This window comes from Mauremys mutica, chromosome 2 (genome assembly GCF_020497125.1).
Source record: "Mauremys mutica isolate MM-2020 ecotype Southern chromosome 2, ASM2049712v1, whole genome shotgun sequence".
In the NCBI taxonomy this organism is placed as follows: domain Eukaryota; kingdom Metazoa; phylum Chordata; order Testudines; family Geoemydidae; genus Mauremys; species Mauremys mutica.
Genome location: NC_059073.1, coordinates 209,435,391 through 209,507,479, shown reverse-complemented (window position 1 = coordinate 209,507,479; position 72,089 = coordinate 209,435,391). Strand labels below are relative to the sequence as shown.

Sequence of the window (72,089 nt, the reverse complement as noted above, 5' to 3'; positions counted from 1 at the left end):
CTTCATATAAAAATGACAAGTGGAATTGTAAAAAGGACTAGTCAGTTTGAAATTAGAAAGGAATGGCAACTCCTTTCCTTTTTAAACTACACTCTGCTCTGGAATTGTCTCTTTCTGCCCATTTACATCACAGATAATTGCCAAGTATTGCTACATGCTGGTTACATGACATCTGGCTGCTGTATGTGTCACTTTTGAGCCTGGCATGGCCCAAGCACTAAGCAATTTGCCAGTCTAATTTCTTTTATCCAGTCTGACAAGCCCTTCATGTTCAAAACTGGAGCAAGTTGTATTATAGGATTTATTTCTTTATTGTTTGAAATGTGCTGAATGGTTCACAGAACTTTGCTAGACGAGAACAAAGATTTGTCCCTGACCTGTGGGTCAGTTGAGTAATTCAGAGCCAAAACCACTGATCCACTGCAGAATCTGAGTGCCCAAATCACTATTGGGAAGAGAGTGATGAAAGAAGGATAATTTATAAATCTGTGCAAATCTCAGCAGTTTTGGTTCTCAAATTCATGGAAACCTTTTCTTTTCTTTCAGTTTGCATAGGTCATCCCCCTTGAGTTTAACTCAAAATGAAACTGCTGAATTTCATCTGGCGCCACATCAAAATCAGACTATGCCTTTCTTCAAATAGTCTCAGACCTTTTGATGAACTTGGTTTGATTCTTGAGACTACAACAAACACAAAACCAGGCAAGTTTTTGCAAGGCTTTGGATTCCATGCAGCGGTTGGTTACAGCACTAATAATTTATAGTATGCATGTGTGTGTAAATAACAGGAACATGTAAATCCTGCCTAGCTGGTGTGGTCTATTGATTGGAGTTCAGGAGTCAGGAGGACATCTAAGTCCTAATCCTATCTTTATTTTTTTGCTGTTAGGCACATCACTCAATACCCAATGAAGCTCACAACTCATAGGTGAAGTGTATAATTCTTACTGACCTCAGAGGGTGTTATGGAGGGAGTCATCAGATGGTGCTGTTACACATGGTCTGGCTAGTTCTTTCTCTTAGCATCAAACACTTTACAGTCTGTGAAGAGAGGCTTGCATTGTTCTTGAGCTTGTGATGTGGGGTTTTTTTTGTTTTGTTTTTTTGGGGGGAGGGGGAGATGTGGCAAGCAGCCAGGGCATTTTCTTTTTACCCTAATCTCTCCAACTGGTCAAGTTGTTCCCTTTATACTGGGCATTGCTGTTTTGGCTGAGAGACTCCTGAAAGGGGATTGCTTTCTGGCTGGCTGTGAGCCCCTCTGTTCAAAGACTGTTGTGTATATAGTGGAAAATAAACAAGCTCCACAGAGGGTAGGTTGACATGGCACACTTCTTTTGGCAGTGTGTAGAGTACGTACCTGTGTAGCCCCCTCAGCACAGGTATAAAGACCTTCGTAGACTGTAAGGCACAGCTTAGATAGGTAAAGATGCCGGAAAGGTTTGGGTACATACCCCCATACATGCCCTACACAGCTCTTTACTCGCCCAAGCCATACCTCTCTGTCTACACTGCTACCTGCTACCTCCGCACTGCTAGAGACTTTTCCTGCTGAAGTGAAAGACTTCAGCAGCAGGGAAAGGGTCAGCCTTTCATCACTGCCAGACCCTTTCACTGACACATGTAGCTACACGCTGCAGTGTGGATGCATCCTGCCTTTTGCTGCAGTGTGTAGCTACATGTACACTACATGCCACCAAAAGTGGTATGTAGTGTAGATATAGCCTAAGAATGTATCTGGACTTCATATCACTGACTTCCAGTCAACCTACAGGGCCTTGATATCTGCTACCACTCAGCAGGGAGGTGACTAGGGTGACCAGATGTCCCGATTTTTTAGGGACAGTCCCAATTTTTGGGTCTTTTTCTTATATAGGCTCCTATTACCCCCCACCCCCGTCCTGATTTTTCACATTTGCTGTCTGGTCACCCTAGAGGCGACCGTATATTTGAGTTTCCTATATCTCTTGCGAAAGAGGTCAGTTTATTTCTATACCTGCTGACTAGAGCTGATGGGGAAAAAAACAATATTTTTTTTCTAAAAGTGGTTTCCATTTTTCAGAATTTGAAATGGACCCACTTTTCATTTTATTAAAACCATTTCATTTTATCAAAACAAATAGTGAACTTTTTTTCTTAGCTGTTAACCTTTACTGGATTTTGTCAAACTAAAAATTTTAGTAACAGCTTTGATAGTCACCAAAAATTAACAACATTCTGAAAATATCAACAGTTGAATTTAAGTTTATTTTTCAGCAAAAAATAACCCTTTAGTTGATTTTTTTTTATCAGCTCTAGAGATAGAGTGGCAGAAAAGAGATGGTGGAAAAAATTGATTGAACTGGTATAGTGTCTATGTACTTTGCACAACTTGTGGCTGGCATCTGATTCCATACCTAAGCTCTGTGTGAGCGATACTCTCGTCTCTACAGCTCTGATGTGATTGTACATGCAAATGTATAATTTAGGTCAAAATCTGTCCTTGGAAGTATATGTAAGCAACTCCCATGTAAGATACCCTAGTTCCATTGACTTGAGTGGCAGCTACCGCTACCTACAAGTATTCTGAAAGCAGACTTTGCCCTATGTGCAGTGTTTCTCTTGGAGAGCAGTGAAACTATCCTTGTCATGATGATGATGTAATTATAGGGTCTCTCTTTCTTCTGAAGGGTAACGGAAATGTTAGCTCCCATTATTGCAAAGTCAAGCACTCAGATATTAGGAAATGCCAGAATTAAAATTGCCCTTACAAGCTTAATTCAGTCCCCATTATGATACAGCCTTTTAATCACATGATTACATACTATTTTTTTCCACAGGACTCCTTGATGGTCTGTATCCCAGTATTCACCCCTTGTATGCTATTATGGTAATCTTTGTACAAGTATGCCATGTGAGGTATCATTTGAAAACTAATAACTTGCTGGTCAACATTGTCTTGATAAAATATGTGTAGTAACATTGTATGAAAGTTATTTGTTTCTAATGCATGGTGTTACTCAGACATATTCCAAGTCTGGGGAGTGGCAAACCCAGTTCCTCAGAGACAAAATATAAGCTGACACCTCAGCCAGGTGTAAAGAAGCCAAATTGGCTACCACCTGCTTAACTGGCTATTCATTGGCAGAAAAAAGGATATGAGTGAAAAATCTACATTTTAAAAAGTAACAGCTTGGGGTTCCCATCCACACAGACTTTTTGTCTCCTGAACCTCAGCTGGAGAAGCTTCTCAAGGAAGGGAAAGAAGGGCAGACTCTCCAAATCATCCATCCCTTTATGTCACCCACAACACCTGAAGAACAAAGGAAGCAGCACTGGACTGGGGGAGGGATCCTGACTGAAAGAAGTTCAGTAAGAGGACCACTGAAACGCGTGGTGAGAGTGACCTTGCTTTGATTTCACTCTAGTTTAAGTTAGGCATTAGTTGCATTTTTCTTTTATTTTCCTGGTAACCAATTCTGACTTTTATGCCTCATTACTTGTATTTACTTAAAATGTATCCATTTATAGTTAATGAACTTTTTTTTATTGTTTTATCTAAACCATGTGGTTGAACTGAAGTGTTTGGGAAACTCCATTTGGGATAACAGGATTTGTGCAGATCATTTTCTGTTAATAAAATGACAGCCTGTATATGAGCTTGTATTGTCCAGGAGAGAGCTAGGCTGTATAAGACGTACATTTCTGGGGAAAGTGTGGGACGCGGAGTTTGCAGGTGTTGCTCTGTAGTGTAATTCAAGAGTGGCGGGCTGCAGCACTCTTACCGTATGACTGGGAGTAACTTACATGCTAGAGGCTGCGTGTGTGTGGACCAGGAGTGGTAGCTCTCTTAGCGAAGCAGGGTAAAAAGTATGCCAGGTTAAAGAGCTGAGGTGACACAGCTCTTTATCAATCCAGGCGGTACTCGTGGGTATGTTACAGCTCCTGCCTTGTTCAGTGTACAAAGCAGACCGTGCTCACTTAATGATAACCTATTCAATATTTTGTTTTTTCCTCACTGTTCAATGTGTGGGCCTATTTACTACACACTATTCACACCTGGTTCTGAATGCAGAATTATTGATTTCCTCCTGAGCTTATTTGTGGCACTCATCACTGTAGAGTCCGAGTGCCTCACAAACATTCATTTATTTTCACAATGCAGCTGTGAGGGGAGAGGATATTATCCTCATTTTATTTTACAGATGGGGAACTGAGGCACAGATATAAAAAAATTCCACTAATTTGGGGTGCCCATTTGAAACATCTAGGACCCAATTTACTTAGCATTGTGTAGCATGTTATATATTCAAGCAGAGCTCCCACTGACTTCAGTGGCAGCTGTGAATGCTCAGCATTTCTGTATATCAGACCTCATGGGGCACAAAGTCAGGCGTTCAGAAAATGAGGAACATACAATTAGTGGCTACCTGTGAAAAATGTTTTAAGGGACTTCCTTAGAAACATATTAGAGCTCTTTGGTAGAGGCAGGGATAGAATCCTGTTCTCCAGCGCAGCATTCAACTGCCTTAACCATCATTTCTCTCCCTGTAATCTCCGGCTTCATTTACCACATACCTTCCAACTTCTGCAACAAATGAGGCAAAGGTCCTACAGACAACAGCTTCCTTCACTACTCACTCCTGATTTATCCCCAGAACAAGTTCATTCTGTCCACTGAATGAGGTAGTGGTCCTGTGATAAAAATAACATGTGATCATGTAATTAAAGCTTGTATCATAATGCATACGCACAAAGGTTGCACAGCCAACTTTAATGTTGGCATTTCCTAACTTTTAAGGGCTTTGCAACCTGGTTAATATTCTTTTAATGTAATTTTTCTGTGTGTAATTTCCTAGGTTTTTAGAAAAGCAAGCTGAAAAAACCCAGAAAATTGAATCATGTGGCATCACACTGACACCTACATGGATCATTAGCAGGCTTGGATTGTGCGCAGGGGTGGCTCCAGGCCCCAGCACGCCAAGTGCGTGCTTGAGGCGGCAAGCCGCGGGGGGCACCCTGCCGGTTGCCGCAAGGGCGGCAGGCAGGCTGCCTTCGGCGGCTTGCCTGCGGAGGGTCCGCTGGTCCTGCGGCTTCGGCGGATCTCCCGCTGAAGGCAGCCTGCCTGCCGTGCTTGCGGCGGCAAAATGCCTAGAGCTGCCCCTGATTGTTCGATCTACCACATACACCTCTGCCACTTGAGCTAATGGAATAACTGATAACAGGTTATCATCTTCTATGTGGACCAGCACTAGAGGGATTGGGACACTTTGCCAGTGAGTATCACAAATATTTGCTGACAACAGGCCCAGACTCTCCCCCAGCACACACACACTACCCCCAGCTTGACTTGATCCCTTCTGCCCCTTGCCTTCCAACCTGTCCTAGGCTCAGTCCTGTCTCTTCCTTATCTCTGGCTCCTCATTCCAGTCTCCTAGTCAGTCCTGGTCTCCACTCCTCAGGCTTCTCATCCCAGTCCTGGTCTCTGTACCCAGCCAGGTCCATTTTCTTCTGCCCTGCTCCTCTTTCCCTTGACTCCCAGTCACAGTTTCCCTCTTTTAGCCTCCCTTCACCCTCACCCCTCTCTTTACCAGCATCCAGTCCTAGTCTTCCCCCCAACAAGCTCCTTGCCCCAATCTACTCCTCCCCCCTCCCACGTATGGCTCTTGTCCCTCTGCATTTGACTCAGGCAACTTTCTCCTCCATGCTGCCTGGGGGAGTAGAAGGGAGGGCTACATTGAGAGCATAGGAGTGACAAACTCCCAGCTTTCAGTTCCAGTGCCCAGCCTACAGCAGCATGGAGCAGTAGTTGCCGAGAAAGCCCTGTTCAGGCCAGGATTGGATCATGCTCAATGTAGACAAAATCTTCAAGGGAACTTAGCTGCAAAACCCTTGCAAGCCCATGCTAAGCACCTGCAAACTGTCATTTTTCAGAGGCTTATAACTTGGTCACATTTGGGTAGTTTTACATGGCCAAAATTTATTTTTCAGTAGCTTTGTTCTCAGAAACAGCTGAATTGTTTTGGCTGAAATTTTACAAATAAATAAATAACTGAGCTTAAGGCCGACAACTGGCATGGAAAATTTCAGCCCAAATGGTTAAAATCTGGCAAAGTTCCAGCCACCTGGAAATAGCAGAGGCAATCTTACTAGGCAGGGATACCAACCTGCCTATAATAAATATGTGATAATTTATTTGAACTTTAGACCTCTCACTCTAGGAGGTTTGGTTCTAGTGTTGTTTAATTTTTTGGATAAAGATGGGACTAATTATATTCCAAACTCGTCTCCCTGTCCCATACTAATGAGCAGACTGTAATTCCTGCAGGTTTTTTTGTACACCTGTTCTACAGCTTTTTCATTTTCTTTTAAGAGGGCTATTCCCTCCTGGACCACCTCTCCATTCAATGCCACTGTTTCTCAATCCACATGTTTTATTTTGCTTATCAGGAAAGGGATGCTTTGGAGACTGCCCTTACTAAAGGCCCCTTCATTTCGACCTGGAACTTTGAATAGAAGAACTCAAACCGAGTCAAACTTTCATATATGTGCATACCCATTGACATTGTACAGGCTATTTTATCTGTCTAAGAATTTCCATCATGCCCATCACTGTGATATCTATGTGCTGGACTGATCTGGTGATAGTATGGTCATTAATATTTGGACTACTGAATATCCAGTAACAGCAAATTTTCAGTGCAAGTGAATCAGAGCAACAGAAAAACAAATCTCAGCAGCTATCTGTGCTGCAGAGACAGATATAGTCTGTATCTCCAGGGACATCCCGCGTTCCTCTTGCTGCCATTCTTTGTAAACAGAGCCCTTATCACACATAGTATGACAATGTGTCTCTTCCCCTTGAGCTTCCTTCCAGGCATCAGGGCTTGGGTCATATTGTTGCCCAAGAGACCTTATACGCTTGACACTGCCTTAGTTGGAGAAAGGCTATATGGAAATGAGCTGGAATGCAGCATGTGGTCTGAAAATGGTTTTAAATTCTGTCATTTTCACAGTTTAACATGACTTTGGGATCTTTTAATTATTCCCTAGAGGGAAAGAACTGCTGATACTGACTATGCTGCGGCCTTTCACTAAACCTGACACATCTGCATAGTCAAAAGATTGATATTAGTTATACCATAAACTTAAGCAAAATGAGTTTCATTTTATTGACTTTCTGGGGTCAATGGAAGTTGGGGGTGCTCAGCAACTCCAAGGTGATGTTGAGGGCTTCAAGGGACCAGGCCCACAGTGGGTCATATTAATCGCAGGTCTGATTCCACTGAAGTCAATCGACATTCAAATTGAATCTGGCAGTAACTCTTACATTTCTAACCTTTACCCTTTTTAAGAGATGAAGTATCGTTTTCTAGGCCCCTGCCCTGCTGCACACAATCTCATTGACTTCAGTGGGGTTAATCACAGTGCACAAAGTTAGATATGGGTGTAAATCTTTGCCGGACCCAGTGCTTTAGATTGTATTCTTTAGCTTACTCTTTACTTTCCCCTCTTTTTTATTCTGACCCAGTAAAAAGACATTTTATCCTTTATTACTAATTTCCTGAGGTGTCCAATTCTCCCAGACTCCAATATCCTGAGCTTTCCAGAACACCCCTTTCTTCATCTTGTTTCTCCCTTTTTATTATAGAAAAAATGCTATGAATAATCCTTTTTTTAAAAGTACTTATATTTCCTAAGTAGATACTTGTCTTTGGAGCATCTGTAATCTCTCGGGGGCAGCATGGTCTAGTGCAGTGTTTCTCAACCTTTTTGATACCAGGGACCGGCTTGCTGCCTTCCTAAATTGTGTCAGGGAGATCTCAGGGCCCGGCGCCAGTCCATGGACCGGTCATTGAGAAATACTGCTCTAGCGGATATGGCACTTGGCTAGGAGTCAGGAGACCTTGATTCTATTCCTACCATTGCTCCTGACCCATTGTGTGACTTTGGGTAAGTTGTTTCACCTCTCTGTGCCTCTTCTCCTACCCTTTGTCTGACTTTTCTACAAAGCATAATAGGACAGTGGTGGGGTGGCTGCACTACACAGGCAGAAGAAGGGTTAAGGCAGCCTTGGAGAGGCTGCACAGAATCCAGCCAATCAGGAAAGGGCTCATTGGGAGAGCCAATCAAGAGAAGGCTTGCTGGAGCAGCCCATATATAAAGGGCTGCTCAGCAGAGCAAGGGGCAGTTTCATCCTGGAGGGCAAAGGGGTAGGACTGTCTTCCAATGAGCACTGGAGATACTGCAGTGCTGGGCAGGGTAGCGGAGCAATAGGGGAGTTCTTAGCTGACCATGGCAAGACTGAGGTCCTGAAGCAAGGGCAGGGAAGGTGCTAGGCCTATGGGGGAAGTGGCCCAGGGAAAGTAGGCAGTGGGACTAGGAGGAAGGGCAGTAAGTGGCTGCCAGCTATAGGGTCCCTCAGCTGGGACTCAGAGTAGTGGGCAGGCCTGGGTTCCCCCATCCCCTTTACCCCTACTTGCCAGTGAGGAGACTGGCCTAAATCCAGAGTGCAGCTTGCCCCTGAAGCCAGAGGTTAGACTAGAGATTGCAGTTGGCTGCTGAGGCAAGTAGAAAGACTGAGGACCGCCTGTCCCCCAAACGTGGGGAGACAGTGGGCTGGGGCACAGCTGGAGGGCCGTATCCTGAAGAGGATGCCGTGGTCTGGGAGCAACGTGGGTCAAGATGGTGGAGGGAGTGGAAGTAACGGCGAGTGAGACACTGCTCGTAAAAGATCCCCTGGTGGTCCAAGAGAGCTAATTCCTAGCACGACCAGCAGGAGGTGCCACGACAGTAAGTCGGAACCACTACAGGGACCCTGGTGTAAAAGGGGCCAGTAAGTGCTTTCATGATACTAATAATGACAGTAAGAGACAACTGAATAAAACAGCCTGAAACCAGTTTAGTCTGCAGAAATTTTGGAATTGAATATCTTCTGCAGATTTTCTTGAATATTAGAGTTTGATCAACATCACCTTCAAGGAGGAGTCTTAACCTGTCTGCCATCCGAGGGCCCCTCCTCTATTTTTTGTGTAATTTAAACTTTTTTTCCTCATAATTGTTTGAATAATAACTCAAAACTAGCTAAGCCAATTTTGCTCAAATTTAGAAAAATAGTTTGGGGTTGACCCCAAGCATAGGAAATTTCATCCAAAAAGAATTTGAGAAAGTTCAGAGCAACTGGAAAAGGGACGCTAAAATGGAAATATGACTGTAGGCTTTGCCTGCACTGCAAAACTATCTCAATGTAAAATCCAACAGGAGATAAGGAATGTGAAGCTTTTACTTGGATGTAGTTCCCACCTGGGAATTACCTTGACTAGCTACATAGAGGTAAAAACTACAGGGCCTTGTCTCCCCTATGGTTTTACATCGAGATGTTGATGTAAAAACACACCACATTTGTAAGGGATAGTCTTGGTCTCAGCTGTAGCAGTCACTACCAACAAGTCTGGTTTGCATAAAAGGGCTTGACTAACAACCCTGGAAACTGAGCTAGGAAAACCCACTTAGTAACCCTGATTTCTTTATCTTGTTTTCATGGAGTTCAGTAACTTTTGGTGAATAGCTTTATTTAGGTTTTCAGGTCACCTTTAATTATCCAGAAAAGCATTTAAGCACATGCTTCAGTCCCTCCTGGTTCAACAGAACACTTAAACAACTGCTTAAGAGCTACATGATGACATGCTACAGTTGACATGGATTTCATAGGACTTAAGCACCTGCTGAAGTTCTTTGCTGAATAGGGATGAATTAGTGAACTGGGGCATTATGTGGGAAGTGCCTGTACACTGTGATCAAAGAAACATTACTGTGACACCCCATCCTCTTGCTTATTTGCACTGGAAACACTTGAAAGAAAGGTACGTTACACAACAATGTAAATTACTTTCCCCAACGCCTCCTTTGTGTATGCTGGAAATAGATTTCCCACACAGTCGTCAATTACTTTTATTCATAGATAGCCTCTAGATGTGTGTGTTCTGTGTCACAAGGCTGACATTCCTAATACTGCAACCTTTTGCAGGACCAACAAGCCACATTGTCTGATTCAGAAATGAGTCTCCATGGAGCTAATCGGCTTTGTTTTTGACTTTGAGCACTTGATTTTTTTTTTCCCTGCAGTGCTATCAGAGCTGTGGGTTGACTTTAACTGAACTATTGATTGACAAACTAATGTCATGAAGTGGTCTTATAAGCTATACAGTGACAGTAACTAAAATCTCTTTGTTTCTAGTTAGTAGTTTTAGTAACAGACACAGTCTTTGAATATTTAAACAATAGATGGGACAGTGCAGCTATGCCACTATAGCGCATCTGGTGAAGACACTCATTGGTGACAGAGCTCTGCCATCAGCATAATAAAACCACCTCTGTGAGAGGTGTTAGCTATGTCGGTAGAAGTGCCATCCACACCAGCGCTTAGGTCGGTGTAACTTACATCATGCAGGGGGCTAGCTTATTCACCCCCCTGAGTGGCATAAGTTATACTGACATAAGTGGTAATGTGTACAAGCCCTTACATTGCCTGTTGGTTGTCAGCTGCACACAGGGCTCACCGCTGGAGCCTCCCCACCCCCTGGGGGCTGACAGCCCAAGCTGTCCATGTGCCCTGAGCTGGTAGTGGGGCATCTGCTGTGAGCCCTGTGCGGGGGGTGACAACTCCAGCTATTGGCTGCAGGGCCGGGGGACTCCAGCTGTCAGTGCCCCACAGTTAAGTTGGTGAAAGCACTCCTGGTGGGGATGCACACCACCAACAGAAAGAGGATAGTGTGGACATGAACCACCACAGTAATTACTATGGTGGATGTACATAGATAGAGCTAACATAGTTTGATTTAATGTTGTAGTATAGACTTGCCCTAAGCTCCCAGGCTTGTCTTTTGAAGGTGTTGAGCAGGCTTCTTTTGCGGACAAGGACTGATGGAGAGATGGCGAATGCTTTTCACAAAACTAACAGGTGACATGGGGTGTTTGTCTTTTATCATGTTTCTGTGTGAGTTCATTTGAGAGCGTAGTGATTGTCTGGTTTCATCCACAAAGTTGTTGTTGGGGCACTCAATGCACTGGATGAGGTACACCACATGTTGTGATAGGCGTGTGTGGAACCCATGGATCTTGAAAGGTGTATTGTGGGTGGTATTTTTCATGATAGCAGTGGAGATATGTCTGCAGGTTGGGAATCTGTTTTGGCAGGGTCCGGAGTCACTTTGAGTTGGTGTGTCCTGGTCTGTGGGGAGCAAAACACCTTCAAAAGACGAGACTGGAAGCTTAAATTCATAATTCTGCTAGACACCAAAAATCATGGATGCAATTGAGGTACCGGTTTTATGTCTGATTACAACAGTCTATGCCTACCAACTCCCTTTGTCCTATGATTGCCAGAAGTGTTAGAGACAAGGTGGGTGAGGTAATATCTTTTATTGGACCAAATTCTGGTGGTGAGAGAGACAAGCTTTCGAGCTTACACAGAGCTCTTCTTCAGGTCTGGGAAAGGTACTCCCAGTGTCACAGCTAAATACAAGGTAGAACAAATTGTTTAGTGTAAGTACTTAACATATTTCAAGGGGCCGCTAAAAGGTGAAGTGGCCCATTAACACCCCTTCAGTCATCGGTGGGAAAGGAACAGGTAGGGGGGAAGGCAGCTGCAGTGTGTGTGTTATAGATTGTTGTAATAAGACATAAATCCAGTGTCTCTATTCAGTCCATGATTTTTAGTGTCTAGCAAAGTTATAAATTTAAGCTGCCAGGCTTGTCTTTTGAAAGTGTTGTGTAGGTATCCTTTGAGGATGAGGACTGAGAGGTCAGATATAGCATGATTGCTTTGTGAAAAGTGTTCCCGCACAGGTGATGTGATCCCTCTGTCTTTTATAATTTTCCTGTGTGAGTTCCTTCAAGAGCGTAGTGATTATTTGGTTTCATCCACATAGTTGTTGTTGGGGCATTTAGTGCCCTGGATAAGGTACATGTTGTGCATTGTGATAGGCATGTGTTGGACCCCATGGATCCCAAAAGGTTCACAAGAAATGTTAATTGCCCCCTTCATTTTGAATGGTTTCTTGCAACATATGTTAATTACTTGTGCTTACAAATATGTACCACCTTGTAGTTAGCTGTGACACTGATTAACTTTCCCCAACTGGAAATAGAGCTATGTGGAGCTCAAAAGTTTCTTTCACCAACAGAAGTTGGAGAAATAAAAGTATTACCTCATCCACCTTCTTGCTCTCATATCCAGAGACCAACACAGCTACAACTGCAGACAAAAGTAAACCTACTCATATTACATCATTATCATTTTAGTCTTTTATTTTTATGTATTCCTGGGGAGAAGTGTGTTATGTGTACATAATAGTTTAAAAAATATTATGCTGTGTTCCAGAGACCATGTGATATTTTATTCTACTCCTGACCAACAAAGAAAATTCATTCTGCTAAATAAGAGACAGCCAGCATGTTCAGTGGGTTTTAGAGCCCATGTGTAGACAGCTGTATATGTAAAAACATAAGAGTTGGGGCATGAGGGACACATTTTTCTCAAAGCACAATACAGCTTGCATACAGACCAGATGAAGAATTAATAATGAAACTTTTATTCTTGACAGCTTTGTTCACAGTAGGAAGGAAAATTACTCAAAATCAAAGGTAAGAAAAAATATTATAGGCTTCCAAGATGACTAGGGAGACCTGGCAGTCAATCAGCAGGATAACTATACTAGATGACAGAGTGAAAGATGACTCCAAAGTCACCAACACACCTATCTGTATGGAGCCACCTGCCACATGATTCATATAATTGCTATACAGACAACAATTCTACAAGTAGTCCAACACAGAGGGGTTAAATGGTCGTCACCTAACTGCCAGCAAACTGCAGCCATTTTATTTTTCAAGCGATGCTTATCTAGAAAAATCTTAAAAAGGAAGCTAAAATACTGAGGATTGTATAATGCTAGGATTGCTAACCTGTATATACCACAGTAGCACATTAGTGTTTGTATTTAAAGGAATAATTGCATGTGGCACAAAAAACCCCACTATATATTTTGGGACTGATGACTGAGGTGATTGGGATTTTTTTCACTTCTGTGCCATTGATTTAAATCCGGCACCAGTTGGGAGTAGCTCAAAGTTATGCTCAGATGGCTCTTTAGTTATGCACTGCAGGTGAAATGAGTTTTGGTCTCAATGCACTTTCAAGTGCATGCTCCACAAAAAAGCCTGTTGGCAGTGAGGCTAAAGATTTGAATGGCCTAGAAACTAAACTAATTCTCATTCCTTGAGGTGATCCCTCCAGAGCAAGGTTCAGACATGCTGGCAAGAAGGTCTGTGGAAGCTTTTTGCTTTTGCTATCCAAGTTGTAGCAGATGGTCTTATGATGCAATCTACTAAACTCCTTAAAGCAAATAGTAGAAAAATGTTTTCATTTGGTTACTTGTTCATTTTTGAGTTAACCGGAAATGTCATGCCATGCCCTTCCTGAATGCTAGTTAAGGTGCTTGAATACAACACACTGCGTGCCAGGACTTGATAGCCGTTGCATGGCTAACTTTGAGGTGATGGTTGACCCTAGTAGTTTAATGAAGTTCTATAGTGTAGCTATTGCTGGTGTCAAGATACATAGATAGGATTCCCATATGTCTGCTCTCACTGTAGATACAATTGATTTCTAGAGTTAAGCGAGATAAAGCCAATGACTTTATTCATGAAAATAATAATGGGCACAGTAGATAATTTTTGTTTTTGCTGTTTCCATTGATTTAATGACATTGCTGTTGCCAGCTGCCATTGCCCCCTCTTCAAAAAGTTACTTTTTAATATATTTTTTCCATTTGTTAACAGTATGTTAGCAGTGATTGTAGTTCAATGCTGGCAGTTTTTTCTCAGTAATTGACTCAATGTGCAGTATAGGTCTACAAAGTTCCATATATTTTGTAACACTGTTAAGAAACCTGTCTCTTATGCAAAATATATGCCACCCCTAACCTCAGGTCTAGCAAATACAAAATGTATCATATGCAAGATACACAGGGCCAAATGGGAGCTGCACATCCACATCCAAGGTCAGAAGTTGGCCTGCTGAGTGGTGGCCTAGGGAGCAATGAAGTCCCTGTATTGGCTATATACAATAGGGTACATGTAACACAGAATGTTCCATTCATTTGACAGAAAGGATGAACTGATGAGCATTTATATTTTGTAGCAGAAAGCGACCTCTTTAATTGTCTTAGAAATGAGGCATCGGCTATGGTCAGCAGTGAGTTCCTGAATGTGTCTCTCTAATTAGATTGTTTAACACAGGATGATGTAATCAGAAATTCAGTTTCCAAATATACTGTAGGATTTAGAGGGCAAGGGTGTCTTGTAGTTAAAATATTGATGTGGGACTTGAACTGGCTTTGGTTTCTGGCTCTGCCACAGGCTGCTTGTATGACCCTGGGCAAGTCACTTATTCTCTCTGTGCCGCAGTCCCATACCTGTAAAATGGATAACACTGCCTTTATCCCATCCTCTATTGATTTTTAAATTGTAAGATTTTTCGAGCAAAATGGGCTCCTGAAACTGGTTGGAACCTCTAGGCCAGTGGTAATCAACCTGTGGCTCGCATGCTGCCCATTTAGCACACAGCTGAGGCCCAGCTCAGTTGTGTGCTAAAGGCTGCAAGCTCGGGGCTGCTGGTTGCCACTTGGCCCTGAACAGCGGGCTCAGGGTCCGGGTTGCAACATGGTGGGCTCAGGGTCCGGGCTGCTGCACAGTGGGCTCGGGGTCCAGGCTGCTGGCTGCCTCCCGGCTCTGTATGGGGAGGCTCCAGGGTCCCTGCCCTCACCCTGCACCGACTCTCCGCTCCTGGCCCCACTCTGTGGAGGGGTCTCTGGAAGGTGCTGGGTATAGGGGGGCACTGTGGCTCTCAACCTGCAGCCCAGGTAACACTTTGTGAGACACACATGTGGCCCGCAATGATAAATAGGTTGAGAACCACTGCTCTAGGCATTACCAGAATACTACTCCTAATACAATATTTACCTCATCACTTCTTAATCTGAGCCTTTGCCAGTATAAATATAATTTGGGATTTAAAGTGATTTGTGTTGGGGGTGGGGCAGGGATGCTCATAACCCATTTCTTCAGCATCCCGGAAAACCTCCCTAAAATTTGCTAGTGGTTTCCTGTATTATACAGACACGAGTCACAGAGAGGCTAAAACATTGAAATAATGAGCAGATACTGACTTCCTCCAAGGTGTCTGCTTCACTGAGCAAATACATGTCAATGGATTGGTGCAGCACTTGCAAGTCTGTGACTCCATGGCAAGGTAGGACTGCCTTGTGTTGGTGACAACTCATGGCAATCTGTGGATATTAGTCAGAGAAGGGAGACCTTTGGGCAAAAATAGGGGAGGGCGGGCAGGAATTTATGAAGCCTTCGGTTTAATTATTTAAAACATAATTGTACAAAAACTTCACTTTAACCTTTTCATAGTGTTTTTTGTTGTTGTTTTTGAAACATTTAGTACATGAAAGAATCCAGTGTGTAGACTTGCGTTTGCTGAATGTATTCTCTTAAATGGACCAGTCAAGTGGGTAAAAAATGATCAATGCAAAAATCTTCTTTAATGCAACCTTTTTAGAGTTAACACTACAATAACAGTCAAGAGAAGCAAAATTTAACATTTCGATAGCAACAATTTCACCGTATTGCACATAGAGCACTATGCCCTGATTTAGCCAACCACTTAAACACACTTACGTGCCAGTAAAGTCACATCCTTGGATGGTTTAAATTGGCAAAGTTCCACTAAAGTCAATGAAGCTGCACCAGTTTGCACCAGCAGAGAATCTAGTCCAGTGAGTTTTGCTCAGTTAAAAACTGTACATTCTGGCTCAGTGGGATTTGATAATTTTGCAGGATTATTTTTGTGGAGAGCAGTCCTGCAGTATGTTTGACAAGTAGTTTGGTAACAAATACCACCATGACATTGAAACATTTGAGGGTCTACCCTTCCCTCCTATGCATATATGCTTCCTTTTAATACTAACAGGATTTACATGTTTGCATCAGTGGGCACATAGACTCCTCCTCTAATATCTGTATTCTCTTCTGAGAGTGGAATTAGGGTTTTTATATCACTTAAATTTAGCTTATAAATATTTTTAGAGATGTATTAAATCATATCACATTTTCTTCAATATTCTTGACGAGAACATTAGCTTTGCACAAGAATTCCTGATTTTGACACTGGGTTTCATGACCTCATGTGACTCTCTTCCAGTGCACCTGTTAATGATTGCTATATTACCACAACCTCACATGCTTATCATCTTCTAAAGAAATTGTTCCAGTTGTTCATGCAGACCCATACAAGAGGCCAGGGTCTTGGTTTTAATGTGTTCTTAAAAAAAAAAAAATCAAACCAGGAGTGGGAAAACCATGAAAAAGCCACAAGATAGAATTCATTATGATCATTAACAGGCTGAGCTAACGGCTTTAAGAAATACTAAACTTAAGTTGGGGGTATGAGGTGGAGTTGGGTGTGTGTGTGTATGTAGCTGGGGTGTGTGTGTGGTTTTCCTTTTTATAAACTTGCTAATAACTGAGTGAGACATCGAGGCAGCAAGGAAAGCCTAAAGAATCATTAACATCACTGGTTTGGAGTCTGCAGGAATCTGTACCATTCCAAAAGAATGTGGATCTTGTTGAAACATAATGAGGACTAAACTTCCTTAGGTTATTTAAAAACCAGGGTCCTGACCACTTGCTGTCAGTAAAGATCCCATGGCACCTTTTGTAGAAGTTAGAGGTATTAGCCCATGTGTCCCTGGCCAAATTCCAACTGGCTAATTACATTTTTCTGTCTTCCTGAATTCCCCCTGCTGTTTCATTTGTATAAAGTATTCTTCATGCTCTCTTGAACTATTGTGTAGTGTTGATGTGCATTGCCAGAGGTCCCTTTCACTTCATTGTGGGCTGCATTTCAATGGTGAATGAAATATGTATAATAAATATATATACAGGTATACTCAGTGATGAGCTGCCAAAATATTAACAACCGGTTCCCTCCTCCTCACCTCACGAGGGGGTCATGCCCCCCCGGGGGGTCATGCCCCATCCAACCCCCCATGTTTTTGACACCCCCCCGAGACCCCTGACCCAGCAGGTTTGGTCCTGCTTTGAGCAGGGGGTTGGACTAGATGACCTCCTGAGGTCCCTTCCAACCCTGAGATTCTATGATTCTATGATCCCCCCCCTTCCCTGTCCCCTGACTGCCCTTTGCAGCCCCATCCAACCCCTCCTCTCATTCTTGATGGCCCCCCGGGACCCCTGCCCCATCCAACCACCCCTTCTCTCCGTCCCTGAGTGCCCCCACCATCTCATCCAACCCCTGCTCCTTCCTGACTGCCCCCCAGGACCCTTGCCCCCATTCAATCCCCCTGTTCCCTGCCCTCTGACCGCCCTGACCCCTATCCACCCCTCCACAACCCACCGAACACCCCCTCCCTGCTCCCTGCCCCCTTACCACACTGCCTGGGACCGGGACCGGGTCCGCTGCGCCGGGACCTCGACTGGAGCTGCGGGGCCCGACTGGCCGGGCCGGGCCAGCACCGGGGCCGGAGCCAGGGGGCCCGACTCCCCGGGACAGGCTGGCCCCAGGGCCGGAGCTGCTCGGCCGGCACCGGGCCGGAGCCACGGGGCCCGACTCCCCGCGCCGGCACCAGGCTGGAGCCGCTCGGCCGGCACCGGGCTGGAGCCGCGGGGCCCGACTCCCCGCGCCGGCCCCCGGGGCCGGAGCTGCTCTGCCGGCACTGGGGCCGGAGCGGCGGGTCCCGAGATGGGCCGGGTCTGAGCTGCGCAGCCGGGACCAGCCCAAGCCGGGGGTGCTTGGCTGGGACCGGGCTGGGGCGCTCGGCCGGGGCCAGGGGGAGCAGTCCCGCCCCCGGCTTACCTGCCTGCTGCTTTTTTCAGGCTTCCCGCGAACATTTGATTCGCAGGAAGCAGGGGAAGGTGAGGAGAGGGAGGGCGGAGCATTCAGGGGAGAGGGGGCGGTGAGCTGGCGCCGGGGGCCGGGTGGACAGCTGCCTGAGCCTTTGTTAAATTTAAAAGCTTTTTAGAACCGGTTGTCCTGGAACAACCGGTTCTAAAAAGGCTTCTAAATTTAACAACCGGTTCTTGCGAACCGGTGCGAACCGGCTGGAGCTCACCACTGGGTATACTACATATGTAAAGGTGATATCCATGTGATAAACTGTGACCTCAGGTGTAAGTAAATCTATTGTGCACTTTTCACTTTCTCACCTGCCTTTTGCTTTCTAATCTATCTTTCCTGGGGTTTATTTTAACACTTCCTGCCATCAGCTTTAATGAGCAGCCATTCTTTAAAAAAAAATCAACCTGACACAGAGATTTCCACAGAGAAATACCAAACTCTGATATTTCTCATACAAATAATTATCTCCTCCACTGGGAAAAGACAATTCCCAGCTCCGAAATGGGGGAACTCCGCATTGGCTTCTACACCTGAATGGGCTTAGAGTAAAGGAGTTTAACTTTGACTTTTTTAGTAAAGCTAGCTGAAACTGTATTGACAAAGCAGTTTTCCAGGGGAAAATGCAGGATTATGTTTATCATAATCTAAATATTTTGCAGGAGTGTGTCTATTTCAACTAAATGTTTACAGAAAAAATTTGAAACAAATTGTTCCGTTCTTGTTTCGATAACATTGTAATGTTTCATTTCAACTTGCTTACTTTGATTCATTTAATTTTGAATTTTGTGTAATAAAATATTGATTTTATTGTATTTAATATTACATATAATGTATTTTATATTGTGCTATGTTATGTATTGAAAGAAAACACTTTTGCCTTGTCAAAATGAAACATCTCAATGGTTCCAAATCAATTTTTATTTTTGAATTTTCATTTTGTGGGAAACTTCTTGATCAGAAAAAAATGCCAAGATTTAAAACAAAAACAAATTTCAATGTTGGAATTTCCCATAAAACAGAAACTCCAGGTTCTGAGTAGCCTTTAGGAATAGAAACAGCTTTTAAAAGTCATATTTCTAGGTATGTTTATATGAACTTCTTCTCCCCTAGAGCCTTGTATAGTTGGGCTCCTAATAATCAAGGTGCCTGTTGCCTGGGATATCAAAAATCCTTTATTAAAAATCTCCCTGAAACATTCCTAAAATACTGTATATACTTGATCAAAAGCCAGTTTGTTTATAAGCCAACCCGCCCCCCAAGATGGATAAGTGAAAATGGAAAATTTGTATAACCCGTTCATAAGCCGATCCTATAATTCAGGGGTCAGCAAACTTTTGGCTCCTGGCCCATCAAGATAAGCCGCTTGTGGGCTGAGATGATCTGTTTACCTTGAGTGTTCACAGGCACGGAGGTAAACCTAAGTAAACAAAGTATCGCGGCGCACCAGCTGCTTACCCTGATGGACCGGGACAGCAACTGGTGGGAAAACTTTTTTTTGGGGGAAGCTGAGAGTCAGGGGAGTAACCCCTGTGACCACCCCCCACATGACCCCACCCTTAGCCCAGGACCCCCACACTCTCCCCATCCCTTCCCACCTTATCTGGGGAGGGCCAGGGGAGGATTCATCTGGCCTGGCTGGAGCTGCTCCAGCAGGCTGGGCGGTGCGGCCACAGCTTGCTCTGGGGGTTGGGGCTGACTGGCATAGCTGCAGCCTGACAGCCCTAGAGCTGCAGCTGCTTCGGAAGCTGTGGGGAGAACAGCATGGCCAGAAGCAGAGAGACTCTGGCCCCGCCTCTTCCCTTCTGGCTCTGCTGGCTATACTGCCTCTCCTTGCTCCCTCTGTTGCGGGAGGGGCTGTGTCCCACCTCTCCCTCTCTATACACGTTCACAAGCCGACCCCCTTCTCTGATGCTTCCCTTTTTTACTAAAAAAATTCAGCTTATGAACGAGTATATATGGTAATTGTTTCTAGAACACACTTGTTTGGTTTGACATGCTTCCTCAGTCTTTAGTGGTGAGGTCATCCCAAACTCAGGTCAATACAATGTTTATAGCATGCCATCGTGTGTTCTCTCTTTCTTTCTCCCCTTTCTACCACATCTCTGCCTAATTAGATAGAACACTCAGATATGGCTGCCCTGTGACTGCCATCGAAGTTCTGTTGTGAGTTCCTTCCTCAGACATGGGAAGGTCCATTTTGGCTCAAGGGTGTAGGTGGGTCCTGATTCATTATCCTTCTGTCAAAGGTCCTGATCCAAAGTGGAAAGGCTCCCATTGACTTCCAGTGGGCTTTGAATCAGGCTCAAAAGGAGCCCTCTGCTATCTGTAGTTGATCTGATCTGTGAGGTTTAAAATAATGAGAGCAAAATTATGCCTCTGAAGTACCAGTCTGTGTTTTTTTTTCTTCTTTCAGTGTTATCTTGCATAGCCACAGTCACAGGTCCAAATTCAACTGCCATGTAAATAGGAGTAACATATTGAAACAAATAGAACTGCTCACACTGCACAGTTGAATTTGACCCAGGGTTTATAAAAAAAACCTTCAACTCCCCCACAGCAAAGTGATAGATCTATGAGAAGGTTGGGAAATGTGTCTGGATTTTTTTTTCCTCTTCAGCTGAAACATTCTGTGACTTTGGCTCTAATCTACAGGGCGAGACGATGAACATAACACCTGTCAGCAGCTCGCAGCAAATGCTGTTGGGAAGTTTTAGTATTTATTTATTTTTAGTATTTTTGTTAAAGTAGTTACAACTTCTCTGCTTTAGTCTGTTCTAATTACAAAACACTGGGGAGGAAGGAAGGCCAGTGATGTTTGAACAATGTATAGTTTAGGCTTATAGCCATAAATCCACCTCGTCTGACTAGTGCTGACACTTCCTTCTAGCAACAGTCTTCAGATCAAAGAGAACTCTATTAATACTTTGCGTCCCAGCACACGAAGACACAAAGTTGGCTTGGCTTTTCCCCCACTAGAAACCAACTTGGCAATGCTTGATACACACTATAATAAGTGGGTGAGGCCTTTGCCTACTCAACAAAATAATTTTGCTGTATAACCTTTATTTCTTTTCCTGTCCCCTCCCTCAACCCCATATTCCTTGTGAATGCTCACCTAAGTGAATCATCTGCAATTAGAGGGGTACATATTTCTCCAAGAGTTTGTTTTCAGATCTGCTCCCTAGACCTTCTAGTTTTTCAGTCTGGGAATTGTGTTGGGCTCCAGTTCCTCTTATCCCAGCAAGTAAGGAAAACAGCTTGTGGGTTACGAAAGTTATATGAGATGTCAAGTGAAGGTTGACTAAAGCCAGAAACAAATACAACCTCCAGCATGAAATTTAGAGATGCTTGACCCAGTTCTTGAAAATAATTAAGATCTAGCCTGCATTGCACCTGACCCTTTCTGAGCTGCTTTGCTGTTGTCATGGCTGCAGTGGAATATGGTTGCAGTGTCTCTTCTGGTCCCAGTGTTCTGCTTTCACTTAATAGAGGCATAGCAGGTGCCTGAGCCAGTGGCATAGCTTGTGCCTTACAAATTAACTGTGTGAGCACACACATTAGAAAGTTATTTAGGTTGCAAAGTCAAGTACTCAACAGTTAGGAAATGTCAGATTTACAGTTGTCCAGGCAACCTTAATTCTACTTTCTTGTGTGTCCATCCTGTACACTGAGAGAAGCAGGGGTTCAGTGAAAAAAGTAGCATGTGATCATGTAATTAAAGACCTTATCATAAGGCATATGGACAAGGGGGCAGAATCTGGCATTTCCAAACTTCTGAGTGAGCTCTTCTCACAACAGGGAAATATCCTATGATGAAAGTCATAAAAATAACCTCTTTATTACCAACAGCTAAAGTCAATGTTAAAATAGTATGATTCTCAGAGCACCTGCCACACTAAAGACAACTGTGTCATCAGCATATCTGTGCAGGAAAATTTTTCAGGTCTGTTTTTCTGTTTAATGCTTGAAAGGGAATGCTTACCACTCAGTACATGTCAAATTCATCTACAACACAATGTCTGAAAGAGTGTACCCAGGTGTTAGGACAGTAAAGATGTGGGATTGGTTTCCTAGCACAATTATTGAAAGCAAAGCAAATAAATATAATTGATTTTTAATACAGACAAATCAATACCACAACTTATTTTTAGAGGTAAAAGTATCTTCAGTAAAGGTACAAGGGAAAAGTTAAAGGGACACTGACAGTTTAGGCACAAATTTGATTTACTTTAGCACCATTATAATGTGATAGGGAATAGACTTGGGTTTTGTATTTAGTTGTGCTTAAACCAGGGTTGGCTCCAGGGTTTTTGCCGCCCCAAGCGGCGCAAAAAAAAAATCACGATTGGCACCTGCTCCTTTGCGCCACTTTCTTCTTCGGCGGCAATTTGGCGGCCGGTCCTTCCCTCCGAGAGGGACTGAGGGACTTGCTGCCGAAGAGCCCAACGTGCTGCCCTTTCCCCTTGGCCCCCCAAGTACCTGCTTGCTGAGCTGGTGCTTGGAGCTGGCCCTGGCTTAAACTCTCTGACTGTAACAGTACCAAAAACATTGCAAAGTTTGTTACTTCTGCTGTTAAAGTCACAAAGCAGCCAGCAGAGGGAGCAAAGTCACATTAGCAACACATCCTGTGCCAAGAACTATATTGACATTATTGATAACATTAATAACGCTGATGACAAACAAGGAAGCAAGTATGCACTATGTTACCTTATTCCCCCTTAGAAATTGAAGGAGCAGTCAGAGGAATTAGTGTTTGTCAGTCTGGAAGGAGGAAAGGAGTAGAGTGGTATTTACTTTCAAGCTTGCAAGTGGATAATTAAAAATACAAATCAAAAACCACCAGAAAAGTATGCATGGGTGTTGAATCTTTTTCTTGTGTTTTAATAGTGCTTTGCACTTCCATAGCAACTGTCATCTCATCTCAAAGTTCTTTATAAACCTTAATGAATTAAACCTCATAAAACCCCTATATGGCAGGTAAATAATTATATTATACACTGGTAAAAAGAGGCACACACAGCCTAAGTGACTGTCAAAGCCAAACTCTGAGCCAGTGGCAGGACTAGGATAAGAAATTTGACTTCCAGTTCCCTGCTCTACCCACTAAAAACATTTCCTCTTACTGAAACTGTATACTTACAATGTGTGGCAAATGGTGTGCCCCTGGCATAACTGTTTTTAAATAGAGGAAATGGCTGTAAATTTGCCAGTTGAACAAAACAATTGTTGTAAACTCTCCACTTCAGCATAAACAGACACATCCAGCTTTGAGGCCGGAAGCAGCCCACACTGCTTCAGTGCCTTTGCACTACACAGGCCAGTGGATTTATCAGCTGTATTCAACAGCTCCTGCCCTGCCCGCACAAATCCCAATGCACAGGCCTACTGGGAGCCCCATAGGACTTGACTCTAAGGAGTTTAAAGATGTAGAAACCCTGTTGGGTCAATCTGTGTCCCATCCCATATAAAACTTGCCTTTTCTGGCGTGCATACTTGTGTGATAGTTTAAAATTCACTTTCTGCAAATGTTAGTACAGTAGCACTTGTTCACTCAGCTGTTCACAGAAAACAAACACAAAAGGGATACAAATAGCCAAAGCACATGCACTTTTAAATACAAGTAAATACTAGTTGATTTTTTTTTTATTTCAGCATTTACCCAGCTCTGCTTGCAATGTTGAAAACTAAAAACACTGACTGTTATACACTAAACACTATAAACATTGTTTGGTTCTAGGGGGCACAAAAGGCTTGTGCTGGTGTGTGTGTATGTGAGGGGGGTTTACTAGTATTCTTGTTGGCAAATTGGAAAGGCTTATAAAACTATAGTACCTGGGCATTAGTGGATGACCTCTGCCCTCTCCAGTGCTCCTTCTGTTTCATGTACAAACCATCTTACACCTCTTTTTCGTCTTGCCCTCTAACATAAACCCCTTTAAATTGGGTTAAAGCCATGTCCCCAGAGCTGTGTATTGTAACATTTGATAGTGTATTGATAATCCACTTTAAACAGAAGTTTTAATTATGGCTACATTATTTTTATTGCTGTTTTAAGTTCTCAGTATGGCTTTGTTCATATAGGTGTTAGTCATCACCATCCAATCCTGAATATTTTATTGTTGGGGGAGGGGGAAGGTGAAAAACGTGAGTTTTCTCTATTCCTATCCCTCTCCCCTCCCCCCTAGCTCCTCTGCATTCACATACATATAATAATAGGCCTCTAAATCGAGGTAGAAGTTTCAGCTCTGGCTACCATTCACCCACCTCATCATCCCTTGAACAGCTGCAGATTCTTGTCACTGAGCTCTTACACCAAATGCATTAAAGAGTTTAGCAGTACAGTTGGTGTGCTTTTAAAAGACTAGGCACACTCATTCACAATCCAGAAAGTTTGGGGGTGGGGAGAGGGTAGTGAGAAAGGAGGAGGCTGGATTTAATGAGCTGACCACCTGCTCTTGTAATCCCTGTTTGCAAGCTATATGAGCCCATGAATTCAGACATGGCACTTACGGGCTTTGGGCTTATCTCTCAATCTGCAAGCACAGTCACAAGGAATGTGACCTCAGGAACAGAGATATGATGTCCTGGATACATTGGCAGGGAAAGCTAATAAAACATTTTAATATCGGTAGCTAATGCTGAGTGGGGTGTGGGTTAGGAAGCATGTAGGATTTTTTCTTCCCTTGGTATTTATTAGGAGTGGGAGAACCTACATTTCAGATTTGGGGTTCATTAAATCTCTAACCTCAAGTTGGAACATTACTGTTATGTCGCAAGAGAGACATGGATGCCATTACATCTGCCTGATTCAGCTCATATTTCTGGGATGGACTGCAAGCGGCATATGGGTGGGGGAGGGAGCAGTGCACTGACTGCACAGACAAATAGACACCTAGGGTTGGGCTCCTGCTGCATGGTCTTTTCAGAGGTATCCTCATTTGTGATGATGTCTTGGCCTGAGTCTGTCAAATTTGGATCCGCCAGTGTCTTAAGCATGTGGCCCATATTCTGTTCTGTGTCATGATATGCTCTGTGCAAGATGGGAAGAGGCAGTCAGGGTGCTGATTATGACGTCCTGATTTTTGCACTGCTCCACTCTAAGTTAGAGCAGCTGATGGGCTGCTCTATCTTATGCCAGCTGGCTTTGGTTTCTCAGGGGCTATATGCCAGCTGAGCATTGCTGGAGTGCAAGCACACACTGACCTGTCCTCAACATGCCCCCAACGCCAGAGTTGGCTGATGAATGATTGATGTGGATGCCATCTAAGTTGCTTTATATCAGCTGTGAGCTCCCCCATGCAGCCCTTCCAAACTAGCAAGCTTTTGCTATTTACTTGGTAGGCTCTGTTATTATGGAGGGCCTGAGTCCATTCATTAGCTTCACATGTGCCTGAAGCAAATGTTACATCTAAGGTATTATAGCCGGTGGGAAATTTACACTCTTTGCATAGATTGGATCCAGCTGAAGCATGGAACAAAATGCCAACATTCAGAGCAAGACCCCTGTATCATGCTTTCCTACTGTACATGTCTGTGCAGATGATTGCATTTGTTGCACACCTGGGTTCTCTTGGTCAGGAAATTTTATCCCCTATTTCCTTTTTTCCTCCTAGTATTCAAACCTAACAAACTGGCAACACCACTGTTTTATGAGTATATGGGGATGGCAGTTGCATGATTTCCTGTAAGTGACCAATCTTTAACCGATTAACCTGATTAAATCTTGAATTTGCATGTTGCTGTGAATTAACTTGCTGATTATGAAGGATGAGCCAGCAGCATTCTTAAACCATTTCCCTAGGTATCTTCTGTATTTGCACTCTGACATCCTATTGGGTGATGCCAAGCTCTCTAATGTGCAGTATGGGTATCCCTCATATGCAGTTTTCCCATTGTGAGTTAAATAGTAACCTAAAATGTATCTATAGAAATAAAATAACCAAGAGGATTTAATTAGAATGAGGCTTGGCGGTGGCTGGCATGTAGTTAAGCCTGTGGACTGGGACTCAGGAGATCTGGGTTCATTTCCCAGCCCCACTACAGACTTCTTGTGTGACCTTAAGCAAGTCACTTAATCTCTCTGTGCCTCAGTTCCCCATTGTAAAATGAGGTAATAATACTTGTTACTTTCACATAAGAAATGGTATCAATGGAACCATTTTAATTTCATGCTAATCTGTTATGGGGAATTGGTGTGTTAAAAAATCTCCAATTTCTAGAACAAATGAAGCAGGGATCCTATAAACAAAAGCCTCATTCACTACGTAACCCCAGTTTATTCCCTGAACAGTGTCCATCCTGTGCACTGAATAAAGCAGTGGTCCTGTGGGAAAAATAGTATATGATCCTGTCATTAAAGACTGTATCATAATGCATCTGCACATGGGGGAGGGAGGGATTTAGATTTCATGGGTTTTCCAAGCAACCTTAAATCTGACATTTCCTAACTCTTGAATACATCATTTTACAACTTAAATAACGTTCCTTGCCACAGTTTTAAGTAACATATTAGATGGATAAAGAATGCATGAGTTTGGTATATTCACTTCACTCATGAGTGGCGAGTCTATGTGTAAATTATGCAGGTCATCTCAAATGAATGTCAATAAAACCTTTAAAGCATACTATGCCATCTCTTATGTCCCTCACTTGCAGACATGTCACTCATTCTACATATCCCATTGGAAACCTGGGAAACTCCCCTTGCCTGTGATATATAGCTCCAATGTATATTTCTATCCCTGAAGGATTGTGAGACATTAGACTTTAAATTTGTCAATGGTGCAGGATGAAGTCAGGCTTCTTTTGGGGGTAATAAAAAGGTAATAATTGGAGATATACCAATCTCCTAGAACTGGAAGGTCATCAAAGTCCAGCCCCCTGCCTTCACTAGGAGGACCAATTTTTGCCCCAGATTCCTAAGTGGCCCTCTCAAGGATTGAACTCACAACCCTGGGTTTAGCAGGCCAATGCTCCAACCACTGAGCTATCTCCCCTCCATAGGGAAATTACTATGTTAGGGGGAAAGAAAAACTTTTCTGCATGTTGGATTTATTTATTTATTTTTGAGTGGAGATTGTTTGGAACCACTCAGGAGGTGGGGATTTTAGAAACAGTTGCATCCAGAGATGGATTTGTGAACAAAGTTCAGCAAAGGCAACCAACCCAATTTTATTACATAGATCCATTTTTGTTGTATAGGGTCAACATCTTTTCGTATCACAGGCAAGTATCTAGAGAAGGGCAGTCAAGAGCTCTCATTCTCGTTATATATTACCATTATCCAACCTAAACCTTGAAGCAGCAAAGCACTTAAGTGGTGGGATTCCCTCCAAGACCTTATCCATTTGGCTTATCATAAACACCTTGTCCAGTTCTGGAAAACACTTCATGCAGTTCTCTGGGATCCAAATCACTCAGTTTGACTCTGGATTTCATCACTCAGGTTTCTTTATTGGGCAGACAGCAAAGCTACGCTAAATTGATCAGATGCAAGTGTAGGGGATAGATATAGGGTGTACCACACATCCAAAGTTACACAGACAATCTTTTCCTTTATTTACATTTACACATTACATTGCATTTGCCATATATCACATCACACATTTTGGGATTAGCTTGGTCACCTTGCAGGAACCAATCCCTGTACAGGTCCCATAGTCCCTAGCATCAGAATGTTGCTGCTTATCTTAGCTAGCAAAGGCATCCTGACTCCAGCATACTGCTTGTCAAGCCCTTGTTTACAACTTAACCTTCCATTCACCTTCCCAATGATGCCCACTAAAAATGAGGCATGCTACTTATGTCAAGCCAGGCCCACATTAAGCAACTTGTGTAAATTGTTTTAGCTCCATTGAAGTAATAGGAGCTATGATAATTTACCCCAGCTGAGGATCTCATCCTGTACCACTGAGTTCAATGGGAACTTTACTGTTGATTTCAGTGGGCACAGGGTCAGATCCTTAAGCAATTTCAGTAGGACTTAAAGTTAAGCATGTGCTTAAGTGCTTTGATGAATCAGGGCCCTAGTTAGGTGGGAGAGGCTGTGCCCATGTCTATCCGCTCTGTGGAATCCAGAGAGTAGCTTATGTCTCCTCTTTGACAGGGATGTAAGGAAAGGATGACCAGGTGAGTGTTTATAGATGCCACTTACTATATATAACAGACTAGACACACTGGCAATATCAGTCTGAGTTTGTCTGATGTGACACGGAGAGTGGAAAAATGTTTTTAATAGAAGGAAAGTGTAACCTGAATTTTATAACTAATGCCAAGTTCATTGAAGGGTGACACAAAGAGGGTCATTTGGCTGGTACAGCACGTCCACATTATACGAAATAAAAAGTTACCAGTCTCTTCGGTCAGATTACCTGGAAAATATTTTCTTTTTCCAGAAGAAAGGGGAGGGTGGAAGTACCAATGCAGGAATGGCAAACTAAGTATCATTGAACTTGTTTGGATGCTATATATTTAAAATGGTTTGTTGATGATAGTTTTGCATTGGATTTAGCATTTGAAACCAGGGCACTGCCCGTTCAGTTTTCTATTTTCTTTATTTAGATTAGCGATAGCCCACAAAGTTTGAAACTTGGGGGCTGGGGTTTTGGCTTGTTCCATAATGGAGAGAAGAAGTAGCCATGAAACTCAGACCTGAATCTCAATCTAAACTTCCCAAAGCTCAAGGATTTATTTTGGGCCAATCTGTAATTGAGAGTTTACAAAACAATAACATAAGTAGATTACCAGTTGTTGTATACAATACAGTAGAGTGTAAGATCTTCAAAGAATGTCTTTCCATAGCAACTAGCATAATGGGACCCCAATCCCGTTTCAGATCTTTGAGTGCTACCACAGTACAAATGGTAAGTTTTTGGCATTTTCATTTTTCTATTCAGCATCAGAATGAGGAACCGAGAGTTCTAACAACAATCTTAAATGCAAGTGATTGAACAGATGAGCATGCAGCATAATGGAGCTCATAGGAGTAGAGACAAGGTGGGTGAGATAATATCTTTTATTGGACCAAATTGGTCCCATCTTGTGTCTCTAATATCCTGGAACCAACACAACTACAACAACACTGCAAAAAACTCATATGAATAGATAAATTTTGGATACCCTGTTCTGACTGTATCATGTTTGAGTATGCACAACTCTTTGGTTGTTTAATGGAAAGGTGAGGGCTTGTCATTGAGGATGGGAAGTACTAGTGGTAGAAAGATTTTAAAGAAAAAGCACATGCTACACTTAACTCACAAAAGGTCGTCTTCCCACACTGAAACCATTATAAACTGAGCTCTCCTTTAAGTAAAGGAATCGCAAATGCACAAGGGAATTGCACTGAATAAGTGAAAATAACTGGGGATGTAGTCAAAAATACAAACTTGAGGGGCCTAACTGTCCCATCAGTTGCATGGAAGCAACTAGCAGGATGATTGGCCCAAAGTTCAGGCATGCAGATGCATGGTCTCTGTGTCTGAGCCAATAAATGTGGAAAAGTAGCCAGCAGCAGCATTCCTATAAATCATTATGTGTGTCACTCAGTGAAGAAACAGTTCTTTCTGGCTGTTTTTGGACAAGACAAAAATTCATTCTGCCACACTGTTAATCAGCAATCAATAAGATTTGATCTTATGTAGTTCATTGGGGACTTGCTCAATTAGCTGTTACAGAAGCTTTCCCACTCCCACCCTGCTTTCTGCACATTTCATGACTTGGGAATAGACAGTAGCTCTTTTGTGTTTGGGTAGCATTAGAAGTTTTCTGTATTTTCCTATTAGTATGATCATTTTTCTTCTTGTTACTAATTATTTGGGTTAAGGTTAGATGATAAGTTTTTAGTAGTCTCACAGCATGGTGGGCGTTTGCATTAAATTATTTAAGTTTAGACTCATACAAAATTTCACCTTGTGCAGTAAACTATATCTGCAACATAAATATCTGTTCAGATTACACTCTCTAAAATGATCAGGCTTCCAGTGCTCATGTTAATTTGATTTGGGACTGCACTCAAATGTTTTTTCTCTCAAACCATGGTTTCATTTATAAGACTGCCCCAAAGTAGTGGTAATGAATGAAGCAGTTTGGAGGTTTGGTTCAGATAATCAGTAAAAATACATCCAAGTTAAAATGCTACCTGAACTATCCAATCCTTGAGTCTTTACAACTGAATTGGAAACCTCCCAAGAACAGGCTTTCACACTAGATTTCTAGGAGAACAGATTATCTCAATGTATTTTGGCACACCCACGCCCAGTACTGGCAGGAGGCAAGACATTAAAAGGAGGCACATAGGAGTAATAAGGGAGGAAAAAAGTTAACCAAATGTTTTAAACCTCAGATCACAAAGTATTTAAAACAAAAAAGAGAGGACTATCAATCAGCACTATGGATACTGCTACACCAGTATGGGGTACCCAAGAGCTTAGTGTGCCTAGTAGAAGAACCATACCGCAGTTCATTTAGCTATGTGAGGGTCAATGATTGTATTACAGACTGGCTTTCAGTGGACTCAGGAATGCATTCTCTGACCTAAATTATTTAATGATTGAGTAGATTATCTGATAACAAAGCTGATGAAGGCCAAAATAGGATTTGTGAAATACAAAGATTCCTGTTTAGAGAACCTCAAACATGTGACATTGCCTTACTTGGAGAGACTACTGAACAACTACAGATAATTTGGGAGAGCTGCAAAACACTACAAAATCTATGGGACTTAATATCAATGTTGATAAAACCAAAGCCATGCACGCCTCCTATAAAATGGAAACGAATGACCTGCCAACACTTTATGAAGATGGCAATGATATTGATTTTTGTCACAAAAAAGGAGATGCTTAGACAATCTAGGAAAGTTGCAGTCTTACACCAGTTGTGAACATGATGACTGCAATGGTGACCCGTGTCCAACATACAAAAGAATATACACTTTCATAGAAGGCTTATAGAGGTGAGGCTAAAGGAAGTAGAGCGTAAGGCTGACCACGAATGAGGTTGGGAGATGCAAATTTGAGGGATTTAAGAAACGTAAATTCTCCCATATTGATTCTTGCCCAAGGAAGAAGACTTGTAAGGGGCTGTTAAAAATGGAAGTCCATTCCATACACCACCCCAAGATATGGGAATCTGACGCTATAATCATGAAGTAAAAGAAATACAGAATAATGCTATCAAGACAATTACTCCCCACAGTAAAATGGTTGGCTCAAACTGTGGTTGAAAAAAGACATATGGTGGCATTTCCAAATAATTTAAGGAGGAGTTTTGGAGAAGCACAAATGGCAGATAGACACCTGTCATCTGTGTTTTGAAAACTTTCCCCTATTCAGCTTAGGTATCATTGATTTTTTTTTTCAAATGGATTTATGTTCCTAAACCATTTAGACACCTTTGGAAATCCTACCCATAGCCTAGATTAGACAGCAACTCTTGCATGTTAATTAGAGCTGGTTAAAATGGGAGAAAATGTTACCTCTCTTGTTAGTTAATGTTTTCTAAGACAATGCATTTTCCCAGTCTACTCTGGTTCTATCCCTCACTGCAAGCCATTAATAGATCTCAATTCTGCTAACATTGAAGTCAGTGGAACTTTACCATTTACCCTAATGGGAGCCGGATTGGTCTCATAGTGTGCACTGAAGGAACAAGCTGTTTTATAGCTTGATGTGTTAAAGAGCCAGGTCATGAAGTATGTTGTTGTCTTTAGGACAGTGCAAGCATAGCTTTGCTGAATGTACACATTGGTGGGACACTGAAGAGTTAATAATCAATTGCTACTTAATGAACATATAACCACCTTATTAAATCCACATTGAATGTGTAGTTAAGTGTACTCAGGGCATTTTAATTTAAAATGTTACCATAAAATCTGTAAGTGGAATTAGTGTGATGCTTCTGAGATTACATTAGCAGCAAAACAGGGGGTGGATAGTTATTGTTAATTAAACCACACTGACAGGATCCAGTGGAATCTTAACAATATTTAAGTTCTATATATTTTTTTTTATATCTTACAGTTACAAGATCCCCTGCCCACCAGCAGCTTACTTCTTTCTGTATTTGAATAGTGGGAGAGTTTTTAAATACTTTTATTTGGTCCATAAAATTAGTGAAACCATCTAGTTGTCTCTGGAACAGGTTTTGCTACAATGTGCTCTATGGAGTGATGGAACATAATTATTTTACCATGTGTTTGTTTACTAAAACCTTTTTATGGAGTTAATTTCTCCCATCAAACCAGTCTCTAAAGAGAGCTGTTGATTAGACTCTCTGTGATGAAAGTGCCTTATTTCAGACCCTGCACATGCTCACAGTTTTTGCAGCAAGTCCAGTATTTTCATACAGATCACTGCTGCTCTGGTCAAATACTACTGATAGCCACAGGTTTTTTTCTGATCAACAATTTTCTTTCTCTGCCCCCACTCCAAATTAGAAAATCACATGAGAATGCACAGACCAGTGGGATTTCTGTATGTGGAAGCTGTCTTTCTGGAAACCACCTATCAGACATTGCTGTACTTCCACAGGGGCACCTGGGGAATGGCCAGGTCTGCTTGCCCCCAACATTTCTCTGTCCCTACTAGGAGTAGTTGCTCCAGCTGTTCAGCTATTACTAGTCCAACAGCCTCTTCCCTTTGTGGCCTCTGCTTTCCTCACATTGGTTCTCTTCCAATTTCTTTCCCTTACCATCTCCTTTCACCTTCAGGTCTGGGCAAACTCACCAACCTGCTGCCTCTATTTAATCTCCTGCAGATCTTTTAGTGTCGCAGTTTCCTCTCTTTGCTCGCCACCAACATTGCTCACTCTTCCCCTCTATTCCCCCACCGTACAATCCTCTCTGATCTCCAGGTTCTCAAGTGTATCATCTCCAGTGGATTTCTCTGCAGTTCTTGGCCCTATCCTTCCCTCCTTGACCTTATTTCAGATAGCCTAGATTTTTTTTTAAGCCAACCACTGCATCCATTGCTCTAGGGGCTAGGGCCCTGCCAGCACCTGCCCCATAGAGGATTCTGCATGTGGTAGGAGAAGAGTACAGTGGGCTTGGCTCAACTCAGCTGATATATCTATGATTATATCCAGATTAAATGTTGGAGGGCCTCACTGCTGTTGTCCTGCCACTCTGGGAGGGAGAAAGGACCCCTCTTACTTGCCCCACTGCTCCCAAGGGAAGGGGAACCCTTGCTACAAGGGAGGGAGCCTAGAAACATCACTCAAGTGGGTGGCAGGGCCATGGGGACTCCATGTCATGGTGTGCCTGTAGCCCCATAATCAGGGGTGCTGGGACAATTTTTATAGTGGGGATGCTGAATGCCATTGAACCGAACTGTAAACCCTGCATATAATGGAAACCACGTCAAGTGAGGGGGGGAGGAGGCGCAGTACTCCTAGTTCCAGCACCAATGCCAGTACAGCCTTAATCCGGCCATAATGGCTACCATCTGCTGTATATCCTCCTAATTCTCCTATTGCAGGCCTCAAATCCATTCAACATCCTGCTTTTTAAGTTTTTCTACTCACCTGCCAATCTGACTGTCACCCCCTACCTGAGTCTCCCTGCTTTGATTTATTTTGTCCTTGCATATTTCTATTACTTTCCATTACTAGACGGAAAGATAGAATAATCAATAACAATGCAGAAAACACAGATGTGTTCAATGAATATTTTTGTTCTGTATTTGGGGGGAAAAAAAGATGATGCAGTCATAGCATATAACATTCTTTCCATTCCACTAGTATTTTAGGAGGCTGTTAAACAGCAGCTACTAAAGTTGGACATTTTTAAATCAGCAGGTCCGGATAACTTGCATCAAAAATGTTTAAAAGAGTTGGCTAAGGAGCTTGCTGGTCCATTTAATGTTGATTGTCAATGTGTCTTGGAACACTAGGGAAGTTACAGAAGACTAGAAAAGAAAGCTAATATTCTGGCAATATTTAAAAAGGGTAAAGGAATAATCGGTGTAATTATAGATCTGTCAGTCTGCAATCAAACATGGAGCGGCTGATACAGGACATGATTAATCAAGTATTAAAGAAGGATAATATCATTAATGCCAATCAATATGGGTTTATGGAAAATAGATCCTGTCAAACTAACTTGGTATTCTTTTATGATGAGATTACAAGTTTGATAAAGATAATAGTGTTGATATAATATATTTAGACTTCAAGGAATTTGACTTGGTACTGCATGACATTTAGATTAAAAAAACTAAAATATAAAATGAACATGGCACATTAAATGTATTAAAAGCTGGTTAACTGATAGGTCTCAAAATATAATTGTAAATGGGGAATTATTACTGAATGGGTGTGTTTCTAGTTGGGTTCTGCAGGGATTGGTTCTTGGCTCTATGCTATTTAACATTTTTATTAATGACCTGGAAGAAAACATAAAATCCTCACTAATGAAGTTTACCGATGACACAAAAACCAGGGGAAGTGGTAAATAATGAAGAGGATAGAGAGTGATATGGATTGCTTGATAACCTGGACCCAAGCAAACAATATGTGCTATATGGCTAAATATAAATGTATACATCTAGGAACAGAGAATGTAGGTGATATTTGGAGGACGGGGGATTCACTCCTGGGAAGCAGTGACTGAAAAAAAATTGGGGGTCCTGGTCAGGGCCGGCTCTAGACCCCAGCGCGCCAAGCAGGCGCGTGGGGCGGCCCTTTCCCTGGGGGGCGGCATTTGGCTCCGGCTGAGCTCCCGCAGGCGTGCCTGCGGCAGGTCAACCGGAGCCCGGGAGGAGCGGACCTGCCGCAGGCATGACTGCGGCGGGTCCCCTCTTCCCGCGGCTCCGGCTGAGCTCCCGCAGGCACGCCTGCGGCAGGTCCGCTGGTCCCGGGCTCCGGTTGACCTGCCGCAGGCATGCCTGCGGGAGCTCAACAGGTGCCGCGGGAAGAGGGGACCCGCCGCGGGACCGGGGAAGGGGCGGCGCTGCGCACGGCTGCTTGGGGCAGCCTATTTTCTAGAGCCGCCCCTGGTCCTGGTGAATGATCAACTGAACACGATCACCCAGTATGATGCTGTGGCCGAAAGGGCAAATGCAATTCTTGGCTGCGTACACAGAGGAATCTTGAGTAAGAGAAGAGAGGTTGTTTTAGCTCTGTTTTTTTTTTTTTTTGTACTGGTGTGACCGCTGCTGGAATACTGTGTCCAATTCTGGTGTCCACAATTCAAGAAGAATTTAAATTGGAAAGGATTAAGAGAAGAGCTCCAAGAATGATTAAAGGATTAGAAAACATGTTTTATAGTAATAGACTCAAAAAGCTCAATCTATTTAGCTTAAACAAAGAGCAGGTTATGGGGTAACTTGATTACAGTCTATATAACAAATATTTAATAATAGGCCCTTCAATGTAGCAGAGAAAGGTATAACACAATCCAATGCCTGTAAGTAGAAGCTAGACCAGTGGTGGGCAACCTGGGGCCCACGAGGTGCATGTGGCCCATCAGGGTAATCTGTGGGCTGCAGACATTTTCTTGATGTTGACTGTCCGCAGCTCCCAGTTCGCTGTTCCCGGAAAAGAAGGCATAAATTCTTAACAATGAGAATAATTAACCATTGGAACAAATTACCAAGTGTCATGGTGGATTCTCCATCACTGACAATTTTAATATCAAGATTGGATGTTTTTCTAAAAGGTCTTCTCTAGGAATTATTTTGGGGGAGTTTTATGGTTTGTGGTATACAGAAGATCAGACTAGATGATCACAATGGTCCCTTCTAGCCTTGGAATCTATGAAGCTATTAATTCAAACTCTTCTTTCTCATCTTACTTCTAAGGCTATCCCAGCCTACTTCTCATCTTTTGTTGATTCCCCATTCATCCCCTTTGATCTGCCATTTCTGCTTGGTTGGTTGTTCACCAATCTTTTCCTTTCAAGAGCAGTGTCTTGCCTTTACCCAGCAAAATGGGTAGCCCATGCAAGGGAATAAAAGGGGTATAAGTAACTCAGTACTCCACAGCACAGGCACACAGCAGGGGTCATGACCAAGCCCTGCGAAACAATAACACATCTCATGAAATTTCACTGTTGTAACCCTTATCTACACTCCACCCTTTGGTTATAACCTTGTGCTGTGGAATGTCTTACTCAAATCGCATGCATGTTACAAGCTTGTTTTCATATGTAAAATGCCATGCACATTGATGGCATTGTATAAATGCTAAACACTAATAATAGACACAGCCATATGTCTTGGCTAAGTAACACTCTTTTCCTTCCTACTGTCAACATTTTTGGGTAATAGTCATTTTTGGAAGAGACAGATAAGACATTTGAGGCAAAAATGTTGTACAGTACAATGAAGAGTGCCATTACCTATACACCTTTAAGAAAGAAGCCCATTGTGATCTGTGATGCTAAAAGGGGGTAGTTTTAAATTGCTGTACACCAATTTTATTTAAAAATTCCTAAAAACAGTCAGTTTAGAGAAGCAGGAAGTGATAGGCCAGCCCTTCCTAATTGTTTCTTGTACTGCCAATTCAGGGGTGTGGCTCCCACTATTTAGTCAGATGGAATCCTTTACATATCTTAGAGGACACCATGATCAAGACCAAGCAAGGCTATTTGAACATTAAAGGAAATAGAAAAAATTAAACACAAATTACAGAACACAAGTGATAAACTGGTTACGTCCATTACAATCTCTTCTGAACATCTCTGTGTGGAGACCTTTTAACAGAGATTACACTCATGAGAGTTTAGCGTAGATGGACCAGTTATTAATAAATAACCAGATAGTTTAGAGTTGACCAAAAAAGCAATATTTACATCCCAAGAAACCGAAGACAATATTTAAATCAGTTACTTAGAAGAAGCCATTTAAGGAGCTGTTTTGAGGCAGGCCAATTAATCAATATTAGGAATTTTAAATCCAATGAAATCCCACTATTTCTCTGTTTTACCAATGTTTAGCCCCTGTCTCCTATTCAGGAATTCATGGGGGGTCTAACCACTTAGTGATAAACAGGAGAAGCTGTTAGTCTTTTAAGTCACAACAGTATTTCAATATTCCAACAAAATCCTAACAGGAGTTTTAAATCTAATCCTTTTGCAGTGTTTTAATTAACTTCTTCTCACCAATCCATGCTAAAGTTTTGTGGAGATTTACTTCAGTTGGTTTCTCCTTGAGTCTTCTCTATTTTTCTTATGTCTGTGGCAGCATGCTCATAGAGATGGGCGGGATGAGAGCTGTAGTACTTGCAGTCTCAGCAGAGTAGCAGAGGTATGTGAGTGTGAGCTAACTTTTAGAGTCTTTTGTACCCTTCTTATTTTCATGATATTATAGGAAAACACACTTCTTTCATGTTTGTTTAGATGCAGGTTGTTGGTATCACTCTTTCATTGGCTCCTTGTCTTTGGGGTCAGCATAGGTGACACTTTCAGCCCCTGAATGTGCAGTCTCTTTAAGGAATATGCAACATTCCTTTAACTGCCTTTGTTCTTCTCTTGGCAGGAAGGATTCAGATACCTTTTTCAAATTAGTTTTAACTCTGTCTTTTTATTGAGACCATTTTCTGAATTTTTTTTTTTTTACTTTGATTAGAGTTTGACAGGAAATGAACTTCTGTTTTCAAAAAGTCCAAACACTGTTCTTTATGTAAGAGTTTTTAGTTCTTTAAACAGTCTTTTAGATTAAATAACTCTTAAAGTCTTTAGTTTAAGTTGTTGACTGCACGACAATTTCTGGAATAATTTAACTTAAATGATTTCTTACATAATTACTCTAGCATCAAATGATCTTGCTATATTTGCACATAAAACAGCTTACTACTCATGTAACAATATCAGACAGTTATTATAGAGAGGCTTGCATTTAGATACAAAATATTTTCAGATAGGCAATAAAGGAATCTTATGCCATCTTAAGCATTTGAGAAACAACAAAGGTTTCACCTTTAAGTGGAAACATATGTTGGAAATAACCAGTATCTTCTGTGAAACATTTCCGACCATAACTGTTCTCCAGATTTGAGAATGAAGATTTTAGTGTTTGCAAAAGAAATCAATTTCTGTAAGGATATTTCTAAAATTTGATGTGTGGATTTAAACTCAAGTTTTTCTTTGGGCTGGTCTACACTAGCAGCGCTATATTGGCACAGCTGAACTGAAGTAGCTGTGCTGCCGTAGCATGTCTGGTGAAGATGCTCTGTGCAGACAGGAAAGTGCTCTCCCATCAGCATAATTACTCCACCTCAGCGAGAGGCAGAAGTTGTGTTGGCAGGAGAGCATCTCCTACTGACACAGCACCGGTGTGGACAGTACTTAGGTCGTTGTAACTTTCATCACTCAGGGTGTGTGTGTGTGTGTCTTTTTCACACCCCTGAGTGATGTAAGTTAGATCGACTTAAGCAATAGAGTAGACCTGCCCTTTGAAAATGGAGGGGTTGGGGAGGGTTTGGTATAGCTCCACTTTACCTGTAGATTTATTGCTCTGATAAAACAACCCTGCAATCCTTTCAGAATCAAGTTTCTTCCAATGATGTTTACATGGTTTGTCTTCTTGAGATTTGCTTGTCCTTGGGAGCTACAAGCAGAAAGCTTCTGGAATTTCTTTGATTAGCTTTAACATTTTGTAACATACTTTGCTAAACATATGTGTTATATTTCCAAGCATCCTGGCTATAACATATTTGTCACTATGCCTTAATATTCAGTAAAGGCGCAAACAAGTTTGTAACTTAAATAACTTATCTAATTAATATAATTTTTTCATTAACATTGAGGTTGTTCCCCCATAGATCATTTTAATGCCTTATTTTAGCCATGTTAGTCCAATTATTAGCTCGTTTAGTTCTGGCAAAGAAAAAGCTTATATCTTTGACTGCAAGTGGTATGTTGAGAGCCAGCCAACCCCTAATGATGGACCTAGGAGATTAAACAGGTCCCTCACCCCAAAGAGACATACTTCATTACGTTACTTCAGAGCTCCATTCCATTCGTTGTGTGTGCGCGTGTGCAGTGAGTATGGGTTGCAGAACTTAGCCCTTACTTTGTTAAAATCTGAAAAACATTGCTAATGATAAGCAGAGAAACAGTGTTTCCTTCCCCGGGTCTGGCCTAATGTGTATCTCCAGAGACCATGGTAAGCACAGTGGTAAATTGATTTTAAAGAGTACGACATTTCTAACTTTTTATGCAAGATTGGCTAGAGTTTCAGGCTCCTACTTAACAGCACTAAATGTAGGGCTGGAAGTGTTGCTGTGGTGTGTGTGTGTGTAATATATAATATAGGCAGATTCCATTATCATCTTTCTTGGGATTCTTCCTATTGCAATAGAAAAATCAACGGTAAAATAACTGGATGGACTATCTAAATGAAGAAGCAAAGGGTACCAATGTGACTCCCAAATTTGTCCCATAGTTTTGTATATGGTACAGTATAAAGCAATGACTATTTTTACATGGCCTGCATGTTATGCCTAAGCGACATAAGTTATACTGACCAAAGTACTAGTGTAGACACATGTCTCCTGACCACCACATACTGTATATATGCTATCTGGTAGGCTAAGGTAGTACTCTTCATGCAGCCACTTCAGTGCAACTGCAGAGTGTAACATGTGAGTGACAAAACAAGAAGGGTGATTATATCCATTACCTTCAGAAACTGCTTTTACAAGTGAGAAAAACACAGCCACCAAGGCAGGAAGTAGGAGGAAATGGATTCAGCCCCGGCAGAGGGTGGAGGAAAAGTGATGACATCCCTTTGCAGTAGGTGACTAATAGAGGTTGCTATTAATATCTAGTCAGTTCAAACCATGACAGTTTTCTTTAACATGCTGGGAATATATGGAAGGTATAAATATTTGCTTTTTCAGTTTGGAGTCCTTTAGAAAGGATGGTATGCTACATTTCCAGGGAGCACACGTGCATGCCTGCACATACACAGGCAATATACATATGCACACATATGTAATTATCCATATGATGTGCAATCATACAATCTTTAATCTCCTGGACCAATCTATTATTGGAGGGCATACTTTTTAAAAAATAAAAAATCTTTTTTTTAAACATACAGCCCATTTTTTCCCAATTATATCTCTGTTTTAAAATCAGTTCCACAATAGATATATTCTTCAGTGGGTCATTGAGTCCACTCAAAAGTGCCTCCCACTTTGCAAAGGTAATTAACTTCATTAGTACTCTACCTTAATAGTGCTTCAGCAGAGCATTTGAGTGTCAATTTCTATTAACCGTACACTAGCTCCTGGATGCAATAATTTGAAGCAGCATTCAGATGGTGACACTTTAAGAGGTTTAAGAGAGCTCTTTTGCGGGGTGTTTTTGCCACTCTTACCAAAGGTTTTCAGACTGAATGCAATTTATTTTAATTTTTTTTCAATCCTTTGCTAAATCCCTGTTTGGAATGACAACTTTCCAGTCCTATAAAATATGCAGAAGCTCAAAGCTACCTTGAACAACCCTCCCTGCCAAAACCACAATTTGCTGCCAATTTTAATCCAAATCAGCCCCCAAACCTCATTTTCATTAGTGTCCTAATGCTTGTGTATTAAGCAAATAGGCTTATGAAGGCTAAAATCCTTTTCTGAAGTGCCTGCTCCACCCAGGAACTGAAAAGGATTTGGTTAAAATCATGATACCAATATATCCAGTATTCCAAATGTTTGGTGATACCCATAATGCAAACTTTTTGAACTAATTTGTTTCTGACTATTACATGAAAGGGAAAGACGTACCCTTAACATTTCCATTGAACTGTATTTGTAACCACCAATGAGGTATTTTGTCATTCATAATTTGAAATGAGTTAACTCAAAGTAGCTGTTGGAGTAACCACATTTTAAAAGAGCAATGAGAGCAAGGTGAAAAAAGAAAATTAGGTGGTGAGGAAGGAAGTGGGAGGAAGAAGAGGGCTGCCCAGCCAGGGCCAGTGTCCTGCCTGATCTTCCTGTCATGTGAATTTTCCTTATGTGCCACTAGTGCACAAACATTAAATGTTGCACATACATATTAATCATACTGAAGCTGCTATCCTGAGCTCCAGTCAGCTTTTAGTTTTCCCCTTCCACTGACTATGAGTCTCCAGCTTGCTTCTCCTTTCGCTCTGCCCACTTGCGAACATTTGCTTTGTGGTTAAAGAGGATAGAAGTGGAAGGGGGAGTTGTTGTGGCCTAGTGCTGTTACCGCAAGTCATGGAAACAAGGGGGAAATCTCCTACGGTGTTGCAACCTCCAGTACCTAGTATCATATTTGTGATGGGTTGGATCACAGAAAACCCCTTGGGAAATGCCAACTAATGTGCTGAGACTACCTCTGAGCCAGTTTTCCCTGGCAGCTTGGGACTTCAGCGCCCTGCCTGGTTTGAGCTAGACATGCTAGCCTGCTCCAAACACAGACCCAGGTCTGAACAACGTCCCTCCAAAACTGCTGGCTTAACTGAAAACAGCTTAAGAAGTGTTCCTGTCTCCGACACTCAGATGCCCAACTCCCAATGGGGTCCAAACTCCAAATAAATCTGTTTTATCCTGTATAAAGCTTATACAGGGTAAACTCAAATTGTTTGCCCTCTATAACACTGATAAAGAGAGATGCACAGCTGTTTGCCGCCCCCTCCTCCTCAGCATTAATACGTACTCTGGGTTAATTAATAAGTAAAAGTGATTTTATTAAATACAAAAAGTAGGATTTAAGTGGTTTCAAGTAATAACAGACAGAACAAAGTGAATTACCAAACAAAATAAAATAAGCTAATACAGTAAGAAAGTGATTACAGATTAAATCTCACCCTCTGAGATGTTCCAGTAAGCTTCTTTTACAGACTAGCCTTCTTCTAGTTTGGGTCCACCAATCACTCACCCCTGTGGTTACTATCCTTTGTTCCAGTTTCTTTCAGGTATCCTTTGGGGGTGGAGAGGCTCTCTCTTGAGCCAGGGGAAGCAGTAATTACTGCAGTGTAAATTGCCCAACCTAAGTTGATTTAAGATTGTAGTGTAGACATGCCCTTAAGCAATGTGTCCACCACCTGAGAAGAGAGACTAGGGTAGAAAATTCTGCTATAAAGCATGAAATTACATATAATAATATCAGAGGAGACTACCAGGGGCAAAACTGTACAAGGAAGCATTTGCTAACATTTTAGCATTTTATCACACTAGCTGCAGGGAGTGTTGGCGACAGCTGTTGGGCAGATCCAACTTGCAGGAATAAGTGGTGTGGAACCAAAGGTTGTGGGGTGAAAATGATATTGGGGTCACTGTTGGGAGGAGCAATTCTGTCCCAACCCTTTCACTGTGCCAAAGGAAAAAGGGTGTGGGGGGGGGACGGAGTGGCCATCACCAGGAAGAAGGAAATTTGGGTGAATAATGCATTCATTGTAACAGTCACATTAATATATTAGTTTGAGAACTGCATAGATTCACCAGTTATACAAAATCATGCTGCTCAAAATATTTGACACTATTTATTCTCTTTCTGGTTTGTTCTGAACACCATCCTCACTTGGGAACTCCCTGAACAAAATATAAGGGCTTTTCTATACTTGAAATCAACTGTGTGGGTTCTCTTGATATCATTTTATACCTAATTTAAATTAGTTTAATTTTCCTCTGTAAATTACAGGGGTAAATGTGACACTTGGTGCCCCAAAAACGACACTCTGCAAAGCCTGTTCCAAATTCTAGACCACTTTTGTATAAGAAAGATGTTCAGATCATTTGAATAAGGTCTAGATGAGCATCCAAAGTTTTGAGTGTTGAATTTCATTTGGCATCATTTGCCTTGATTCAGTCAGTGACAATGGTGCAGTAAAAGGTATGGAGGTAGTATTGATGCAAGTAACTAAATAGAAAAGAATCTGAGACTGCCTTTTAAATCTCTCAGTATTCATTTCAGTTTGGTGTAATACCAAATATGAAGAAAGATAGGGTGTATGGATCTGATTCCAGAAACCACTTGTGCACATGCTTAAGTACCCCTAGAAGTCAATGGGACTTAATCACAATTTTAAAGTGGAAGTATTAACATCAGAATTTCTATCCTGTGGGAAATTCTGATATTTTGTTTTCATCCCAAATCTGGACAAAAAGTCAAAATGTTAGTAGCAAATATCTCCAATGGCTGGTGATGGGATACTAGATGGGGAGGACTCTGAGTTACTAGAGATAATTCTTTCCCTGGGTCTTGCTCACATACTCAGGGTCTAACTGATCGCTATATTTGGGGTTGAGAAGGAATTTTCCCCCAGGTCAGATTGGCAGAGACCTGGGGGGTTCTGCCTTCCTCTGCAGCTAGGGTGGGAGTATTCCAGAAAGAGTTTAATGGATGGGTGCTAGTTGTTGAAGATGTCCTGGAAATCCATGATAGTGTTTAAGTCATCTGTCCAGAGGATAAAAGTATCATCATTGTATCTCAGCTGTATCATTGGTTTTGTGGTGCATTTGTCCAGAAATTCTTCTTCTAGGTGGCTCATGAAGAGGTTAGCATATTGGGGAGCCATCCTAGTACCCATAGCTGTTCCTATGGTTTGGATAAAGTGTTTGTTTGTTGCTAAATGTAAAGTTGTTATGAGTGAGGATGAAACGGATGAGTTTGTCAATGTGTTTTGGGTGGATATCTGAGGGTTGTCCATTGTCTTGTAAATATTTAAGGCAAGCAGCTATGGCATCATTGTGAGGGATGTTTCCTGTTTGATGAGTTACACAATTATGGAGGCTTACAATGCAAACATTTTGCTATCACTTATAACATAGGGTACAGAAAAGTGAGACTAATACATACAGCATCCTACAAGCTATTTATGGATGTCTAAACACTAAACAAATTCTTATACATTTTAATATCTATTTTAACAATACTAACACACAGGTGACCCAGACTGGTTTGCAGCTCTGCATGTGTCAGTGTTCAGCAAGGCCCAGGCCTTTGGCATGAGCTGGCATCTGTTCTGCCACTGTCACACATACATCTGGGACATTTTGGTTCAAAGAATGTTTGATTTTATTTGATCAAAAGAGGGAAGGCCTGAGGGATCTGGACCATTAACTACTAACTCTTCTTTGTCATCATCGTATTATTAAACCAAACTGAAGCTTCAAACCTTGCAGCTCACCTACAACATACATCTTCAATTTAGGATGAAGGTGTCCTCTGTGCCTCAGGCCAATACAAAGGAACTTAACTATGTAAGTCCCATTTAAACCTTCTGATAACTTTTGGCAAAGTGGCAAATTTCACCCTTAATGCTAAGCCACATATTCCTTAGAAAATTATTAATTTTGTATAAAAGTTGAGTTTGGCTGATGTCTCTTTTTAAGAGGTGGAGTAGGGATTGACAGATAGAGAACTTTCATCTCCCTTGATTAATTGGAGATGACGACCTTTTAAACAACTTATACTTTTTAATACTTTGTAATCTGTCTGTTGGACAGAAACAAACAAACAAACAAAAAAAAACCTCACTGCTTAAAATTCTGAAAAAGACACTGGTTGTTTCAAACACTAAACAGCCTTTTCAACTGCAGGGTTCAGAAAGATCTAGCTATACAATACAGAACTGTCACTCAATCAAAGTAGTTTCAGTAATCTACTTTTTGAAAGCAATAATTTCCTAAATTCTGTGAAAACATCATTCTTTTTCTCTCAGAATTTAGAAAATTATCCCCTTTTAATGCTATTTTTTATTCAAAGGCTTCTAATTATATTACTAGGAAACCAAATTGAATGGAACTATAAAAAGAGACTAAAACAAAAGAAGTCTGAGAGATGTTCTGAATGTCTCAGTATAACACGGGACCAGAAAAAAAAGTGTCTTCTCATTGGCTGAAAGTAGTTACAACCAAAGAAAATATTCAGCTCAAATTCACATACTGTACAAAACCAGATTGACTTTTGGCAACTGGCACTTAAATAGATTTTTGTGAGCAAATGCTTCCAGTTTAATATCTCACATTTGAATACTAGTTCAGCCACAACTAAATGGTAATTTAAATTTAACTTTAATTTAAAAAACAAATCAAAAGCAAACCAATCAGTAAAAGCTGTTTAGAACATTTCAAAAGGTTGGAAATCTCAACAATAGTGATTTTTCTTTGCCCATTTTTCAATCAGCTCTACCAGAGAGAGGTTGTCTAACTCACCCTTCTGACAGGCCAACTTTTACCTGTCCTCTCCTACTCAAGTCCTCTTATTAACCATTTAACGCACCACATGGATAGGTATTTTATTAGTATTAGTGATATTCTAGTAGCACTTCAGAGCCCTGGTCATGGACCAGGACCTCCTTGTGCTAGGTGCTGTACAAACAAAGAACAGATCTTATCTATAACTTCTTGTTTTCACTGCATCTGCACTGAACTAAAATTTGCAAGTTCTCAGGCAACCAACTTCCAGGAACTAGCCAGGATGCCTGTAGCTTTAGTTTATCAAATAAAATGAATTAATACCCCATCCCAGTATAGTCTGTGCTGCTATGGAATTCCTCCTATTTTCCACTGAATGTTTTTCTTTTTTCCCTTTCCCACCACCCACCATTACAATAGGTACTGGAACCAGTTCGCCACCCTGCATAACGGAGATAATCCTTCCTTTCTCCCATCCTTTAGTAACATTATTTATTTTGATTGTAAGCTCTTCAGGGCAGGGACTGTTACTTATTATGTACATGAACAGTGCCCAGCACAGAGGTGCCCCAATCCCAATTATAGCTCAAGGGACTAATGCACTACAGTACAGAGGAAGGATAGTCCAGTGGTTAGGGCACTAGCTTGGTGCTCAAAAGATCTGGAGTCAATCCTCTATGCTGCCATAAATTTCCTACGTGACCTTGGGCAAGTGACCTCTGCTCTCTGTGCTTCAATTCCCCATTTGTAAAATTGAGATAATAGCATTTATCTGATTACTGGGTGAAGTAATGTCTCTACATTAAAATTGGTAGATCTCACGTACTACGTTCATGGGGCCACATAAGTACCTAAGGCTTTGGCTACACTTACACTTCAAAGCGCTGCCGCGGCAGCGCTTTGAAGCGCTAAGTGTAGTCAAAGCGCCAGCGCTGGGAGAAAGCTCTCCCAGCGCTGTCCGTACTCCACCTCCCTGTGGGGAATAACGTACAGAGCTGGGAGCCGCGCTCCCAGCGCTGGGGCTTTGACCACACTGGCACTTTGCAGCGCCGCAATTTGCAGCGCTGGAGAGGGTGTGTTTTCACACCCTGCTGCAGCGCTGCAAATTTGTAAGTGTAGCCAAGCCCTTAGATAGATAAATAATAAAGCCTGGAGATAACTCTTTCTGTATACCTTTCCCTTATGTTCAATATAACATTTGCCTTCTACTGTCAGATCACCTACTAACTGCCCTGGAAACAGCCTTAATTCAGCCAATCATCTCCACCCTCTCCAGTTTATTTGCATGCTGAAGTCTTATTGGTTGAAATCATATTAAGCATAAGAAGGAACACACTAGACAGATTTTTCCAAAGTTACCAGATCTTTACTGTGAATCTACCGATGCCTAGCTTTCAAATTTCACCTCCTCATCAATGGTGAATGACGGAGTCTTTCACAGGAAATTCCTTCACTAATTCATCAAGAACCAGCAAAATTAGAGTTAGAACAACACCTTGTGGAGACAAATTTATTGAAGGACAGGAACTAATAGAAGTGGAACAAAAGAGAGAATTTACCAGTGTCAAATACAGAGATACCAAGCATCATGGCACTTCTATCTGAGTGCAGATGAAAGAACTCTGTGGGAAGGATAGACAGATAGCTGTCCAGTATCTAGGAAAGAAAATGAGAATAAGATCTTAGTGACAGAGTCTAGTGGAAATAAAGATAAGGAAGTACCAAATGAGAAGTCTAATTCCAGAAGTCTTGGGTCTTTACTTAAGAGAATGTCTCAGGGATGTTGACAAGATGCCAAGGGGAAACAAAAAAACCCAAAAAGCAGTGACTGCAAAGGGTAAAGAACTGCATTCCAAAGTCACTCTGAAAAAGTCTATAAAAGTTTATTTTCAATTATTTTTAGGCATTGTTACTCCCCCAGTTGGCTATTAGATACAGCAGCAGCACAGCAGGGATCTTTTCTCACATAGATCCAGGAAACATACATGATGTTTGCACAGAGGTGTCAGTCAAGGAGAACAGAGGGGATAACGGGGATGATGAGAACAAAGAGCTTGGGTTGTGTGACAGATAAGCAGCAAGCAGCAGTGAAAAGGAGAAATGTATATCAGTCATTTAAAAAAATGGTGCCACCTTTTAGAGAGATTGTGCATGTTCTATTGGTCATTTCAATTCTATAGGAAATCTCTCTCAAAATGATCTGGTAGGTACATTTTAAGTCATCTGCAATGCACGTAGTGCCACTTTTGAGAATCATGTAACTTTTCTACTCACTTAAGTTCAGATTTAGGAAAGCATTTGAATTCAAGAAAGCACTTCAGCATATACTTAGTGGAGCTGATCAGTAATTTTCCGTTGTAATTTTTTTAAATGGAAAATGCAGTTTCCAAAAATTTTTCAATTTGCCATCAAGAAGATTTAACATATTTCACTTCAGGTCACTTCAATATTAAACTGCATATGTGTGAGGTGCTACAGTGCCTCATGTAAGCTGGAGTTCAGGAGCCTCATGCCACAATTCTCATCTATGGGCCGGGATCCCTGACTGGACTGCAATCTCCCCTCTGGCCAACTGCTCTGATGAGATTTCCATGATGCTCTGTGGTCATGGAAGATGTAGTCAAACTGTGGATCTTGGCCAATAGAGAAGAATGGGGACATGAGGCACCTGAACTACAGCTCCCATGAGGCACTGTGGCAGCTCAGGCAGATTTTGTTTAATAGTAGCTTGACATGAAATAAAACATATTGACATTTCATATTGAAAGTTTTTGAACCTTTTGTTCCAGAAAAAGTTTCACTATTTAAACTCATAGACTCAAAGGCCAGAAAGGACCATCATGATCATCTAATTTGACCTCCTGCACATTGCAGGCCACCGAACCTCATCCAGCCACTCTGTAAATAGGACCCTAACCTCTGGCTGAGTTACTGAAGTCCTCAAATCATGATTTAAAGACTGCAAGTTACATTTACACTAGTTTAAACCTGCCAGTGACCCATGCCCCATGCTACAAAGGACCCCATGAAAGAAATCTTTCCTGAACTCCCTCTTCAGGCCTTCAAACAACCCCCAACTTCTCCAAGCTCATCATCAGAGGCAAGTTCCCCTTAGACAAGGATACACCAACTCAAAGTGGTACCAGACCCTACCAGAACAACAGATGCAAAAACCTGCAGACATATCTCTACTGCTACAATGATCAATACCACCCACACCACACTTTTCAAGATCCATGGGTCCTACACATATGGTGTACCTCATCCAGTGCACTAAATGCCCCAGTAATAACTATGTGGATGAAACCAGACAAAAATCACTGTCCTCACAAAGGAAAACGAGAAAAGACAAAAATACTATGTCACCCATGGGCGAACACTTTTCAAAAAACAATCATGCTATATCTGACCTCTCAGTCCTCATCCTCAAAGGAAACCTCCACAACACTTTCAAAAGACAAGCCTGGCAGCTTAAATTTATAACTTTGCTAGACACTAAAAATCATGGACTGAATAAAGACACTGGATTTCTGTCTTATTACAACAATCTATAGCCCACTAACAACTCCTTCCTGCTCTGCAGCTGCCTTCCCCCCTACTGGTGCCTTTCCCACCTATGACTGAAGGGGTGTTAATGGGCCACTTCACCTTGAATGGTCCCTTGAAATATGTATTTTGACAATTTGTTCCACCTTGCATTTAGCTGTAACACTCGGAGTACCTTTCCGAGACCTGAAGAAGAGCTCTGTGTAATCTAGGGCTTGGCTACACTTGCAAGTTGCAGCGCTGGTAGAGGCTTTCCAGCGCTGCAATTACACCCTGTCCACACTTGCAGCGCTGGCCGTACACCCAGGTCTGCTTGGGGTATAAGGGTTGCAGCGCTGGTTCTGCAGCGCTGGTCATCAAGTGTGGACACTCACCAGCCCTTTTATTGGCCTCCAGGGTATAAGGAGTATCCCAGAATGCTTTTAACTAAATTATTCCCTTTGTTTTGTTATGCAGCCTCTCTTTGTTTTGTTGTCAATTCGGAGCTCCGGGCTCCGTGCCGGGAGCTGCTTATAGCTCCTGTTTGCTGTCATTAATCTGTAACTACTGTCAACAATGAAATGAGATAACCCCTGCAGGGGTTGAGTGTTTGCTTTGCTTGAGAGAAACGGGGGGGAGGGGGCAGAGGGGAGTATGTTGGATGCAGGTTGTTTGCAGTTAACAGTAAGGGGGTGGGAAAATTTTCTGATTTTGCACAGTGTCGGTTCCAAAAATCCACTCTCTCTCTCCCCCCCCCGGTCCCTGTCACACTGCCCCACACCCCCCTCTTTTGAAAAGCACGTTGCTGCCACTTGAATGCTGGGATAGCTGCCCATAATTCATCACTCCCAACAGCGCTGCAAATGCTACAAATGTGGCCACACTGCAGCGCTGGTAGCTGTGAGTGTGGCCACACACCAGCGCTGGCCCTGCACAGCTGGATGACCAGCGCTGCAACTACCAGCGCTGCAGATTTGTAAGTGTAGCCATACCCCTAGAAAGCTTGTCTCTATCACCAACAGAAGTTGGCCCAATAAAAGATATTACTTCACCCACCTTGTCTCTCAAAATAGGAAAGAAGCATTAATTAGTGTAAAGTGCTGGGCCTGCAGACAAGAGGGTCTATTGAAACAAATTAAGCTATTGTGTAACATCAAAGGACAAACACTTTGTTGATTGCCTGCCCAGTCACATGAAGGGGAGACAGGCACTGACACTTGTTCTCTCAGTCTGAACTCTGGGGGAAGGGAATAAAAATGCCTGCCCAGAAGAAACATTATTCCTCTGCTTCTTGAACTCTGAGGGGTGAGGATTTCTAAGCATATGCAAGGAGCCCCCAGCTGTTGAGCTGGGTTAGCCCTAAGGGACATATAAAGCATGCATATTAATAACAGCTACTATCATCTTTTGGAACCTGAGACTGTATCTCATTTGTGTGTGTATCTTTACCTGCTTTAATCCTGTAAATAATTCTCTTATTTCTTTTTCCTAGTTAATAAACCATTGGCTACAAGCATTGTCTTTGTTGAGAGATCTAGAGTACAATTGACCTGGTGTAAGTAACAGGTTCTTTGGGACTGGGAGTAACCTGAATGATGATGATGTGATTATTGGTGTAAGTGACCATCTATCACAAAGACATGCTTGCCTGGGAAGCAAGATAGACAGGACTACCCAAAGGGGCTGTCTGTGACTCCATGGTAAGGCTGTTCTAGTGCTTGAGGAGTTCATACTTGCTACTTGGTTGTTGAAATCTAATTATAGATTATACAATCAGTTGGGGTTTTTTGGCCTGCTTCTTGACACTCTGCCCTGAGTTTGGCACTCACGATCGTGAGCCACTTCAGACAGCATGACAGTAGGACAAAACAATTAATTATAATTCATCAATTAACTTTCACATTCCTGTGCACTTGCTAGTAGTGTACAACTTAATCTTCTTCCGGGTGTGCACAAAGATCCAGATACTATTGCTATAACTTCCACTGAAACCTGTCTAAAGGTGAGCTGCAAAGGGTTTGCCAAAAGTTTAATTTGTTTGCAAAATTCCCCAAAAGAGGTATAAAAGCATGTGGGTTTGTCTTCATGCAAAGTTGAATGTAGTTTTAAACTGATCTAGTTAATCCTGTGCAAATCATTGTATGGATACTTTTATTGTGGTTTAAACCAGAATTATTCAGTTTAGTGTATGTCAGTTGGGAAGAGGTTTAAAGTAAACTGAAATAAGTCATTCTTAAACATAAATGAGTGTCCCCAAAAAGGATTTATAAGCCAGTATAAAATTGTGTCTGGCCAACTCTTGTAACAAGGGATACAGTGTGGCCTAGTGGATAGGACTAGAAATCAGGAGATATCTGTTCCATTCCCACCCTTGCCACTGATCTGCTGGGTGATCTTGGGCAAATCACTTTGCAGCTCTGTGTCTCAGTTTCCCCATCTGTAAAATGGAGGTCATTATACGGACCTCCTTTGTAAATCACTTTGTGATCTCTTGATAAAAAGTCCTGTAAAAGCTAAGTCGTATTATTAGTTGAAAGGTTCAATTAATCCTGTATGTTAGCAACACTGCCTTCCTATGAAATCTGAAATGCAGGCTTCCTAGTTTCTCTGACAATGGACCTGATCTGACCTCTACTGTGGGAGTTAGCTGTTGAATTTAATGAGTGTTTGGTCTGCCAACAGGCGGCTACATTGTGGTTGCACAAAATGAATCACTTAGTGCATGGATTTAGGAGAGCTCCAGAAAGCCATCATAGTGGCTTCATAGTCACGTGTGTGTGTGTGTGTATATGTATATATATACTGAAGAACTGTTTAAGATTATAAAGTATTCAATTTCCCCCCATAGGTTGCACTACTGAGCATATAATGTTTTTCCATATGTGAATAGGGGGTGTGCAAATGGCTTCCCTGAACCCTTAAGAAATCTGCATAATTTATTAAATTTAAAAAGGGGAAAAATGCAGGTTTTATGCAAACTATAATATTTTGTGGTTTCCGCCTCTCGATTTTGTGTGTGTTTTATCATAAAAATGAGTGTGATTTCAGCTATAGGAAAAAATGGTCCGTAATATCAAGCAATTTTTGTTTGTGGAGTGGTTTTCATCCACAAATATACACAAAACACCAGGGCATGTGCACACACTGTAAAGCCTACTATGGAAATGCATATCTGTATGCATTGCCATATTCAGCTGGTTTCTCTGGATTATTGTTGTTTTATTGTAGCAAACATAATGCAAATAAAATAAAAAAGCTTAACCCAGCAAACAGACACAGAACTGTTGAGATCACATAACGCTACTTTGCATTAGCCAAAATCCCTGCATGATTTCAGGCAAAAAACTGGTCCCTTGTAAACAACAACAACCATCATCATCATCCAAATCCATTCCCATAGAATAAATACATTAAACCTCTGAAGAGCTATCGTGTTACCTCCCTTATACTTATGAGAAAAGATTAAACTGGCTCATGAGTTATCTGTCTTATGCTCATGACAGAAAGATAATCATCCTTAGGGGTGATATATGCTAAATACTGCATAACTATTCCAAATCAGCAGCAGTAGCTTTCTTCTTTATAGCACTGCCATTTGTTCCCACTCACATTGTAAAATCTCTGGACCAATATTATTTTTCCTGCTTTTGAAACCTATTTCAGAATGTTTCAAACCATCATAAACATTTCAGGTCTCTGAGGAATTCTAAGGCTTGGGCAAAAAATTGTTAAGCTGGCTGCTTAAAATTAGGCTCCCAAATTCACATTCAGACCAAGGATGCCGGAACCAAGGGTGGCCAGGGGGCCATGCCCCACCCCCACTTTGTAACCTGGTCATAGTGTGGAGAGACAGGGGGAAGCATTGTCATCCTCCCACCCCCATACTGCAAGCCTTGGGCAGGCACAGGGGCAGGGGCTGCTTTTCGCAGCGGGGAAGCTGATCATGGGGATCAACTCCGCTCCCACAAAGCTCCTGAGCTCTGTTGCCAGAAGCTCCTGAGAAGTCGGGAGGCCACCAATGCCTGGACTGTTGCCCCGCCTGTGCTCCCCCACTCTGCCTGAAGGCCCCGCTCCCGCTCAGCCTTCCCCCCCACCCCGTGGCCCTGCCCGCACTGTGCCTCTTCCGCCTGAGGCACCCCCCTCTCTCCACCTCTTCCCCCAAGGTCTCCCTTAAGGCATGAGGAGGCAGAAAGGAATGCATGGTGGGTGAGGGGGCTCAGGAGACGGGAAGGAGGAGTGTGTGGTGGGCGGGAGGTTTGGGGTAAGGGGCAGAGAGGAGTGAGCAGCAGGTGGGAAGGGACTCAGGGGAGGGGATGGAGAAGAGCAAGCAGTGGGCAGGGTACATTTGGGGGAGGGGTGGAGAGGAGCGAGCATTGGGTGGAGGGGCAGAGGGAGACAGCGGAGAGGAGAGAGCGGGGGAGCCCTGGGAGGGGGTGGAGAGGAGTGAGCAGAGGGCTTGGGGGAGGGGGCAGGTGGATGGGGATCTCAGGGGAAGAGGTGGGGTGCGGCACGGGGCCATGGTCCAGGCACTGGTGGCCCCCACACTTATAGGGAGCTTCTGGCGCTCTCAACCAGCCTCCCCAAATGCAAGAGTCAGACATTGCCTATGGCCTGCCTAATTATACTTTTACATTTGACTTGTTCGATTTTATGTTCCTTTCTATTTTCCTCAGTAGGATTTGACTTTCAGTTTTTAAAAGATGACTTTTTATCTCTAACCACCTCTTTTACTCTGTTTGTTGTTTAGTCATGATGGCATTTTTGGTCATCTTACTGTTTTTTGTTTTTATTTTATTTGGGGCATGCTTATAGTTTGCACCTCTATTTTTGGTGTTATTAAAAAGGTTCTATTCAGCTTGCAGGCATTTCACTTTTGTGACTGTTTCTTTTAATTTCTATTTAGTCTCCTCATTTTTGTGTAGTTCCCTTTTTTTGAAGTTAAATGCTACTGAGGTGGGAGTGATGGATTGGATCACAGAAACCCCATTGGGGCTGCCAACTGATGTGCCAGGACTACTTCTGCCCCTGCTTTCCCTGCCAATTTGGGACTCCAGAACCCTGCCTAGTTGTGCCAGACACACTTGCTGGCTACAAACAGAGATCCAGGTCTGAACCACGTCCCATACAAACTACAGGCTTAACTGAAAGCAGCTTAAGAAGTGTTCCTGTCTCTAACACTCAGATGCCCAGCTTATACAGGGTAAACTCGTAAATTGTTTGCCCCCTATAACACTGATAGAGAGAGATGCACAGCTGTCCCCCGCCCCCCTCCCCCTGATATTAATACATACTCTGGGTTAATAAGTAAAAAGTGATTTTATTAAATACAAAAAGTAGGATTTAAGTGGCTCCAAGTAATATCAGATAGAACAAAGTAAATTACCAAACAAAATAAAATAAATCACGTAAGTCTATGCGTAATACAGTAAGAAAACCGATTACAGATAAAACCTCACCTTCAGATATTCCAGTAAAATTCTTTTACAGACTAGCCTCCTTCTAGTCTGGGTCTAGCAATTACTACCACCCCTGTGGTTACTGTCCTTTGTTCCAGCCTCTTTCCTGTAACCTTGGAGAGGCTATCTCTTCAGCCAGCTGAAGACAAAATGGAGGGGTCTCCCAAGGGCTTAAATAGACTTTCTCTTGTGGGTGGAGACCCCCTCCTCTCTTCTATGCAAAGTCCAGCTCCAAGATGGCATTTGAGTTACATGGGCAAGTCACATGTCCTTGCATGACTCAGTTTTTACAGGCAGCAGCCATTGCCTACATGCTATCTTGAATGTCTCCAGGAAGACTTTTTATGTGGATTGGAGTCTTCCAAGATCCATTGTTCATTAAGTGTTTCTTGATTGGGCACTTAATTTGCACATTCCTTTCTCAAGAAGCTGACCAAATGCTTTACTAAGGCTACTTAAAATCAAGCAAATACACAGCCAATATTCATAACTTTGAGTACAAAAATGACACATGCATACAAATAGGATGAATATATTCAGTAGATCATAACCTTTGCAGAGAGATGTTACATGGCATATGTAGCATAAAACACATTCCAGTTATGTCATATATACATTCATACCCATATTCCCATAAAGCATTATGGAGTGCAACGTCACAGTGGGTTTCTTTGGTATCCTCCCTGCCTCTCACAAGGATGTTACATTTAATTACACTATGGTTGATATTACTGAGAAGTTCAGCTATAATCAGTTCTTGAACCAGATCATGTGCTCCACTTAGGACTAAATCAAGAACTGCCTCTCCCCTGGCGGGTTCCAGGAGTAACTGCTCCAAGAAGCAGTCGTTAATGGTATCTAACAATTTTATTTCTGCATCCTGTCCTGAAGTGACATGTTCCCAGTCAATATGGGGATAGTTGAAATCCTGCATTATTATTTGAATTTTCTATTTGTGTAGCCTCTCTAATCTCCCAGAGCATTTCACAATTAATGTCACCATCCTGGTCAGGTGATCAGTAGTATATTCCTATAGCTATACATTTATTCAAGAATGGAATTTCTATCTATAGAGATTGTATGGTACATTTTGATTCATTTAAGATTTTTACGATATTTGACACTATGCTTTCTTTCACATATATGCTACTAGTGCAACCATGTCTGTCATTCCTATACATTTTGAACCTCAGTATTACCATGTCCTTTTGATTATCATTGTTACACCAAGCTTCTGTGATGCCTATTATGTCAATATCCTCATTTAATACCAGGCACTCAAGTTTACCCATCTTGATATTTAGACTTAGTGAATTTGTATACAAGATCTTACAAAATTTGTCAATATTTACTTGTCTGCCTTCACATGATTGAATGGGACTCTTCCATTTGACTGTTTCTCTTCAGTTCCTACCTCTACTTTATCAACTTCTATCGTCTACTCTTTTTTATGATATAGGGTATCCCCTTTAAAGGATGTCTGTTTGAACCGTGTGCACCTCTGCGCCTGTTTGCTTTCCTCCAGCCCATAGTTTAAAAACGTCTCTGACTTTTTTAATTTTACATGCCAGCAGTCGGTTTTGGCTTCAATGGAGCCCATCCTTTCTTTATAGGCTCCTTCTTCCCCAAAACATTCCCCAGTTCCTAATAAACTTAAATCCCCCACTGTGAACACCATCATCTCATCCACACACTGAAACCCTGCAGTTTTTCTGCCGCAGTGTATGCAAAATATTTTAACTTGAAATGTGTGCAGCCATGTTTAAAATAACTTTTGAAATGGGCCTGTTTTCAGGTTTCTATGAACAGGCAGTGATGGTACAAAAGGCTTTGTATCAGCCAAGTTTGAGTTTGGTTGTGACAGAGGGCTTCCACTCCTTACACTTGCTGAAAGAGCCAATGAATTTTTAATGAACTTGGGCCAGAAAGTCCCTTTCACCTCTGCTGAAAGGATGACAATCCAGTGGATTCTTGCAATAGAGGAGTGGGCTACAGGATCTAGAGAATCACACCAGAGACAAATTGCCTCCCTAAGATTTATTCCAGTCTTGGAGGGTTCACTGGTTTGGGGAGCTGCGAGGGGCTGTGCCTGTGGACGGTCAACGTCAGGAAAATGTCTCGCAGCCCGCAATCAGATTGCCCTGATGGGCTGCAAGTTGCCCACTACTGTCCTAGTACAAGAAGAAGGGGGCACAATGAAATTAAAAGGTTTCAGATTTAGAAATAAGAGGTTAGAAAACATGACCTACGACAAAAGGTTGAAAGAATTGGGCATGTTTAGTCTAGAGAAGAGAAGACTGAGGAGGAACATAAGTCTTCAAATATGTAAAAAGGTTGTTATAAAGAGGATGGTGATCAATTGTTGTCCATATCCACTGAAGCCAGGGCATGAAATAATTGGCTTAGTTTGCAATAAGGGAGATTTAGGTTAAATATTAAGAAAAGCATTAAAGCTATAATGATAGTTAAGCAGTTGAATAGATTATCTAGGGAGGTTGTAGAATCCACAACTTTAGAGGTTTTAAAAAACAGGTTAGACAAACATCTGTCAAGGATGCTAATCCTGTCTCAGCATGGGGGAATGGATTAGACGGCCTTTTTAAGGTCCCTTCCAGCCCTACCTTTCTACAATTCTGTGAAAGATGGGTATTTTATACAACATATAATTAGCCTGTGGGAGTTACCACCATATGATATTGTTAGACATATATATGAATAATAATTATCATTTGCCGTTACACTAGCTAATATAAAAATGCGTAAGAAATATCTACTGACCAGGTTCAGCACATAAACCAACCCCAACATGCCTGGGATTAAGAAGAAACATCCTAGAGCTATGTCAAGAGAGACACTTTAGGTTTACCGACCCTCTGGTACTTGAATAGAGGAGTGAAGCACACTATCAGAGATCGTAGTACCCAGACTATTTCATAATTCTTAGATCTGATGTCATGCCACCAAATTTTATTCATGGATGTTTTGTGAGTCAAAAGATCTATAAATTTGCCGAAGCCGCATTGAAGTTCTAATTTAGGTCAGCCTATTCTGCAGATATTTCTACAAAAATCTGCCCTGATGACATTTTGAAAAGTCCTGCTTCAATGGCATTTCAAAAAAATAGCTACTTAAGATTAACTCTCATGTCATTAAATCATTGAAACCTAGTGCAATTATTGTCTGACAATTCATAGTTGCTTATGTTCTTTTTTATAAAAAAAAAAACCTCAATTAAGTTATACAATTTTTTGTTCCTGAAAATATTTGGTTGTAATTTAGACACTTATTTTCCCCCTTAATAGTTTCTCATGATGATCTGTTGAGCATCTCATCATTTCCTTGTCTGATCAGGCGAATAAAGGCAGGACACTATTAACCTAGCAACCTCAGAGTGAACTTTAAACTTTTTCTAGGGTCATATACACTAGATGTGTAAACATAGGAAAGAAAGGTAATACTGGAATGACTTCAATCCAAATGTTAAAATATCTAAGAATAACCGATTTCTGTGAAAGGTAGGATGGAACATGGCAAGTTGACATATTAAAACAGAAAGGAATGCGAAAGAATAATCACGTCAAGACAGTAAGGCTAGTTTTAAATCTTATGACAAAGTCTCTAGCTGTGTTCCTGCTTTTCCCAGTTTATGAACCAACTGGATTATAATGATATTTGTGGGGCCAGTATGGTTTATCAGGTAAATAAATACAATCATTACCAAGACAATATTCCAGACAAGATTATCAAACTGATCGTGTAAATAAGTATTATAGGGCTTTCTTTAAATTTGTACTTAGCATTGTCATGAAACTTGTGCTACCAGGGACTAAAGGGAGCCCCAGACAGTTCTATCCTTTGCCCCAACATTTCTGACAATAGCGATCAAAAATATGTGAAACCAATTTGATGGCACTGGGTTTTCTTGCAGTTACTCTTTTTAATACTAATAAAATAATGAATATTTTAGAGTTTTTCATCTCAAAGGTCACAAATGCTCCACCTGATTTGTTTACAGTTGGATAGAAAGACAGATGAAAGGGAGCATATGTTATGGTATAAAAATTTTATTGTATGTGATTTGGGATGGGTATGAATAAATTATACAGGTTCTTTCAGACTAGTGCCAATAGTACCTTAATGCTGCACCATTGTATGCCTGGTAATTGCTACATGGTATACTGAAAACTATATTGGAAATGTTTTAGTGATAGTTTTTTAAAATCAAGATTACTATTTTTATATCTCTTTGCCTGTAAAGACAGAGAACAGGACTCAGTAGGAAAGAAAAATTATAGCTAAACTTTTAGAAGCCTCTAAACATACAACCTATACATAATATCCATAATCGGATATCTTGGAATCTTCCTGGTAAAAGCAACTCTTTCAGAAATTCCAGTTTTGAATTGAATAGTTTTACTGGCTCCAATTTGATCAGATAGCTTTTGGAAGAGAGCAACTGATCATTTGTTCTGCAGATTCCTGGAGCTATTTGTTCTCCAGCAGAATCCAACAGAGACCAATAGAAATCATCACAAGACAAACAGAAACCAGTTAAGACCAACTGAAGGAGTCTAAGGGACATTTCCACTAAGGATGTTCTGCATATCCCATTGAAAGCTGACATTTCCCTCTTTCCAATCATATAAATCTCTTGTTTCTGGCCCTGAAGTATTGCAAGTATCTGACCTTAAAATGTCACTGGTGCAGGACTGATATTGATCATGTTGTCATTCAGACTGGCATAATTTTGGGGGGTGAATTCACATTTGTGGGAAAACAGCAAAACTTTCTTTGACAGGTGGGAGAAAAAGGCATCTATATGGATTGTTAAAAATAGTTTTTATAGTGCACAGAGAATAGGTGGCTAAAGGTGTAAAATATCACATAGCTCCGCATTTTATGATGTGGAAACTACCAGCAAAGTGGCATGTGATATACAATATATATAGGATACACAAGATATTAAACACTTCACATTTACTATATGTCTATATATAACTGGAATCACTTCCTCTATTACTGAAATATACCGTATTTTCCGGCGTATAAGATGGGTTTTTGGGCTAAAAAACAAGCCCCAAAAATCGGGGGTCGTCTTATACGCCGGGTATAAACTCCCGACCGCGGCTGGGATTTAAAAGGCTCTGCGCTGTCCGCCGCAGCGGGCAGCGCAGAGCCCTCTGACTTCCCGCTGCGGCTAGGATTTAAAAGGCTCTGGGCTCCCCGCCGCGGCGGGCAGCCCAGAGCCCTCTGACTTCCCCCCGCAGAAGGGGGGGGTCGTCTTATACGGCAAGTATATAGCAAAACTAATTTTTTAATGAAAAAATTAGGGGGTCGTCTTATACGCCCCATCGCCTTATACGCCGGAATATACGGTAGTTTCTCTGGCTGAACATAGCTGTTGAGCATTTTTTGGCCATATTAGGTGATTCAATGATAATATACACATGGTTCATATGATAGAAAAACTTTCCTAATATCAGAGTCAGTGCTATACATAACTCTGAAATGCTTTATTATTAAATTGTTTTGTTTTCTCTCCCGGTTTCCATCAAACATCTCAAACAAACCTTTAAGAATGAATTGTTGAATACAAATGACTTCCAAGACATTTGCATCAATTTTTAACAAATCAGAACACTATGGTTGAATATGGACAGTTGATCACAGATGATTCAGGTCTTCAGTGGTGCATTGCAAAGGAGGTATCTACAGTAGAATGGCAGTACACACCATGCACATATCACCCTTATGACTCAGAGACCCAGAAAGACAAATACATTCTTTGAATGGGCACAAGTTCATCAATTGTTGATGTTGGTATTTAGGGGAGATGAAGCCTGGTTGTGAAGATTACATCTGGATCCAATTTTTTTTCTGAAATTCAGGGATAGTCAGTTCACGAGTTCTCAAGCTGGGAGCTGCAAACAGATGTCAGAAGGTCATGACCACCCTGCCAATGGAAGGGGATTTCAGAGGGGGTCCCAGTATGGAAAATGGGGTCACAGTCTGGAAAAGGTGCCACTGATTTTGATCTGTGTGTAGTATAGAATTTTTAACATTCAAACACTTTCAGAATAGAAATAATTGCAATTTAAAGTATTCTTAGGGTAACTATTACATAGTATTCACTTTCATTTTCACAGATTCATAGTTTCAAGGCTGAAAGGGATCATTGTAATAATCGAGATCATAGGCACACAAGCCAGACAACTTCACCAAAATAATTCCTGAAGTATATCTTTTAGAAAAACATCCAATCTTGATTTTAAAAATGGTCAGTGATGAAGACTCCACCATGACCTTTGGTAAATTGTTCATATGGTCAATTACTCTCACTGTTAAAAATGTACAATTTATTTCCAGTCTGAATTTGTCTAGCTTCAACTTCTAGCCACAGGACTGTTACTTCTTTCTCTGCGAGATTGACAAGCCCATTATTAAATATTTGCTCCCCATGTAGGTACTTATAGACTTTCTCTTGGTTAAGCTAAATAGATGGAGCTCCTTGAGTTTATCACTATAAGATATGTTTTCTAATCCTTTAATCATTCTTGGGGCTCTTCTCTGAACCCTCTCCAATTTATAAATATCCTTGAATTGTGGACACCAGAACTGGACGCAGTTTTTCAACAGCGGTCACACCAGTGCTAAATACAGAAGTAAAATAACTTCAACTCAAGTTTATCCTTTTAGACATCTAAGAATTGCATTAGCCATTAAAAAACAAATTAAATGCTTTCACAAGAGAAGGGCCTTAGAGCAGGGGCACACTCATGCAGAATCAGTTGCAGAATAATGACCTAGTGATGATTCTGGATTGGGTATTTATTAGAGCGTGTAAAATTGTGAGGAATTTTTCATATAGTATTTGCTCTTTTTTGTACCTCTTGAAATTTTGAATAACCAGGAAATTTCACATTTTCACAGTGAAAACAAACTTTCTTGAAAGTAGTCTCATTTTTACTGAAAATGGTTTGAATATAGTGCAAATATGATGAAGATTTCATGGGTTCTGGACCAAAATAGAATTCACAAGGAAAATACTTGCATTCCTCTTACATATATTTCTCATACCTCTAGTAATTGTATTATATCTATCTAAAAGCCCCTGCAATTTCCAATAGATATATTTTCTTAATTTTCTGCTCTCATCTGTTCTGCAATGCTGGTGTGTTTGAAATAGTTGTTTCAAGCCTATAAGCAATTGTCTTCCCCAGTCAGCTCTAAACACAGTCAACACACCTTGCATAGGGTCAAGACTTACTCCCATCCTGGCATTATGCATTATTTCCAAAGAAATGTATAATCAATGTGTAACCCAAATCCTATCCCCAGCTAGCTCCTTGAACTTGTCTATTGTTCAACCTAGATTTTTCTCTTCAAAGGGCCACTCCCATGCTTCCTTATACCAGGTGGAGTTAACAAGCTACCTGCAACCATGAATCACCAGGGCTGACTTAATGTTTTACAAGATGATCAACACCTGTTGACAGGATGGGTTCACAGGAAAACACAGTCATCCATCTCATTACAGATCCATCTCAGAGGTAGTTTAATTTCAGTGGTGCCATGAGTAATTTCTTTACCAGGATTCTCTAACCTCACCCCTTCCCTGTGACGGTTCTCAAATAGTTGGTTCCACTTCACATGGGAACAGGGGAAGGATCTTGGGAGGTTTTGTAAGAGATGTGCACTTCCTAGGCAAGATCCTCAGCTGGTGTGAATCAGGGTAGCTCCCCTGATTTTAGTAGAGCTTCACTGAACACCAGCTGAGGATTTACCCTAGTGTGTGATACAAAGCCTAGCTCTGTTTCATGGAGTAGGGGAGATTGGGGCAGATAAGCACAGGGCTGGGAAGGGGCTTGCCCAAATTCATACTAACTATCTCTGGAACAGCTTAGTGAAGAATCTAGATCTTCTGACTCTCAGACTTCTACTCTGGCCACAAGACTCTGAATATGGATTCCATGGTACTTTGTATTAAAGCAATTAGTGTGGTTTTATTCTGTTTGGGCACATATATGAGTTTTCTTCAGAGTGGAACTGTTATTGCTGTGATGATTAAATAACCTTTAATTTTTTTGGCATTTCAGTCCAGCTAGTTAAGGCTTATGATCTAATTAGCATTTGGTATTTGATAACTCCAGTGACTATCAAGAACCTCTAAATTAAAATATTTCAGAATCAAAATGTCTTGTCAAGGAATTCAGTTAAAACAAAAGAATTTCTTCTTCCATTCCTCACTGTTTATCTTCAGGTTTATTGGTTAATGTTTAATGGTCAGAATGAAAACTTAATAATCTCAGAATGTCATGCACTGCTATGTTCTGAAGTGCTCTTTGCCTCTTTCCTTCTCTCTGTCATTTGAAGTTCTTGGCTAAAGGTTGATAACCTGAAAATCTCTCCTGTCCACCATTGTTTAGGAACCTTGAAAGTGACTGAGCAATAAGTCATGGCAACAAATCATTTTCTGTCCATCTTAATGAACATCATTGTAGAAATAATGACCATTGCTCATATGCCAGTAGATTGATTGAGTATTTTGCTGTCTCATGCAATTATTCTGTATTAATGCAGGGTAATCAATAGGGGTCATGTTTAAGAAGTGGTGAACTGTTTTCTCCTAAATGTCATTTGGTAATTATGTCTGAAACTGAGCAGCAGTTTTTCCAAGTTAAGTGGCTGCTTGTGTGCAGTATCCCTGTCATACTGTGGTAATTATTCATTGTAAAAAATTAGACGTGCTCCTCATTCACCAAGGTTAGAACCAGATGAAAAATTCCTCAAAGTTCAGGTATATTCAGATCCAAGGTTTCAGGCCCAGCTCTCTGAAAAAGAAGGCTGGACTAGTACTCTTAGTGTCTTGGGCCAATGATTTCAAACTTGGGCTTCCAAAATTAGGTGCTTAAATCAATTTTTAAGCACTTATTTAAGTGCCCTGATTTTTTTTTCAAAGAGACTGAGCACTCACAACTGAATGGGAGAAGGGAGTGTTGAGCACCTCTGAAAATCAGGGCACTTATCAATTCAAAATGGTAGCCCTTACGTCTTGGGCAGGAGCTACAAAAGCAGCTTATTGAGGCCCCTAATGCAAGAGCTCTCAAGCAGCCCTAAGGCAGGAGAAGGGGAAGGAGTTTTCTCTTCTGGAAGGTGCCATGTCTGTGTCTCATACAGAAGGAAAAATCAGTTCAGTGCAGGGGCTCTGAGGGGGAAATGAAGGGTAAGGACGGGAGCATTACACATATCTAAAAATACTGTGTTTGTACTACAGTAATGCCTAAAGTGCCAACTGAAATTGGGACATTACTGTGCTAGGCAAAGAACAGATACAGAATAAAAGAGAATCCCTGTCCTGAAGAATTAGCAATCTAAATAAACCAGACTGACATAGGGTGGGAGGGGAAACAGAGGCTAAAGGAAAGACAAGTGACTTGCCCAAGGTGGCACAGGAATTCTGTAGTAGATCTGAGAGCAAAACCAAGATTTCCTGAATCTCAGGCTATTGCCTTAATCACAAGATCATCCATCCTCTCTAAATAATGAATAGGAAAGCAATAGAAATTAACTAACAGAAGTATAATCAAAGTGCAGTGATTCAGCATTTGACTGAAATGAGAAAATTGCTCTGCAATTTGAACATCCCTTAATGTCTGTAATAAAGATCATAATGGTCCTTCTTGGCCTAAAATCTATGAACGTATATAAGAAAAATTAAAGCCTCAATAGCCATCTGCCATAGGGAAAAAAGCTTTGGGGAAAAGGTTTTATTAAAACCAGAATATTTTTCTATAGTTCTACTGCTTCTGATCAGTTTCTTCCCCCCCGCCCCACAAGTTTAAATGTTTGTGGCATAATACTGTGGAAGGGAGAATATTCTGGATACTGTTGAGGAAGAAGCATAAAGGAAATAGGGTTCAGACCTGAGTGTGGCTCAGTTATTGCACAGGCAATTGATGGACGATCTCCTCAGGACACCAGGCATAGATAAAATGTCCATTCTAATATGATCAGGCCTATGAGCTGTCTTCTACACAGTTGATCATGAGAGGCTGTTAAACCACCTAAGAGACCTGGCAAGAGTTAGACAGAATGCCCTCTGCTATTCCTCTCTGAAAGATGCCCGTTGCTTTTCCTTATCACCCAAAACCTCCAGCTACAGAGTTCCACGGTGCTGAATTTTTTCCTTATTTTGTACTAGAAGGATTCCTGGAGAAATTGTGACACAGAGTTCAATGGTTTCAGTTTGCAGCTGACATGCTGCTTTATGTCTACTTCTCAACAAACACAAAGGACACATTTTTCCTGTTGACAGCGCTCATGCAGGCCTCCCACTTCATCCAGGCACTATCTGCCTCAAGTTCTAGGTAACAGAAGTGATGTTGGATGATGGAGGGAGCCTACTCTTGTCTATGTTCTTCTTTAGCACCCATCAACATGGTATCTGAGTGCCTCATAAAATTATAAAGTGTACTGCTCTCTCTTTCCACCTATCAGCAGGGGCTGGACTTTGTTTTTGCTTTTTGGTAGCATCATCATGGGAAGTTTAGGTTGACAAAGTGGTTTTGCATTTTTCTCTGAAGCTCCTGGTGCTTCTGTTCAATTGGATCTCATCCAGGAATAAGTTCCATATTCATGGGTCCTTTGCTGGGAAAGTTCTCTCTCCTCACACAAGTTTCATTATTGACTTTTACACTTAGGGAGTGGTCCACAACTCCAAAGTTAGATCCTAAGTCCCTATGCATGGCACCATTGTGATCTGAAAAACTGCCACTTGGCTGCCGCCTAACCTGATAGGCACTGAAACATACTTGGAACCTAACTTTCTGCTGTAAAATTTCCCTAGGTACCTAAATGGCAGACCCCGGGGCATAAACAGTGCTGCCCCATTCTAGGTATCCAGTGGCCTATCTTCTGCTTAAGCCCCAAAATGATTCAAGAAGTGGGGGAAGATAGATGGCTGAAAGCCTAAGTCACAAGCTGAGCCTGATCCAGTAGATGGCCTCTGATCACACCTACTGTGTAGCAGGTCCCATTCAAATCCAGCCAGAGGAGGAGATAATGCAGCTGCTGCCCACCTTAACTTTTAGCTCAAAAGTGGTTAGAGCATTCTCTGGGGGTGTGGGAGACCCAGATTCAATTCCCCTCTCTCTGGCACAAGGGTAGAAAGAATGTGAACAGGGGTCTCCTATCTCTCCGGAGGGTACTTGAACCACTGAGCTATGGGATATTCTGATGTAGGACTCACTCAATATCTCCTGTTAAAGCTGTTCTTCCCTCTGTCCCTCCCTCCAGCTGAATAACTGACTGTCCCACTCTGAATAAATACTTAAATAGTCATTGGGGCAGAGAATGAGTGACTCTGTAGTCCAGTGGTTAGGACACTCACCTAGTAGGGGGAAGATGCCAGGGTCAAGTTGCCCTGCTTTAATCACTCTTTCATTGTTTATATACAGTGAAGCAGCTTCAACAGGAGAGACTGAGAGCCCCACATGAGACTATCCCATAGCTTAGTGGTTAGAGCTCACTTCTGAGAGGTGGGAGATGCCACTCGGTGTGCCACTTCACCACTCGGCTCAAAATTATGAGTGGGGGAAGCACCACCATGTCCTCCTGTCACTTTGTGTGGAGTAAGGCAGGTGCCAAACTCATTGGTTCCTGTCAATGGGTTTCTAGCAGATATAGGCAACTCCCTGCATCTCAGACTAGGCACCTGTTTCCAATAGAGGGTCAGAGCTTAGCACAAACCCCTGTTGTTGGCATCTCCAATAGGCTAGCTTAGGCGGCTCCCTGCCTGTTGTGCTGGTTTTTGTGGATAGTATTCTAAAGTGCCTACCTCTCCCCATTCTTTGTATTGGAGCCCGTGCGTAATGCAGCTTTGGGGATTTCAGTGTTGCTCCTGTGATTTTTCTAGGTACCTAACAATTGGGTGCTGCAACACTCAGTGTTGCAATGCCTAAGTTCCTTCATGGCTCCCACCTGCACTTATCAGACAATTGGCCAGAACATCATGGGGCTCCAGTCCACAGACCTTATAAACATCAGCAATTGCCTCGGTATATTCTGCAGCTGAATATTGTGTGCAGTGTGGCCTCACAGCAGGTCACACTAAACTCCTTGACACTCAACTCAATAATGCTATATGCATAGTGTCAGGAACGCTTAAATCGACTCCAGTCAAGTGGCTCCCAGTTCTATCGCACATCCACCCTCCACAGGTTAGAAGAGCTGCTTAGACATCTCACTGTCTTAAATGCGAGGATCCTGCTGCATGGTGACCTGCAGAATCCTTATACACAGCTTCGATGCTGAAGCTCAATGGAGAGTCACATGGAGCATTTCAACCACTGAATACAAACAGCTCATCATTGATCCTGCTGAGGAACCACCAGGTTTTGATTTATGTCGGAAAGCCTGGTCCAGATTGAATTGCATCAGCACATTTCATGGGAGATGTGGACAAACCCTCTTTAAATGGAAAATGAGGTAAACACATGTTTGTGCCTGGTGGCCACAGGCACATACTATGGAGCACATCATATCTGAGTGTCCCTTTTTGTTCTTTTGCCAGGCACCAGAACATTCACCAGCTCACTGCTGCAGCAATGTGTTGGCTATAAAACCTAGATATAAATTTGTAGTCATTGCTACCTACCCAAACTCTTACTTTAATGATGAAAGCCAACAAAGCTGATATAAGGGGGCTGTTGGCCCCTTACTAAAACTGTGCGTGCTTCATTGGCCCTCTCCCCATACCCGGAGGCTGAAGAGGAGTCAGGATCTTGGGACTGACTTGGTCTCTTGCCAATCAGAGAGCTCCAGACTGGGGCTAGTGAGAAGTAGCCAACACCCTAAGCCAGTCTCACTGGCCAGGCAGCTGAGCCAATCAGGGAGCCCCAGCTCAACCTTGGCCTCCATGTGTGCTTGGGAAGGAGACAGCGAGAGCAGCCCCAGGGGGTGATGGAGCTGTGGCCAGAAGCCAGATGGAGAAAAGCAGCATGAGAGGCCAGAGGGGAGCTACCCAAAGACACAGCAACACATCTGAGAGAGCCAGTGAGTGGGTCGATGTCAGTATGGCAAGCAGGAGCCCACTGTGAAGAAGAGATGGACCTAGCAGGGCAGGGCCCAAACCATGGAGGGGTATGAACAACAGCACCAGAGGCAGGAGGAGCCCGCAGGGAATGGCCTGGGGAACCAGCGACACCCTGTAAGGGAATGAGAGAGAGTCACACAGACCCAGCAAAGGACAGTGAGTGGAGCAATCAGGAGGGAGCTGAGCTGTGGAAGCCCAGTAACCCTCGGACCTCCCATGCTGCCCTGAGACCAACCACACAGGGACCTGTAACTAGCACCAGCCTGGGGGAGTTCCTGGCAGCCCCTGGGGCCAGGGAGAAGGTGGTGATTCCTGCTGGGTAACTGCAGCCAGTTCTACAGAGGCTTTTCCAGTCCAGTCCTGAGGCAAAGACCGGCATGTAGCCTGGTCAGTGGCAGCCCCACCTTGCATTGGCTTTTTTCTTTGTCACTTTTTCTCTCTCTCTCAATTGACACTTGACTACATAGGAGTGAGTAGGCCACTCCCTCAGCAAGTACTCGACCAGTGTATTCACCTGCTTGGGAGGCGAGTCTTCATTCATTGAAGTCTACTGTGGAACAGCATTAGTGACCTTTCAAACCAGGGTATCTGTTGCAGGGGAAGATTTTGGGCTTGCACACAAAAGAGGAAAAAAAGTTGTTTGTGTGGCATCCAGACACTGCTGTGACAATTTGTGTGGAACTCTAGATGAAGCTATATGCTGGTGGGTGGAGCGTTATCCTTGTCACACACTGCTTCTAGAACTATCGAACCAAATAGCCAAGTTTCACCACCCCACAGAAGAGACTGTTACTGTTTTAAAGTGGTTTTTGTATGTATAGAGTAAACAGTTTAGTATGTAGATATCTTTCCATCGGGTATAGGAAATAGTGTAAGGATTGCTTTAGGATATTTTAAAACCTTTCAACTGCTCAGTATATTTTGAAACCTGCTAACAACTTTTTTCCATTTTTATGCTGTTCCTTACAAAGATAAATCTGTTTTACTTAATTTGGTGTTTTGTGTGTGTGTCCTTTTTAACAGTTTAGTTTAAGATAAAGCTACTACCCCATTAGGGGTAGATTCCCAATAAGTAACATATCTGGTAACTAGGTGGGAGTACTTCACCTCACGGACAGATTGATATGGGTAACAGGACAGGAGGTAATGTGACAAGAGGGCGAGGTGATTTGGAAGATCCCTTGCCATAGTCTCTAGTATTGAGGTTTCAGTCCTGGAATCTCACAAGCAGCTGTGATGTTCCTCAAGAGGGAGGGTAATTGGGTCTGCCTTAAACCGAATCCCAGAGTGTTCTAGGGACCCCATAGGCAATGCTCTGCTGGTGTAGCCTAACTAGGTAGATCAGGGGAAAGGAAGTCCCCTGGAGTTACTAGTGTCCCACTCCTTCCCACAGCTGAAGAAACAACCCCAGCCTGTTCCTCTGGGTAATACCATGGGTGTCGAGAGACAGGTTGCTTCTCATCCCACCAAGATAACTTAAGGGGAGGTTGAGTCCCATTTTACCATATCCCTTCTCATCTCCCCATTACTCTGACTCTGAGTACATGCTAGGAAAAGATCTGTTGAAGAACAGATCTTTTTACATGGTTCTGTTTCAGAGCAAAACCACACTCTAAACTTATTATGAACCATATCTTGCATTCTGCAGCAATAAGTTAGTTTAATATATTTTCTTTAAAGCAAGCACATTTGAGGGCAAATTCACTCCATTCTGCAAAATAACTTAATTGCCCAATTACATCTTTAATTACAGAAGAAAATATAGGAAAAGTACTAGTATGATGCTGTCTGCAAAATTAGTTGAAACAATGCCTCATCTTTTCTAGGTCACATTTTTTTGTCTTTACATCTATACCGATATCTAAAAAGTGAAAACAGAAACCACAGAAAGAAATGATGATACACAGGTGCAATGGTTGTTGTTGAACTGATAACATGGTGAGGTTTTTGTGGTAGTTGCCATAGTAACAAGATCATTTACAGAACATAATCCCATTAGGAGAAAGCATTTTTAAATTGAGCTAATTGTACAGGAGTTTATTCTGTTACACAACCAATTTTGTCTGTTTTTGGTAGACTTCATATTTCAAGATACTAATAAACTAGTTAAGAGCATTTCACATTGTTCTAAGTTATTCTCAGAGAAAGAGCGGAGATAAGAATTATTTAAATTATTGCACATATCTACAGATCCAACAACAGGTAAGATATAATCAATTAACATATGTGCTTGTTTCTGTAGTAAGAACCAATGGGTAGCAAACTTGGTGATAACATAATATCAGCTTGACATTTTGGTTCAAACGGATAATCTTCAAATTCCAATCTTCTTCTTCTCTGCATGCACAAAACTGTTCCTCAGCTGGGCTTTTTAATTCCTGAGGCGTTATTCATTCCCTTAGCTGGAAATTGCGTACATGGCCAAGTGGTTTTTCAGAAACCTTTGGAAAATTCTCTCTACAGGCAATATAAGAGAGTGGTCAGGGCACATAGGGCTGCAGACAGCATCTGATAGTGGATTAGTGGGAAGGGAACAGATTATGAAAAGTAGTGTGAATAAATCCTATATGAAACTCACCTCTGAGAAGGCAAAGTTAGGATTTAGTTAAGAGGAAGGAAAAGAATAAAGTCTATGGAAAGTTTAAGGAACCAACAGCTTCCTGCATCTGCTAAGAAACTCCATTCAGCCTTGGTTTTATATACCTGCTATAAGATTAGCATTTTGCCATCCTTCGGAAAGAGAAATCTTCCTTGCCAGGTAATAGAATCCAAATGGAATGAACTCCACTAAAGTCAGAGAAGTCCTCCCCTGCTAGGGCATAGCTCTCACTACTGGCTAAATAACAGAATCCTACCTTCAGTTCTTGGCTAGCCAACAAGAGTACTCCAATGAGGTAACACTTGTCTGGTGTTCCATTTGTCATGTTGTCACTCGGCAAGTAGACTGTGGAACTCTTTGCCACAAGAAGTCACTGAGGCCAAGAATTTAGCAAGATTCAAACAGGACATTTCTATGGATAATAGAATATCCAGAGTTAGCAATAGTTATAAGAGATTAAGATAGGACCTAATATCGGGGTCAGATTATCCCCCATTATAGACATCTTCTTACTATTGGGTTCTTACATTTTCCTCTGAAACATCTGATGCTGGCCACTGTTGGAGGCAGGATACTGAACTATCTGGACCACTGGTCTGATGCAGTCAGTTACTGTGTATCCTGTCGGAGGAGAAATTCACAGAAGTCTTGAAGCCAAAAGCAGCCCTGAGTATGTGTATGGTTCCCATTGAGTTCAGTAGGAGTTGTGCAAGCCTCACTGTATGATGGGATGCCAATTAGGGGCAGGAGGAAGAGGCAGCAGGAATCTCAGAGGAAGCCCCTGAGCAAGAGGAATGTGATTCTGCACGGCTACCCACTTGAGGAAGTCTCGACTGAGGAGGCTGAGGAAGACCCCAAGCCACTAGGAACCAGAACCTGAGGTTGGTAAGTTACCATGCTCCCTTGAAATACCCCTTCTTGCGCTGGTAATCCATGCCTGTTTGGAAACCCCATCCTCTGAAATCCCACTATAATTTCAAGGACTCTTGTTATTGCAATCACTGTGGGTAATGTACAGTATTGATAGCATGGCAAACCTGTACAACCATCACACTGTTGGTTTACTTCCCAGCCCTGAACTGGTTTGCAACTGACTAGTAGCTACCAGGTGTTCCCAGCTTCCAAAGGGAAATAACCACTCACTTCTGAGCTGGTGTGGGTTTCTGAAAATGAGTGGTCTAGTGCTGGAGGGTTGGTGTAAGGCACTCGCACAACTCTGTGAAGATCTGCTTCCTCATTCAGAAGTTCTGCCACCACCGGTCCTCATCCCATGTATCTAAGACTATATGGTCCCACCATAGTGTGCTGGACCAAAAGTAGAGGTCCACCCATGTGCATACTTTTTGCAACCCTGGCACTCAACACATGTGTTCATTGGGATCACAGGGGATTTTTATTCACTCTCAGCCATCTTTAGCGCCTCAAATTCTTCTGAACCTTCTATCGAATATCTAGTACTGCGCCACATAAACATTTGTCCTGTGTGCAGTAGCAGGAGGAAAATCACATTATGGACTTGCTCCCTGTCTTCAACTCAGTTTGGCAGAAGGGAGAGATGACTGGGAGCTGCCTTTGCCAAATGTGTGAATGCGGCGTACAGTACCAGCAACTTGGAACAAGGCACTTCCCAGAATGTCTCCTGTGACACAAAGGACTCTGGGATACCACCTGAAATATAACACTATTGTCTCATACTAGAAAAAGGGTAGCATGGATGTGGGTTAATGCCTGTGCACAACGTATATTCATGCCCTGAACAACATATGTGGACACTTCATGTATGTATGGGGTACATGTGTTCTTCCCTAGGTACATGTCCATGTACTGATCACACAAATGTTGACACAGCCTTACAAATGGATTTCTACACAATGAGCCATCTTTGTTCAGCTTATTATGTCTCCTCACCCACTATCCTTCCTCACCCCTCCACATACACACGTACATGTGCATTATGAGATAACAGCACATCCACAAAATAGCACAGGGGAAGATTTCCTTAGGGATGACAGGCCAAACTATTTGTCTCCGACATATGGAAAGTAGGAATATATTAGTAATAAAGGTGGAGAAAAGCATTTCTTCCCCTCTTCACATGCATTCTTGCACACTTAATTTTTCTGCAAAAAGTCCAAGTAGCACAGTCAAGTTTGGAAAAGGCCCCAGTTTATTGCAAAATAGACTTTAATTTTTTAAAGCCTGTATTAAGTATTACCAATATTTTAGACTTGGACTATTATCTCATTCACAAGCTTTTCATATATTCCACATGGGAGGTGTTTATTAGTGTAGTGTATAACTTATTTTTGTTCTGATTGCATAATGAACAGCATTTCTAATCTACTAAATATCCTACCA

At 41.9% G+C, this 72,089-nt stretch overlaps 1 long non-coding RNA gene across 1 annotated transcript; it reads left to right on the top strand.

Moving 5' to 3' along the window:
* The first annotated feature begins 13,218 nt into the window (after positions 1 to 13,218).
* Positions 13,219 to 68,760, top strand: LOC123364673. Its single transcript, XR_006577205.1, has 3 exons — positions 13,219 to 13,301; positions 28,855 to 28,954; positions 65,954 to 68,760. It is a non-coding gene; the product is annotated as an uncharacterized LOC123364673 (long non-coding RNA).
* Positions 68,761 to 72,089: the final 3,329 nt, after the last annotated feature.